Source organism: Ovis aries, chromosome X (genome assembly GCF_016772045.2).
Source record: "Ovis aries strain OAR_USU_Benz2616 breed Rambouillet chromosome X, ARS-UI_Ramb_v3.0, whole genome shotgun sequence".
Lineage (NCBI taxonomy): Eukaryota > Metazoa > Chordata > Mammalia > Artiodactyla > Bovidae > Ovis > Ovis aries.
This window is the reverse complement of record NC_056080.1, coordinates 72095237-72167325: the sequence shown is the minus strand read 5'-3', so window position 1 is coordinate 72167325 and position 72089 is coordinate 72095237. Positions and strand designations below refer to the sequence as shown.

The 72089-nt window shown below is 37.4% G+C and overlaps 1 protein-coding gene and 1 pseudogene across 1 annotated transcript; one reads left to right on the top strand and one right to left on the bottom strand.

Annotated features, from left to right (window-relative positions):
* Window positions 1-29894: 29894 nt before the first annotated feature.
* On the top strand, window positions 29895-30462 carry LOC101108813 (biogenesis of lysosome-related organelles complex 1 subunit 5-like; annotated as a pseudogene).
* Window positions 30463-37533: 7071 nt separating this feature from the next.
* Window positions 37534-66641, bottom strand: LOC121818337 (uncharacterized). The gene is given in 5 exon segments (XM_042242327.2): window positions 37534-39640; window positions 39642-40210; window positions 51312-51393; window positions 51495-51675; window positions 66532-66641. Coding segments are annotated over 5 exon segments (1260 nt in total). The 3' UTR covers window positions 37534-39322.
* Window positions 66642-72089: the final 5448 nt, after the last annotated feature.

Here is a 72089-nt window from a genome sequence, read left to right as displayed (position 1 = left end):
TTGCATCTTATACACTAACAATGGGAAAACAGAAAGAGAAATTAAAGAAATAATCCCATTCACCATCGCAATGAAAAGAATGAAAAAGTTAGGAATAAATCTACCTAAATAAACAAAACACCTACATATAGAAAACTATAAAACACTGATGAAAGAGATCAAAGATGACACAAATAGATGGAAAAACATACCATGTTCATGGAGCAGAAGAATCAATATAGTGAAAATTTTACACTACCCAAAGAAATCTACAGGTTCAATGCAATCCCTATTAAGCTACCAACAGTATCTTTCACAGAACTAGAACAAGTAATTTCACATTTGTATGGAAATACAAAAGACCTTGACTAGCCAAATCAATCTTTATGAAGAAGAATGGGACTGGAGAAATCAACCTGCCTGACTTCATACTTTATGACAAAGCTACAGTCATCAAGACATTATAGTACTTGCACAAAGACAGAAATATAGAACAATGGAACAAAATAGAAAGCCCAGAGATAAATGCACACACTGATGGACACCTTATCTTTGACAAAAGAGGGAAAAAAATACAATGAAAGAAAGAAAATCTCTTTAACAAGTGGTGCTGGGAAAACTGGTCAACCACATGTAAAGAATGAAACTAGATGACTTTCTAACACCACACAGAAAAATAAACTCAAAATGCATTAAAGATCTAAATATAAGCCCAGAAATTTTAAAACTTCTAGGGGAAAGCATAGGCAAAATATTTTCTGACATAAATCACAGCAAGATCCTCTATGACCCACCTCCAAGAATAATGGAAATCAAAGGAAAATTATGCAAATAGGACATAATTAAGATTAAAAGCTTTTTCACAATTAAGGAAACTATAAGCAAGGTGAAAAGACAGCTTTCAAAACGGGTGATAATAATAGCAATAGAAGCAACTGTCAAAGAATTAATATCAAAAATATACAAGCAGCTCATGCAGCTCAATACAAGAAAAAAAAAAAAACACACACACAATCAAAAAATGGGCCAAAGAACTAAACAGACATTTCTCCAAAGAAGACATACAGATGGCTAACAAACACATGAAAAGATGCTCAGCATCACTCATTATCATAGAAGTGCAAATCAAAACCACAATGAGGTACCATCTCATCCTGGTCAGAATGGCTGCTATCAAAAAGTCTACAAATAATAAATGCTTGAGAACGTGCAGAGAAAGGGGGACCTTCTTACACTGTTGATGACAATACAAACTGGTACAGCCACAATGGAGAACAGTGTGGAGATTCCTTAAAAACTGGAAATAGAACTGCCATGCAACCCACCAATCCCACTGCTGGGCATTCGCACCTAGGAAACAAGAATTAAAAGAGACTCATGTACCCTAATGTTCATCGTAGCACTGTTTACAATAGCTGGGACATGGAAGCCACCTAGATGTCCATCGGCAAATGAATGGATAAGAAAGTTGTGGTACATATACAGAATGGAATATTACTCAGCTATTAAATGCACGTGTTTGAATCAGTTCTAATGAGGTGTATGAAACTGGAGCCTATGATACAGACTAAAGTCAGAAAAACACCAATACAATATATTAATGCATATATATGGAATTTAGAAATATGGTAACAATGACCCTATATGTGAGACATCAAAAGAGACACAGAGATAAAAGCAGATTTTTGAACTCTGTGGGAGAAGGCAAGAGTGGGATGATTTGAGACAGTAGCATTGAAAATAGATGACCAGTCCGAGTTTGATATATGGAAAAGGGCACTCTAATCCGGTTCACTAAGACAATCCAGAGAGATGGGATAGGGAGGGAGGTGGGATGGGCATTTGGGATGGGGGTCACATGTACATCCGTGTCTGATTCATGTCAATGTATGGCAAAACCCACCACAATATTGTAAAGTAATTAGCCTCCAATTGAAATTAACTAATTAAATAAAAAAGAAGAAAAGGGGGGTGTGTATGACAATAATGAACTTTCAACTGTGCCAATTAAGTGCACAATGCAAACTGAAGTCTAACTGTTGTTCAGTGGCTCAGTTGTATCCTACTCTTTGCAGACCCACATCAGTCTTCCCTGTCCTTCACCATCTCCCAGAGCCTGGTCAAACTCATGTCCACTGAGTCAACGATGCCATCCAAGAATCTCATCATTTGTTGTCCCCTTCTCCTGCCTTCAATCTTTCCCAGCATCAGGGTCTTTTCTAATGAGTCAGCTCTTCCCATCAGGTGGTCAAAGTATTGTAATTGCAGCTTCAGCATTCGTCCTTCCAACGAATATTCAAGATTGTTTCCCTTTAGAATTGACCGGTTTGATCTCCTGCTGTCCAAATGACTCTCAAAATTCTTCTCCAAAACCACAGTTCAAAAGCATCATTTCTTCAGTGCTCCGTCTTCTTTATGATTCAACTCTTTCATCCATACATGACTACTGGAAAAAAACATAGCTTAACTATACAGACCTTTGTTGGCAAATTGATATCTCTGCTTTTTAATACACAGTCTAGTTTTGTCATAGCTTTACTTCAAAGGAGAAAGCAAGAAATCTTTTAATATCATGGCTGTGGTCACCATCTGCAGTGATTTTGGAACTCAAGAAAATAAAGTCTGTCACAGTTTCCATTGTTTCCCAATCTATTTGCCATGAAGTGTTGAGAGTGGATGCCATGATCTTAGTGTTGTTGTTGTTTTTAATGTGGAGTTTTAAGTGAGATTTTTCACTCTCTTCTATCACCTTCACCAAGCGGCTTTTTAGTTCCTCTTAGCTTTCTGCCATAAGGGTGGTGTCATCTGCCTATCTGAGGTTATTGATATTTAGCCCACAGACCTTAATTCCTGCTTGTGTTCCCTCCAGCCTGGCATTTCCATGATGTACTCTGCATATATAAGTTAAATAAGCAGGGTGACTATATACAGACTTGACTTACTCCTTTCCCAATTTGGAAAGTGAAAGTTGATTAGTAGTGTCTGACTCTTTGTGACCCCTTGAAATTATCCATGCCAGAATATTGGCATGGGTAGATGTTCCCTTCTCCTGGGGATCTTCCCAACCCAAGGATCGAACCCAGGTGGCCCACATTGGAACCAGTTTGTTGTTCTATGTCCAGTCCTAACAATTACTTCTTGACCTGCATACAGGTTTCTCAGGAGGTAGGTAAGGTGGTTTAGAATTCCCATTCCTTGAAGAAATTTCCACAGTTTGTTGTGATCCACACAGTCAAAGGCTTTAGTGTAGTCAATGAAACAGCAGTAGTTGTTTTTCTGGAATTCTCTTGCTTTTACTATGATCCAACGTATGTTGACAATTTGAAGGTTAACTGACCTCTGTTTAATTCCTAAACATTAAAGAAAGCTAGCTTGAAAAAATAATATGTATATCTCCTCAAAATTCTGACACTGAGGGAAAAAATCCTAAGTTAACAAAGAATCTACCTGCAATGCAGGAGACCCCGGTGCATTTCCTGGGTCAGGAAGATCTGCTGGAGAAGGGATAGGCTACCAACTCCAGTATTCTTGGGCTTCCTCTGTGGCTCAGCTGATAAAGGATATGCCTGCAATGCAGGAGAATGGGTTGAATCCTTGGGTTAGGAAGAGTCCCTGGAAAAGGGAAAGACTACCCATTACATTATTCTGGGCTGGGGAATTCCATAGTTCATGGGATCACAAAGAGTCAGACATGACTGAGCAACTTTAATTTTCAAGAGAACCTAATTTTCTCTCACTGTGCCTTCAGACCAGAGTGCCCAAGATCAATTATCTTATCTAGACTATCTCTAATTTCTGAAACTAAGAAAAAAATAGTGGATGAAGGCTTTTAACAGTTTTTCTTATTCCAACTGCCATTTAAAACTAATGGGTTTTACATTGTGATATCTGATTAATTAATAAATTTAGAAAATGAAGCTATAAGATCTCTCATTGTGTCTATGTGTTTATGTATGCATAATTTCTATTTTTACCTTTCAATGATACTATCAGAAATTAATTTGCAAATGAAATCTACTTAATCAGATGAAAGGAAATTAACAACTTATATTATCAAAAATGTAGAAGGTAACTGGCAAGAATTAATTTCAGGTTCATGCGAACTGGGAAATATTTAAAAATTAATACCTGGCATTAATGTTTGAAATTGTTGCTCTAAATAATATAGGCATCTTAAGAGTCATCAACAGTAAGTATAATATTTTTATTGCACTTAGATTTAATATAAGTTAAATGAAATTATATCTACAGCAAATTTGTCAACAAGGAAAGTAACTTGATGTGAAGAAACATTTAAGGAAAGAAAATGTAAATATAACTTATAAATAAAATCTATTAAGTATAATTATGGGGGTGGTCCTAACATGGCAGAGGAATAGGATGGGGAGATCACTTTATCCCCCACAAATTCATCAAAAGATCATTTGAATGCTGAGCAACTTTCAGAGAACAACTTCTGAACACTGGCAGAGGACAGCAGGCACCCAGAAAGGCAGTCCATTCTCTTCAAAAGGAGGTAGAACAAAATATAAAAGACAAAAAGTGAGACAAAAGAGCAAGGAGGGAGAACTTTCCTGGGGAGGGAGTTGTGAAGGAGTATAAGTTTCCAAATAGCAGGAAACCCTCTTACCAGTGGGTCTGTGGGGAACTTTAGAATCTCAGAGGGCAGCATAACTGAGAGAGAAAAAAACAAACAAACAAAAAAAAAAACAGAATATGCACCTAACTGTAACTCCCAGTGGGGAAGTAGCCCAGATGCTTGCGTCTGCCACCAGTGAGCGGGGACTGCACAGGGAGGCACGGGTTGCATGCTTAGGGTAAGGACCAGGCCTCAATACCATGAGGACAATATGAGTGAGCTAACATGGGATAGCAACCCAAACTGTGGGATAGCCAGAGAGAGGAAAAAGAGAGAGAGAAAGAACTTTCCCCTGAAATGCTATAACCTAAGGTGCAGCCTGGCCTGCTCATAGAACAAAGGATTGAGAGAAAACCAAAGGAGAGCTAGCCAGCTGTGGACTTGCCCCTCCACACACAGAAGGCAGAGAGGCAGGCATGCAACAGCAAAGGCCAGAAGGCAAAGTGCAATCTCAGCCCCAGAGATGGCATCCTCCACCAAACTGCGAGCAGGATCCCATTTGATAACCGTGTCTTCCTGGGAACCTGGACGGTTGACATCTGACAGGAGGGTCACAGCCTAATATCAGCTCCCAGAGGAGACACATGACACACTTGAGAGGGTGTTCTTGTGGCACACCCGGGAAACCAAGCATCCAGGAGTGGGGAGGTGATTAAGACACACGGCTCACCTGGGACAGTGTGCTTCATAAGCGCCTGGTCGCCTGAGCTGCTCAGACCTGGGAAGGGCACAAAACGCACACCTGACCTAGTCTGTGCCTTTGTGGAGTATGCAAGAAGCTGAACCTGAGCAGCTTAGACCTGAGAAGTGCACGGAAGTCAGGGTCCACTCTTTGGACAGTGCACTGCAGAGTACCCTGGAGCGTGACCAGTGTAGATGGGAAATCACATGCAACCTTGAGCTGGGTCAAACCCAGTGTGGTACATACACTGCGAGCGATCCCCACACATGCCAGTGATATTTGTTTGCAGTGTTCCTCCTTCCCCACGACACAACCGAACAAGTGAGGCTAAATAAGTGACCACCTTTGTCCCCTTGTGTCAGGGCAGAAATTAGACACTGAAGAGACTTGCAAACAGAGGAAGCCAAAATAAACAAAGAAGTAGGACCCACTCTGGAAGTGACAGGTGCAACAGATTAAAACCCTGTAGTTAGCATTGACTAAGCATTGGAAGGGACCTGTAGACCTGGGGAAGAAGTACAAGCTGGAACAAAGAACTATCTGAAACTGAACTGACCCCATACTGCCCTAAACAGATCCAGAGAAATTAATAGATATATTTTTACTAGTAGTATTTTAAAATATTTCTTAATTATTTTTTATTTTGAGTTCTTTATTATTCCTTTAATTTTCATTTTTATAACCTACTGTTACCTTGCAAAAAGAGAGTTCCTATTTTTAAAGCAAAGTATATATATTATATATATATATATATATATATATATACATACATTATACTTTCTGTGATTGATTTTATTTTGTATTTTTAATATTGTATTTTTGAGAGTCTAACCTCTACTCTAGATTTTTAATATTTGCTTTTTGGTATTTGTTATCAATTTTTACCTTTAAGAATCTAATCTTCAGTACCCATTTTTACTTAGAGATGTGATTACTGGTTTGATTTCTTCTTACCTTTTGACTCTTCCTTTGCTCCACCAGGTCACCTCTATCTCCTCCATAACCCTTCTCTTCTCTACTTAACTCTGTGAATCTCTCTGGATGTTCTTAGCTGTGGAGAACACGTAGGGAACTGATTACTGGATAGATTGGTCTCTCCCCTTTTGACACCCCCTCTTCTCCTGCTGGTCACCTCTATCTCCCTTCTTCCTCTTCTCTTCTTCATGTAAATCTGTGAACCTTTCTGGGTGTCCCTCACTGTGGAGAATCTTTTCATCATTAACCTAGACTTTTTTTAAAAAATTTTTATTTTTACTTTATTTTACTTTACAATACTGTATTGGTTTTGCCATACATTGACATGAATCTGCCACAGGTGTACATGAGTTCCCAATCCTGAACCCCCCCTCCAACCTCCCACACCATATCATCTCTCTGGATCATCCCCGTGCACCAGCCCCAAGCATCCTGTATCCTGTATCAAACATAGACTGGTGATTTGTTTCTTACATGATAGTATATATGTTTCAGTGTCATTCTCCCAAATCATCAGTACTGTGTGGATGGAGAAATCTTGAGGCTACTGTAAGAATAAGACTGAAAGCCAGAGGCAGGAGGCTTAAATCCAAAACTTGAGAACACCAGAAAATTCCTGATTCCAGGGAACATTAATTGACAAGAGCTCATCCAAAAGAATACAAGCCTACACTGAAACAAAGCTCCAACAGAGAGCCAACAAGTTCCATAGCAAGACATACCATGCTAACTCTCCAGCATTGCAGGAACATAGCCCTGAGCATTAAAATATAGGCTTCCTGAAGTCACAGCAAACCCATAGACACCCCAAAACTCACTACTGGACACTTCATTGCAGTTCAGAAAGAAGAGATCCAGCTCCACCCACCAGAACACAGACACAAGTTTCCCTAACTAGGAAATCTTGACAGTCACTAGTCCAAAGCCCACCCAAAGGGAGGAACCCCCACAATAAAGAGTAACCACAAACTGCAAGAATACAGAAAGGCGACCCCAAACACAGCAATGAAAAGGCAGATAAATATTCAGCAGGTAAAGGAACATGATAAATGCCCACCAAACCAAACCAAAGAGGAGCAGATAGGGAGTCTAGCTGAAAAATAATTCAGAATAATGATAGAAATGATGATCTAAAATCTTGAAAACAAAGTGGACTAACAGATAAATAGACCAGAGACAAGGATTGAGAAGATGCAATAAATTTTTAAGAAGGACCTAGAAGAAGTATAAAACAGTCAATCAATAATGAATAATGCAATAATTGAGATCAAAAGCCCTGGAGGTAACCAAGAGTAGAATAACTGAGGCAGAAGATAGGATAAATGAGGCGAAAGGTAGAATGGTGGAAATAAATGAAGCAGAGAGGAAAAAAGAAAAAAGAATTAAAAGAAATGAGGACAACCTCAGAGACCACTAGGACAATGTTAAATGCTCCAACATACGAATCATAGGAGTCCCAGAAGAAGAAGACGAAAAGAAAGGGTATGGGAAAATATTTGAGGAGATGGTAGTTCAAAACTTCCCTAAAAGGGAGAAGGAAATAGCTACCCAAGTCCAAGAAACCCATAGAGTCCCAAATAAGATAAACCTAAGGCAAAACACCACAAGACACATATTAATCAAATTAACAAAGATCAAACACAAAGAGCAAATATTAAAAGCAGCAAGGGAAGAGCAACAAATAACACACAAGGGGATGCCCATAAGGATAATGGCTGATCTTTCAATAGAAACTCTTCAGGCCAGAAGTGAATGGCAGGATATACCTAAAGTGATGAAAGAGAAAAACCCACAACCCAGATTACTATACTCAGCAAGAATCTCATTCAAATATGAAGGACAAATCGAAAGTTTTACAGACAAGCAAAAGCTGAGAATTCAGTGCCACCAAAGCAGCTCTTCAACAAGTGCTCAAGTATCTTCTCTAGAAAGGAAACAGAAAAGATTTATAAACTTGAACCCAAAACAACAAAGTAAATAGCAAAAGATCATACATATCAATAATTACCTTAAATGCAAATGGGATGAATGCCCCAACCAAAAGATAAAGACTGGCTGAATGGATATGAAAACAAGATCCCTATATATTCTATATACAAAAGAACCACGTCAAATCAAGGGACACATACAGACTGAAAGTGAAGGGCTGGAAAAAGATATTTCATGGAAATGGAGAACAAAACAAAGAAGGAGTAGCAATATGCATATCAGATAAAATAAACTTCGAAATAGCCATGAAAAGAGAAAAAGCAGGACACTACATAACGATTAAAGGATTAATTCAAGAAGAAGATATAACAATTTTAAATATATATGAACCCAAGTAGGAGCACCACAATATGTGTGGCAAACACTAACAAGTATGAAAGGGAAATTAACAGTAACACAATAATAGTGGGAGACTTAATACCACACTCACACCTATGGATAGATCAAACAAACAGAAAATTAGCTAGGAAACAAAAAATTCAAATAATGCAGTGGATCAGTTGGACTGAATAGATATCTATTGGACATTTCACCCCAAAATGACAAATTTCACCTTTTTCTCAAGTGCACATAGAACATTCTCCAGGATAAATTACATCCTGGACCATGAATCTAGGCTTGGTAAGTTAAAGAAAGAAAGAAAGAAAGAAAGAAAGAAAGAAAGAAAGAAAGAAAGAAAGAAAGAAAGAAAGAAAGAAAGAAAGAAAGAAATCATCTCAAGCATCATTTCTAATCACAATGTGATAAGATGGGATGTCCACTACAGGGAAAAAAATATTATAAATACAAACATATGGAGGCTAAACAACATGCTTTCTGAATAACCAACAAATAACAGAAATAAATCAAAAAGGAAATCAAAATATGCATAGAAACAAATGAAAATAAAAACACGACAAGCCAAAACCTATGGGATTCAGTACAAGCAGTGCTAAGGGGATGGTTCAGAGCAATACAAGCTTATCTCAAGAAACAAGAGAAAAATCAAATAAATAACCTAACTTTACACCGAAAGCACTAGAAAAAGAAGAAATGAAGAGCCCCAGGGTTAGTAGAAGGAAAGAGATCATAAAAATTAACACAGAAATAAATGAAAAAAAAAAGAAACAAAAGAGACTACAACAAAAATAAACAAAACTAAAAGCTTGTTTTTTGAGAAGAAAAATAAAATAGACAAATGTTTAGCCAATTCTTCAAGAAAACTAGAGGGAAGAATCAAATCAACAAAATTAGAAATGAAAATGGAGAAATAGCAACAGACACAACACAGAAATACAAAGGATCATAAGAGACTATCAGAACTATATACAATAAAATGTTCAACTTGGAAGAAATGAATGACTTCTTAGAAAAGCATAACCTTCCAAAACTGAACCAGAAAGAAATACACCCATCACAAGCATGGAAATCGAAACTGTAATCAAAAATTTTCCAACGAACAAAAGCCCAGGACCATTTGGCTTCACAGGTGAATTCTACCAAAAATTTGGAGAAGAGATAACACCTATATTACTCAAACTCTTCCGGAAAATTGCAGAGGACTTTTAACTGCCAAACTCATTCTATGAGGCCACCATACTTTAATACCAAAACCAGACAAAAATGACACAAAGAAAGAAAACTACAGACCAATATCATTGATGACCATTGATGTAAAAGTCCTCAACAAAATACTAACAAACAGAATCTGACAACATATTAGAAAGATCATACACCATGACCTAGTGGGCCTTAACCCAGGGGTTCAAGGATATTTCGATAATTACAAATCAGACAATGGGATACACCACATTAACAAATTGAAAGATAAAAACCATAGGATTTTCTCAATAAATGCAGAGAAAGCCTTTGACAAAATTCAACATCCATTTATGGTAAAAACCCTGTAGAAAGCAGCTACAGAAGGAACATACCTCAACATAATAAAAGCCATATATGGTAAGCCCACAGCAAACATTATCCTCAATGGTGAAAAAACTGAAAGCATTTCCCCTAAAGTCGGGATCAAGACAAGAGTGCTCACTCTCACCAATACTATTCAAGATAGTTTTGGAAGTTTTAGGCAAATCAATCAGAACAGAAAAAAAAATAATAATAAAAGGAATCCAGATTGGAAAAAAAGAAGTAAAACTCTCACTGTTTGCAGATGACATGATCTTCTACACAGAAAATGCTAAAGACACCACCAGAAAATTACTAGAGCTAAGCAATAAATATAGTAAAGTTGCAGGATAGAAAATAAACACACAGAAATCCCTTGCATTCCTATACACTAACACTGAGAAAACAGAAAGAGTAATTAAGGAACAATTCCATTCACCATTGCACTGAAAATAATAAAATAGGAATAAATCTACCTAAAAAAACAAAAGGCTGATATATAGAAAACTATAAAACTATAAAATGAAATAAATCAAAGATGACACAGATAGATGAAGAAATATAACACGTTCATGGAGCAGAAGACTCAATATAGTGAAAATGAGTATACTACCCCAAGCAATCTGCATTTCAATGTAATCCCTATCAAGCTACCAATGATATTTTTCACAGAAATAGAACTAGAAACTTCACAATTTGTGTGGAGATACAAAAAAAAAAAAACCTTGAATAGACAAACAATTCTTGAGAAAGAAGAATGAAACTGGAGGAATCAGCATGCCTGACTTCGGACAATACTACAAAGCTACAGTCATCAAGACAGTATGGTACTGGCACAAAGACAGAAATATAGATCAATGGAACAAAATAGAAAGCCCAGAGATAAATCAACACCTATGGACAACATCTACTTCTGCTTTATTGACTATGCCAAAGCCTTTGACTGTGTGGATCACAATAAACTGTGGACAAATCTGAAAGAGATGGAAATACAGACCACCTGACCTGCCTCTTGAGAAACCTATAGGCAGGTCAGGAAGCAACAGTTAAAACTGGACATGGAACAACAGACTGGTTCCAAATAGGAAAAGGAGTATGTCAAGGCTGTATATTGTCACCCTGCTTATTTAACTTCTATGCACAGTACATCATGAGAACTGCTGGGCTGGAAGAAGCACAAGCTGGAATCAAGATTGCCAGGAGAAATATCAATAATCTCAGATATGCAGATGAAACCACCCTTACGGCAGAAAGGGAAGAGGAACTAAAAAGCCTCTTGATGAAAGTTAAAGAGGAGAGTGAAAAAGTTGGCTAAAAGCTCAACATTCAGAAAACGAAGATCATGGCATCTGATCCCATCACTTCATGGGAAATAGATGGGAAAGAGTGGAAATAGTGCCAGACTTTAATTTGGGAGGCTCCAAAATCACTGCAGATGGTGATTGTAGCCATGAAATTAAAAGATGCTTACTCCTTGGAAGAAAAGTTATGAGCAACCTAAATAGCATATTCAAAAGCAGAAACATTTGCCAACAAAGGTCCATCTAGTCAAGGCTATTGTTTTTCCAGTAGTCATGTATGGGTGTGAGAGTTGGACTGTGAAGAAACCTGAGCACTGAAGAATTGATGCTTTTGAACAGTGTTGTTGGAGAAGACTCTTGAGAGTCCCTTGGACTGTAAAGAGATCCAACCAGTCCATTCTGAAGATCAGCCCTGGGATTTCTTTGGAGGGAATGATGCTGAAGCTGAAACTCCAGTACTTTGGCCACCTCATGTGAAAAGCTGACTTATTGGAAAAGACTCTGATGCTGGGAGGGATTGGGGGCAAGAGGAGAAGGGGACGACAGAGGATGAGATGGTTGGATGGCATCATTGACTCGACGGACATGAGTTTGAGTGTAATCTGGGAGTTGGTGATGGACAGGGAGGCCTGGTGTGCTGCGATTCATTGGGTCACAAAGAGTCGGACACGACTGAGCGACTGAACTGAACTGAACTGATGGACAACTTCTCTTTGACAAAGGAAGCAAGAATATACAATGGAGAAAAGACAATCTCTTTAACAAGTAGTGCTGGGAAAACTGGTCAACCGCTTGTAAAAGAATGAAACTAGAACACTTTCTAACACCACACACAAAAATAAACTAAAAGTGGACTAAAGATCTAAAACTAAGACCAGAAAGTATAAAACTAGAGGGGAACACAGGCAAAACACTCTGACATAAATCACAGCAGGATCATCTATGACCCACCTCCCAGAGTAATGGAAATAAAAGCACAACTAAACAAATGGGACCTAATTAAACTTAAAGGCTTTTCCACAAGGAAAGAGACTATTAGCAAGGTGAAAAGACAGGCTTCAGAATGGGAGAAAATAATACCAAATGAAGCAGCAGGCAAAGAATTAATCTCAGAAATATACAAGCAGCTCGCGCAGCTCAATTCTAGAAAAATAAACGACTCAGTCAAAAATGGGCCAAAGAACTAAACAGAAATTTCTGCAAAGAAGATTTACGGATGTGTAACTAACATAAGAAAAGATGCTCAACATCATTCATTATCAGAAAAATGCAAATCAAAAACAAAATTAGGTACCATCTCACCCTGGTCAGAATCAGTTCAGTTCAGTCGCTCAGTCATGTCCAACTCTTTGCAACCCCATGAACCGCAGCATGCCAGGCCTCCCTGCCCATCACCAACTCCCAAAGTCCACCCAAACCCACGTGCATTGAGTTGGTGATGCCATCCAACCATTTTATCCTCTGTCGTCCCCTTTTCCTCCTGCCCTCGATCTTCCCCAGCATCAGGGTCTTTTCAAATGAGTCAGCTCTTCGCATGAGGTGGCCCAAGTATTGGAGTTCCAGCTTCAACATTAATCCTTCCAATGAACACCCAGGACTGTTAGCATGGACTGGTTGGATCTCTTTGCAGTCCAAGGGACTCACAAGAGTCTTCTCCAACACCACAGTTCAAAAGCATCCATTTTGATGTGATGCTCAGCTTTCTTTATAGTCCAACTTTCACATCCATACATGACCACTGGAAAAACCATAGCCTTGACTAGATGGACCTTTGTTGACAAAGTAATGTCTCTGCTTTTTAATATGCTGTGTAGGTTGCTCATAACTTTCCTTCCAAGGAGTAAGCAACTTTTAATTTCAAGGCTGCAATCACCATCTGCAGTGATTCTGGAGCCCAAAAAAATAACTCTGTTTCCACTGTTTCCCCATCTATTTCCCATGAAGTGATGGGACAGGATGTCATGATCTTAGTTTTCTGAATGTGGAGCTTTAAGTCAACTTTTTCACACTCCTCTTTCCCTTTCATCAAGAGGCTTTTAGTTCCTCTTCACTTTCTGCCATAAGGGTGGTGTTATATGCATATCTGAGGTTATTGACATTTCTCCTAGCAATCTTGATTCCAGCTTGTACTTCCTCAAGTCCAGCATTTCTCATGATATACTCTACATATAATTAAATAAGCAGGTGATTGTATACAGCCTTGACGTACTCCTTTTCCTATCTGGAACCAGTCTGTTGTTCCATGTCCAGTTCTAACTGTTGTTTCTTGACTTGCAGATAGGTTTCTCAAGAGGCAGATCAGGTGGTCTGGCATTCCCATCTGTTTCAGAATGTTCCACAGTTTATTGTGATCCACAGAGACAAAGGCTTTGGCATAGTCAGTAAAACAGAAATAGATGTTTTCCTGGAACACTCTCACTTTTTCATGATCCAGCAGATGTTGGCAATTTGGTCTCTGGTTCCTTTGCCTTTTCTAAAACCAGCTTGAACATCTATCTGGAAGTTCATGGTTCATGTATTGCTGAAGGCTGGCTTGAAGAATTTTAAGCATCACTTTACTAGAGTTGGAGATGAGTGCAATTTAGCAGTAGTTTGAGCATTCTTTGGCATTGCCTTTCTTTGGGACTGGAATGAAAACTGACCTTTTTCAGTACTCTGGCCACTGCTGAATTTTCCAAATTTGCTGGTAAATTGAGTACAGCACTTTCACAGCATCATCTTTCAGGATTTGAAATAGCTCAAATGGTCAGAATGGCTGCTATCAAAGTCTACAAACAATAAATGCTGGAGAGGGTGTGGAGAAAAGGGAACCTTCTTACACCGTTGGTAAGAATGCAAACTAGTACAGCTACTAGGGAGAACAGTGTGGAGATTCCTTAAAACCTGGAAATAGAACTGCCATGCGACCCAGCAATCCCATTGCTAGGCATACACCCTGAGGAAACCAGAATTAAAAGAGACACATGTACGCCAGTGTTCATCGTAGCACTGTTTACGATAGCTAGGACATGGAAGCAACCTATATGTTAATCAGCAGACAAATGGATAAGAAAGTTTTGGTACATATACACAATGCTGCTGCTGCTGCTGCTGCTGCTGCTAAGTCGCTTCAGTTGTCTCTGACTCTGTGGGACCCCATAGAAGGCAGCCCACCAGGCTCCCCCGTCCCTGGAATTATCCAGGCAAGAACACTGGAGTGGGTTGCCATTTCCTTCTCCAATGCATGAAAGTGAAAAGTGAATGTGAAGTCGCTCAGTCGTGTCCAACTCTGTGTGACCCCATAGATGGCATCACACCAGGCTCCTCCATCCATGGGATTTTCCAGGCAAGAGTAGTGGAGTGGGGTGCCATTGCCTTCTCCAGTTAAAAGAATGCATTTGCATCAGTTCTAATGAGGTGAATGAAACTGGAGCCTATTATACAGAGTGAAGTAAGTCAGAAAGAAAAACACCAACAGTATATTGATGCATACATGTCGAATTTAGAAAGATGGTAACAAAGACCTTATACGTGAGGCATTAAAAGAGATAGAGATATAAAGAACATACTTTGGGACCCTGTTGGAGAAGCTGAGTGTGGGATGTTTTGAGATAATAGCATTGAAACATGTATATTACCGTATGTGAGATAGATCGCCAGTCTAGATTTGGTGCATGAGACAGGGTGCTCAGGGCTGGTGCATTGGGATGACCCTGAGGGATGGGTTGGGGAGGGAGGTGGGAGGGGGTTCAGGATGGTGGACCCATGTACACCCATGGCTGATTCATGTCAATGTATGGCCAAAAAAAAAAAAAAGAAAAGAAAGAAAGAAAACGTTACAATATTGTAAAGTGGTTTGCCTCCAGTTTAAATAAATAAATCAATTTTTAAAGAATATTTATACTTTAGCAAAGTCTATCTAAAATAGCCTCTCAAGGTTTTGATAACTTGAATCTCTAGAGTTATGTTAAATTAAGTGATGGAAGTTTATTGGTCATTCTGAAATAGAATAATAAATTTAAACATGAATTACTAAACACTGGCTTCCTCTCGCAGAAAAAACAAAGACATTTTGGACTATTAATAAATACGATTGGTGACACACTGAAATATTTTCTATAAAAAAGCACATTTTTAAAGAAATTATTGTTAGGATTTATGTTCACCAATCTACATATTGTTGATTTAAAGGATAGTTCATGGTTACTTAAGAAAAGGAGGATGTATGTTGTCAATAAAGTAGGTATGAGAAATGGAATTGCATTTTATCAAGGAAAAAAGAAGTAGCTTTGACTTACAGATGGCTGTTTCTGAATAGAAAAAATAAAGTGATGCTATAGAAATAGAAAGTGGTGAACGTTTTCTGAAAACTGGACCCCGAGAAGAGAGTTTTTTATTTTTTTTTAATTTTATGACATTAATAGAAGGCTTATTTCATTACAGTATTGTAGTGGGCTTTGTCATACATCAATATGGATCAGCCATGAGTGTACATGTGTTCCGCCCCCCCCATCCTGAACCCTCCTCTCATCCCACCTCCCTCCCCACACCCATCCCTCAGGTTTTTCACAAAGGACCAGCTTTGAGTGTTCTGCTTCATGCATGGGACTTGCACTGGTCATCTCTTTTACATATGGTAATATACATACTTCAATGCTATCCTCTCAAATCGTCCTACCCTCTCCTTCTCTGACATGGTCCAAATGTCTGTTCTTGACATCTGTGTCTTTTTTGTTGTCTTGCACAGAGTCATCATTACCATCTTTCTACATTCCATATATGTGCATTAATATACTGTATTGGTGTTTCTCTTTCTGACTTACTTCACTCTCTATAATAGGCTCCAGTTTCATCCACCTCATTAGAGCTGACTCAAATGTGTTCCTTTTTATAGCTGAGTGATATTCCATTGTGTATATGTACCACAACTTAGATAGAGGTGACCTGGAAGAGAAAAAGGATCAAAAGGGGAGAGAGCAATGAAACCAGTAATCAAATCCCCAAGTGAAAATAGATACTCAAGATTAGATCATTAAGGTACAAAATTGGTAACAAGTATCAAAAAGCAAAGATTAAGAACTTAGAATAGAGGCTAGACTCTCAAAAATACAATATAAAAAATACAAACAGAAACAATCACAAATTTTTTAAAATATGTATGGAATTTGTTTTAGAAAATAGGGTTTCTTTTGAAAGGCTATAAAAATGAAAGTTAACGGAGTAATAAAGAACTGATTTAAAAAAACAATTAAAAAATTATAATAGTGAAAATATATCTGGGGATTTCTCTGGAGTTGTTGTGGGCAGTGAGGGGTCAGTTCAGTGTCAGATAGTCCCTTGTTCCAGTTTGTACTTTTTCTCAAGTTCTATAGGTGCCTTTCAAATGCACAGTCTCAGTATTAAATGGGTTTTAATCTGTTGCACCTGTCATTTCCATTGGGGATGCCCCTTCTTTGTTTATTTTTGCTTCCTCTGTCTGCAAGTCTCTTCAGTGTCTAATTTCCACCCTGACACAAAGGAGTGAAAATGTCCACTTATTTATGCTTACCTGTTCAGTTGCATTCTGGGGAGGGAGTGACAATGGAAACAAATACCACTGACATGTGTGGGGATTGTTCTCGGTGGATGGACCACACTGGGTTTGCCACAATCCAAGGCATCATGTACTTCCCAGGTCCATACTGCTCAGGCTTCAGGGTGCTCTGCAGGGGCACTGTCCCAGGTGGGCCCTGTGTTTTGTGAGGTTCCTGGGACTAAGCCATTCAGATTCTCAGGTGCTCCACAGGGTCATAGACCCAGGTGGCCTGTGTTTTTTGTGCCCTTCCCAGGCCCGGAGCATCTCAGGAGACTGGGTACTTGGAAAATGCACTGCCCCACGTGCTCTGTGTGTCTTCCTCACCTTCTCAGTCCCGGCTGTTCAGTTTCCCTGGTGTGACACTATAGCACAGTCCCAGGTATGCTGTTTTTCTCCTCTGGGGAGCTGATCTCAGGCTGTGACACTCCTGGCAGATGTCAACCCTCCAGAGTCCCAGGAAGACGTAGTTAGCAACTGGAAGCCTGCTCACAGTTTGGAGAAAGATGTGGTCTCTGGGGCCAAGGCTGCAGCAGCCCCTTACCTTCTTGCTCTGGCTGTTGCAGGCCTGTCTTTCGGCCTCCAGGGAGAGAGGGCCCTATATGGTAGCTGTCTTGCTCTCCTTTGACATTCCCTCAATCCTTTGTTCTGTAAGTGCACCAGGTGTCACCATGCGGTATTAGAGCATTTCATGGGAAAGGTCTTTGTGTGTTTTTGTGTCTGTGTGTGTGTGTGTGTGCGTGTGTGTGTGTCTGGTGATCCCACTGTTTGGGTTGCTATCACACATTAGTGCCCTCAGATTGTCCTCAGGGCACTCAGGCCTGGTCCTTACCATAAGGACTGATGATCTAGCCCATACCTCCCCACCCAGCCCCTACTCAATGGTGGTGGATGCAAAGGTCTGGGCCACTTCTCCACTGGAAGTTGCAGTTAGGCATATATTCTGTGGTTTGTTGTTGTTATTGTTTTGTTTTATTTTGTTTTTCTCCTCCTGCTTATGCTGCCCTCTGAGATTCCTAAACTCCCCACAGACACACCTGTGAGAGGGTTTCCTACTGTATGGAAACTTTTCCTCCTTCATGACTCCCTCCCCAGGATGGGTTTCCATCCTTAAATCTTTTTCTCTGTTTTCATCTTTTACATTTTGGCCTACTTCCTTTTGAAGACATTAGACTGCTTTCTGTGTGCTTGGTGTCCTCTGCCAGTGTTAAGAAGTTGTTCTGTGGAAGTTGCTCAACATTCAAATGATCTTTTGATGAATTTGTGGGGAAGAAAATGGTCTCCCCATCCTATTCCTCCATCAACTTGGGACCACCTCTCAAGAAGAGAGTTTTGTGCTCAGTAAAGTTTGACTACATTTAAAATAAATTTAATTGAGTAAATTAATTTTGAAAGTAAACTGGTACAAAACTTGAATATGTCTTTTTTCTCTAAGAGGACACATTTTCTTTAGATGTTGAACTACCTTTGATAACAGATTCAGTATTCTGTATTTGCTTTTGAAATATTTTATTATTACTTTGACTAAGTGATTAACTATTGTTTCACAGTGATCTATGATCTTATATGAGTGTTCTAAACTCTTTTGATATTTATTTACAAAACTTACAAAATCAAAATTTAATGAACTCCTTTGACTACTAGCTACCTTTGGGATGCTTCAAAGAGGCCTTGAAACATCCAAAAGAGAGATACTAACTTAGTTAGTCTCATTGTTATATTAAATTACACGAAAAGCATTGTCATTGTGAAATTAATAAATCTTAAGTTATATTGTATAATAAATGTTATTAACATACATATCCTAGAAAATATATCAAATTCCTTAAAATCTGGTATGTCTTGGTAAAATATTATCAGTCATTATCTTAAAGTGTTGTATGTCACAGCAGTAACCAACTTTCTTTGTCAATTGCATTATAATCAGGTTTTCAACATGCCTTCTTGGTTTTTTGTAGTTCTAGGCAGTTATAGTTTTATTCTGATGACTCTGCTTCTTTGTCAAGAAGATTTATGGAAAGGACCTTTGAATAAATACAAGTTTCTGATCTTCAGACTGTAATGCTGAACTGGGAAAGGGATTAAATAATTCTAATGGGAAATCTGAAGGCTTCATAAAACTGTTAACAACAAGGATTCATTGCCTAAGACTGAGTAAACTGGTAAATATCATTATAAATTTTATTATTTCTATCTGAAAAATTACTGATTTAAATCTGTGTTTTCCAGGTATAAGGAAATATTTCCCTCAAACTAATTATGACTCATAGTAATTCAGTTTATTATACCTTTGTAAGTAGAAATGAAACATTTATCTTTTTTCTCTATCTACTCCCTCCAGAGATTGTAAACTCTTAGGTTCTCAGCAATTTTATCAGCTAAATTAGGAGAGCTACCTTGCTAACAGATACAGAAATCTCAAAGTATTTTGGGGGCCTTGAAAAGGGAGGAATTCACCTAGATCTATTGGGAAAAATCTGTGATAAACACTTAGCATGATCTTACTAACCCTCAGAGGTTCAGTCTGAGACTCCTTATAAATGTTTCACCAAAGCAAGAAAAATATATGTTCATGTAGAGTTATATAAATTATCAGGACAACTTTTTTAACTTATTTTGCAAATCAATTAGTGTTAATTTCAATATATTTGATAGAAATGAGGGTAATTTTAGAGAGGAAAAAAAGATGTTTCAATGAATGTTAAATCCAAGTTTTGTTCATGGAGTTCTGTATTGACTAAGACTCACTTCCTGGATAGTTCTTTGCTGTTACACTATATTAATGTAAAGTGTAATTGAATTATTAAAAGGACACTCTAAGTTTGTTTCTGAAGCTTATCTCAGTAATTTTTGGATGACGATTACTGCCATCAGGGGATTATATGTATCGAAAAAGACATTGTTTAAAGGACAACTCAGATGGAAAGGCTCTCAGCAGGTACTCTTAACTAGTTAATATGCAGCAAAACTAAATGTAACTGACCCTCAGATTCATATTTCTTAATTAAAAAGGACCCCTGAACCAGACTGGTCTATAGAGAGGACTGCTGAACTCAAACTCACCTTGAAACAATGCTCAAATAGGGGACTCTTCACTTACACCAGAATGAGAAGAGAATTAGAAGTAGGCAGCTAGCCCGAGATCCTGGACCTGACTCATATGATGGTTTATAATGCTTTCTTGCTGACTCATATGATCGTTTATAATGCTTTCTTGATATCTTGGAACTTTGTATATGAATTAAGTGTTTCCTATCATGGATATGACTTTATTCCTATTTTAAAAATCAATCCAATTGTTGGGTTTGCAGCCAATTATCTGTGTCTAGTACTTTGGGGTTAGCTTGGTGGATTTCTCCCCTCCAAGATTCTGATTGGATAGCTCTTAGGAAATTTAATTTAGAAGAAAGAAAGTTCAGTCTACTCTTAATATTACTAGATGGGATCCTCTCATCTGGCCAGTTTATAATACCTACTCTGACCCTGGTCATAAATATGAATTTTCCTCTAAAGTTATTTAAGCTCAATCAAAGCAACAAGGAAATAAATCAGCCAAGGAATGAAACCTCCCACAATTATAGGATGAATTTATGTGGTTAACACCAGACTCTGATCATTTGAGTTTTAAGGGCCCCTCTGTCTTGGAAACAATTACATTAAACTAAGCAGCTGGATGGCATCACTGACTTGATGGACATGAGTCTGAGTGAACTCTGGGAGTTGGTGATGAACAGGAAGGCATGGAGTGCTGTGATTCATGGGGTCACAGGGTTGGACACTACTGAGCAACTGAACTGAACTGAACTGACTGAAGGATAACCAGCTTGGTAACACTAGGGAATTGGGTTGAGAGACTTATGGACAATGCCAATACATACTTTTCCTGAAAGATAAAGAATGGTACAGAATAGACTAAGTCAGATGACCTGAGAGTATATTGGACTGCATGTAATGAAGTTCTCGACTTAACTCTTACTTGCAACTTTATTAATACTGCTATCTATGTTATTCGTACTTTGCTGTTTTATAAGATTGTTTTTTCTTGCATTAACAAATGTATGACTGAGCCTCTGACAAAATATATAGTTTTATATGAGATCAATAATTGTAATACTGTAATTCTAGATATGGAAAGTTACAATAAGAAGGAATTTTTTCCTGGATAATAATAGACTAGTAAGACAGGTCATCCAGAGTCCTTTAGCTGCTGTTATGACCTAGTCCAGTAAAGTACATTGAGTGGCCTATCATTGAAATGTTTGCCAGGCCTAGGAATGAGCCTTCCTAGCACTGTGGGATGAAATGGTCATGAAATGCCTCATGAGCCATGGTTGAACTTATGACCATGAGGGGGCCATGTCAGCTACAAATTGGTACTTGCCATCTATTTCTACAAGGATTAGATCATGTGCTGCTTCAGCTGCTGATTTTCAACACCACCTCTTGAAAGGAGTTCAGGATGGAGAGCAGAAATGAGTCTATCTGTGTGGGGGGATGTGAGGGAGACTGGCAGAACAAGTCTTCAGATATTTTCAGGAGCCAATTGTATGAGCCCAATTCTTATATCTCCTCATATCTAGAAAAACACTAAAATCCTTCATGGTGATGACTGTTCCTCATGACTAGCAAAGTCTGCAAAAAGAATTGTGCTTGATTGCATGTACTCCCCCTTCACCAAAATCATATACTGACCTTCCCTCCACCCCACCTCTTTGGAGCAATTTCTCAGAGCTATCTGAAATGCTGTCTCCTGGACTACTGTCTTCATTTTGTTGCAAATAAAACTCTCATGTTTTAAGTTGACTATAGCCTCCAAAACTCTTGGTCTTTTCACCTCTTACTTGGGTCCCTCAGTTCTCTGCCCACTGCCATCATGTTTTGCACCACTCTTCTCGCTCCACCTTCAATGTTCACTGTTGTTTTAAATACCCAGGAAAAAGCAAAAAGCAGCATTTAAGGTAGCATTGTCAGACAAAATACAGGATGCCAAGAAGCCCAACTAAATCTGAATTCAGTTAAACGAATACTGTTTTTAATATGAGTGTGCCCCAGATATTTCATGGGTGTATATTAATACTAAAAAGTAATTTGTTATTTTCTTGAAATTCAAGTTTAAATAGACATTTAAAATATTTTATCTGATAAATCTGGTGATGCTAACAGCACAAGTTCTGATGTCAGAATGATTTCATTTGAATATTGATGTTTATTCCGATTTTAGCTGTATGATTTTAAGCAAAAAAGTTTTAGCATCTCTTATCTTAATTTCCTCCTGTCTAAAATAAGGATAATGATATTCATTATCTAATGATTACTGAAAGAATTATGATATATGAGTAAAGTGTAGATTGTCTATCAGATAATCAAAATGGTAGCCATTGATATTACTAAATTATGATGACTAATAATAGTGTTCCTCTTGTTAGATAGATGTGCATTTAACAGGTAAGAAAATCTTCAGTTACATGGATAAAGCTCTATAGTAGAAATTTAGAGAATTTCACATAGATAGCTAGTCTTCTCAAGGCATGCACGGATCATTTTTATATACTTAAATTTTAAGTACAATTCATCAGTGTCTTAAAAAAAATAACTGTTTTGTTATGAAGCACAATACAATATCGGTACCTTTTAAGTCTGAGACATCATATAAAACTGGAATACTAAAGTAGAATATTCAAGGTAATCAGTGTCTTACATCGAAGATGTGGTCCTCTCTTCTGTGTCTCAGGTCACTCGATTTGGTCAACAGATGGCAAGTGATAATTTCATAAGTCACACTGCATCTGGGTAATACATCAAGAAGCAGATAACTTTAAAGAAAAACACCGAAATAAAGATTCAAAGAAAGGCAAGAAAGAATCAAAGAAAATTACTAACAATAAGGAAGACCCAGTCAAAAGATTTGGTGTTCATGAATATATGTTCATTTACTTAAGAGCTGCAAGGAAAAGCAGAGTCAGAGTCTAGGAATAGTAGCATTACTGAGTGGGTTTTGGAACAAGAATGTCAATACTGATATAAGCAGAAGAGAAGGTCCAAATATTTAACAACTCACATGAGCAGGAAATGCAGTAGGTAGTATTAGAACTTGGAATTAAAGATCCCTCATTTGTTTGTTACTGGGTCATAAAGAAATACAAGGATTCAGATGGAGGAGTCAGAGTGGCCAGGGTATTTATGGGAGGAAGGATTTGGAGGGTTAGAGGGTAGCAGCTTCGTGCCAATTGGTACAGAAATTTTCAACATGTTTAATAATCAGCAAAGGTACTCTGGTGGATGACACCAAACAGCAGCCATGGATACAAGATTCAAACTAGAGTAGGAATAGGCCAAGCAGGCAAATCTACCAACAGAGATTATCTAGAGCTACATGTTATAACTTATATGACCCTAAAGTTGGATTGTGGTGGTTTATTTTGTTCTTTGATTCTGTATCAGGTGGACTGTAAACTCAGTGAAAAGTAGTAATGGTATCAATTTTGTTCATCATTTATCAGGATTGCCTATCACAGTGCCTAATGAATATTTGTTTAATGAATAAAGAGCCAGTCAGTTTCTCCTAGTGCCTGGAATGTCATAAGAACAAATCTTCCTAGAGGATGAAAAGCTCTGAGAATTCCTTCTGATCTTGAACTGCCCTTGGAGATCTGCTCCAGACAGAAACTGGTCCCTGTCATTTGAACTCCTGGATATCAATTCCTAAGCCTCACCTCAGGAGAATACTAAAGTGCTCTATCATTGTATGGCTTCCCTAAAGCAGAGTTGAACCCTTTAATGAGAAGGACTGAACCTGCAGATGGTGACTGCAGCCATGAAATTAAAAGACGCTTTCTCCTTGGAAGAAAAGTTATGACCAACCTAGATAGTATATTCAAAAGCAGAGACATTACTTTGCCGACTAAGGTCCATCTAGTCAAGGCTATGATTTTTCCTGTGGTCATGTATGGATGTAAGAATTGGACTGTGAGGAAGGCTGAGCACTGAAGAATTGATGCTTTTGAACTGCGGTGTTGGAGAAGACTCTTGCGAGTCCCTTGGACTGCAAGGAGATCCAACCAGTCCATTCTGAAGAAGATCAACCCTGGGATTTCTTTGGAAGGAATGATGCTAAAGCTGAAACTCCAGTTCTTTTGCCACCTCATGAGAAAAGTTGACTCATTGGAAAAGCCTCTGATGCTGGGAGGGATTGGGGGCAGGAGGAGAAGGGGACGACCGAGGATGAGATGGCTAGATGACATCACGGACTCGATGGACCTGAGTCTGAGTGAACTCCAGGAGATGGGAGGCCTGGTGTGCCACGATTCATGGGGTTGCAAAGAGTCGGACATGACTGAGCGACTGAACTGAACTGAACTGAACTGAACCAAACAAGTCACTGGTATCCTGACCTGTTTCTTAAATTTTTTTTAAAATTCCACTCAAAAGTTTATTTGGCAAATATGTATCCAGTTTACAACTATAGACAGAAATAAATTTCAGGAACAGCGTACCTATGGGCTTTAGTCACTCTCAGCTAAAACCAAGGTCTTATGACAATATGTTCCCCATGATAAACTGCTTCTATTCATTTAGGGAAGTAAAAACCACAACTACACTGCAATTCTGTAAGCTACAAATTTCTCAACTTTAAATAGAAATAGCATATGTACCACAGCTTTCTTATCCATTCATCTGCTGATGGACATCTAGGTTGTTTCCATGTCCTGGCTATTATAAACAGTGCTGCAATGAACATTGGGGTACATGTGTCTCTTTCCATTCTGGTTTCCTCGGTGTGTATGCCCAGCAGTGGGATTGCTGGGTCATAAGGTATTTCTATTTGCAATTTTTAAAGGAATCTCCACACTGTTCTCCATAGTGGCTGTAGTAGTTTGCATTCCCACCAACAGTGTAGGAGGGTTCCCTTTTCTCCACACCCTCTCCAGCATTTATTGCTTGCAGATTTTTGGATCGCAGCCATTCTGACTGGTGTGAAGTGGTACCTCATTGTGGTTTTGATTTGCATTTCTCTAATAATGAGTGAGTATTAATCAGTTCTGATGAGATGGATGAAACTGGAGCCGATTATACAGAGTGAAGTAAGCCAGAAAGAAAAACACCAATACAGTATACTAACACATATATATGGAATTTAGAAAGATAGCAATGACAACCCTGTATGCAAGACAGGAAAAAAGACACAGATATGTATAATGGACTTTTGGACTCAGAGGGAGAGGGAGAGGGTGAGATGATTTGGGAGAATGGCATTCTAACATGTATACTATCATGTAAGAATTGAATCGCCAGTCTATGTCTGACGCAGGATACAGCATGCTTGGGGCTGGTGCATGGGGATGACCCAGAGAGATGTTATGGGGAGGGAGGTGGGAGGGGGGTTCATGTTTGGGAACACATGTAAGAATTAAAGATTTTAAAATTTAAAAAATAAAAAACTAAAAAAAATAAATAAATAGAAATAGCAGAAAAATTCAAAGAATTAGCAATGAATCAGTATTGTTAATAGATGTCAATATACCTTATGACATTTTTATAGATAAGTACTTAAATATAATTATTTAAAGCCTATTTCACTAAATTTCAACAAGCTTTGCTGTTCAGTTCAGTCACTCAGTCGTATCCGACTTTTTGCGACCCCATGAATCACAACACGCCAGGCCTCACTGTCCATCACCAGCTCCTGGAGATCACTCAAACTCATGTCCATCAAGTTGGTGATACCATCCAGCCATCTCGTCCTTTCTTGTCCCGTTCTTCTCCAGCCCCCAATCCTTCCCAGCATCAAGGTCTTTTACAGTGAGTTAGCTCTTCATATGAGGTGGCCAAAATATTGGAATTTCAGTTTCAGCATCAGTCCTTCCAATGAACACCCAGGACTGAAATCCTTTTGAATGGAACCAGGGTTTTCTCCTTTATTTTTTTATTTTATTTTATTTTATTTTTTTATTTTTTAATTTTAAAATCTTTAATTCTTACATGCGTTCCCAAACATGAAACCCCCTCCCACCTCCCTCCCCATAACATCTCTCTGGGTCATCCCCATGCACCAGCCCCAAGCATGCTGTATCCTGCATCAGACATAGACTGGCGATTCAATTCTTACATGATAGTATACATGTTAGAACCACTTTCACCGCTACTGTTCAACATAGTTCTGGAAGTTCTGGCTGCAGCAATCAGAGCAGAAAAAGAAATAAAAGGAATCCAAATTGGAAAAGAAGAAGTAAAACTCTCACTGTTTGCAGATGACATGATCCTCTACATGGAAAACCCTAAAGACTCCACCAGAAAATTACTAGAGCTCATCAATGAATATAGTAAAGTTGCAGGATATAAAATCAACACACAGAAATCCCTTGCATTCCTATACACTAATAATGAGAGAGTAGAAAAAGAAATTAAGGAAACAATTCCATTCACCATTGCAACGAAAAGAATAAAATACTTAGGAATATATCTACCTAAAGAAACTAAAGACCTATATATAGAAAACTATAAAACACTGGTTTTCTCCTCTAGAATGGACTGATTGGATCTCCTTGCAGTCCAAGGGACTCTCAAGAGTCTTCTCCAACATCACATTTCAAAAGTATCAATTCTTCAGCGCTCAGCTTTCATCATAGTCCAACTCTCACATCCATACATGACCACTGGAGAAACCATAGCCTTAACTCGACAGACCTTAGTTGGCAAAGTAATATCTCTGCTTTTCAATATGCTATCTAGGTTGGCCATAACTTTCCTTCCAAGGAGTAAGCGTCTTTTAATTTCATGGTTGCAGTCACTATCTGCAGTGATTTTGGAGCCTAAAAAAATAAAGTCTGACACTGTTTCCCCATCTATTTCCCATGAAGTAATAGGATCAGATGCCATGATCTTCGTTTTCTGAATGTTGAGTTTTAAGCCAACTTGTTCACTCTCTTCTTTCACTTTCATTAAGAGGCTTTTTAGTTGCTCTTCACTTTCTGCCATAAGGGTGGTGTCATCTGCATACCTGAGGTTATTGATATTTCTCCCGGCAATCTTGATTCCAGCTTGTGCTTCTTCCAGCCCAGGGTTTCTCATGATGTACTCTGCATATAAGTTAAATAAGCAGGGTGACAATATACAGCCTTGATGTACTCCTTTTCCTATTTGGAACCAGTCTATTGTTCCCTGTCCAGTTCTAACTGTTGCTTCCTGACCTGCACAGAGGTTTCTCAAAAGGCAGGTTAAGTGGTCTGGTATTCCAATCTCTTTCAGAATGTTCCACAGTTTATTGTGATCCACATAGTCAAAGGTTTTGACCTAGTCAATAAAGCAGAAATATATGTTTTTCTGGAACCTCTTGCTTTATTCCTGATCCAGCTGATGTTGGCAATTTGATCTCTGGTTCCTCTGCCTTTTCTAAAACCAGCTTGAGCATCTAGAAATTCATGGTTCGTGTATTGCTGAAGCCTGGCTTGGAGAATTTTGAGCGTTACTTTACTAGCATGTGAGATGAGTGCAATTGTTCAGTAGTTTGAGAGTTCTTTGGCATTGCCTTTTTTTGGGATTGGAATGAAAACTGACACTTTCCAGTCCTGTGGCCACTGCTAAGTTTTCCACATTTGCTGACATATTGAGTGCAGCACTTTCACAGCATCATCTTTCAGGGTTGGAAACAGCTCAACTGGAATTCCATCACCTCCATTAGCTTTGTTTGTAGTGATGCTTTCTAAGGCCCACTTGGCTTCATATTCCAGGATGTTTGGCTCTAGATGAGTTATCTGGGTCGTGAAGATCTTTTTTGTACAGTTTTTCCGTGTATTCTTGCCATCTCTTCTTAATATCTTCTGCTTCTGTTAGGTCCATACCATTTCTGTTCTTTATCGAGCCCATCTTTGCATGAAATGTTCCCTTGGTATCTCTAATTTTCTTGAAGAGATCTCTAATCTTTCCCATTCTGTTCTTTTCCTCCATTTCCTTGCATTGATTGCTAATGAAGGCTTTCTTATCTCTCCTTGCTATTCTTTGGAACTCTGCATTTAGATGCTTATATCTTTCTTTTTTCTCCTTTGCTTTTCACTTCTCTTCTTTTCACAGCTATTTGTAAGGCCTCCTCAGAAAGCCATTTTGCTTTTTTTGCATTTCTTTTCCATGGGATTGACCTTGATCCGTGTCTCTTGTACAATGTCACAAACCTCAATCCATAGTTCATCAGGCACTCTATCTATCAGATCTAGTCCCTTAAATCTATTTCTCACTTCCACTGTATAATCATAAGGAATTTGGTTTAGGTCATACCTGAAAGGTCTAATGGCTTTCCTTACTTTCTTCAATTTCAGTCTGAATTTGATAATAAGGAGTTCATGATCTTTGCTACAGTCCACTCCCAGTCTTGTTTTTGCTGACTGTATAGAGCATCCCCATCTTTGACAGCAAAGAATATAAATCAATCTGATTTCGGTGTTGACCATCTGGTGATGTCCATGTGTAGAGTCTTATCTTGTGTTGTTGGAAGAGGGTGTTTGCTGTGACCAGTGCGTTTTCTTGGCAAAACTTTATTAGCTTTTGCCCTGCCTCATTCCATATTCCAAGGCCAAATTTTCCTGTTACTCCAGGTGTTTCTTGACTTCCTCTTCTGCATGTACATTTACACTATAATAAATATGAAACCAACATGTTTACAAATTTCTACAAAATCTTAAGGAAATGAACACTACATGGATGGGATCAAAAGTCCCAAATTTGTAATAAACTCTTTTCATGAGGACAGTTATAGTTTTTTTTTTTCTTTATAAAAACATTTTGTCATTGTTTCCTTTTTGCTTTCAAATATTATTTTTGCATGGATTTTCACATATGCATAACTGATTGGCTAATTTTCCATGCAAATTAATAGTCATCAAAACATTAATTTACAAATGTATTTCCTTCTTATAACTGAAAATAATTGCTGACTAATTTGCATAATTATTCTGGTTTAGTGTACATACTTATCCTCATCAAAGCACCCCTCCACCCTTCATACAAACGTGCATTATGTAGTAATGCTATTAGTCAAATTACCTGGGAAATTCATTTTATTGGATATAATACATATCAGTTCAGTTCAGTTCAGTTGCTCAGTCGTGTCTGATGTACTCTTGCCTCAAAGTAACCCTACAATAAAGAAAATTGCATGTGGAAAGATATCCCTAGAAAGTAGTTTATTTTGTTTCTTTACTTCCAAAAAACAGTTTAAATAAGACCCAACTGTTAAGGGTCAGAAAGAGCCAGAAAATCTGCTTATGACTTTGAATGGAGCAAGTTAGTATTATCTCTGGCCTTAAGAACCTCAGGAGGAAAAAAAGGACCTCAGGTAGACTGACTTCTTTCAAAGATTAACTCATGAGCCAGGAAGTCAAAGCCCCAAAATTTCAGGAGTCTAGTACTTTATCTCTTGAATTGCCTTTAATGATTTAAGGATGGTCCTGACAGAAAATTACTTATAACTGTGTCAGACCCACTCTGGGTTCCACAAGAATGGCCTAAAACCTAAATATGGTATATAAAGTCAACTGACCTTTACAGGGAGGGAGTGACACTATATTGGGCATCTTCTTAATGTGCCAGAATTCTTCCCTACCTAGATATATGATGATCCTCTCACACTGTTGAATCTATAACATTCTCCATATTTACAGAATCACAGAAGTAATACTTTCAATTCCTGAAAGAGTAAGACAAAGAAATTCATCAATCCATACATTTCAAATAACATTTTAAAAGGGACCTGCACAGTAATATAAGTGAAACCTATGATGAAAGACAAAATGAAGAGTCACTACTTATGGTCAAAATACACTAAACAGCAACTTTTATGCATATTTCATTCAAGCACTAAAGGTAGTAAATATGAAGTCAAGATGAAAATAACACTAAATTTGCGGGATGAGTGGCAGTGGGACAGAGACCCTGGTGGGTTGTGAGGCTGCTCCAGGCAGTGGCTGTGGCAAGAAGGACTCTCTGGGGTTTGTGGGCTCACCAGCATACCTCATTATCAAGGACCTTGGAGAAATTCATTCAAGGCTGTTAGATCACAGACCAGTTATCTAAGGTCAAATCCATTATTTTGTGAAAGTATTTGAAGAAAAACATGGTCTTCAAGAAATGCGAGTTCTTGAAAATCTGAAGAATATGATCCATGAGACAAGTGAACATACTCTTCTGACATGTAGAGAAACAATGCAAGACAACTTAAACCAAGTTCTCCAGAGATTGCAAGCAGCTACTGACTCGGTCTGTAGATTCCAGCAGAGGGAACAGGAGTGAAAAAAGATTCATAATGACCTTTTTAATGGCTAGTGAGAAACAGCACATAATGCAGTGGGAAGATTTCATGAAAGAGCAGCACAGCAAACAGGCAGAAGTGGACGAGGAGCACAGGAAAGCCATGGAAAAGCTGAGAGAGCAGTATGCAGAGATGGAGAAGTACCTGGCAAGATTCTCAACCTTCTGAGAACTTGAACCACAGCAGTGACAAACTAATGATAAAAAACTGACATCCCCACTCCCCCCCCCCCCAAAAAAAAATGCTCCCACCAAACCATTTAGCCTCTGCTTCAAGCTTAACAATATATTCGATGTCACTTTTCTGTCAGAAAATGGAGCCCTCTCCTGAAGTCTTCGCTATTTCCTAGAGGAGTGCCACATCTTTCCAGTTTCAAGTGCCTCTCAATGATCATTTGAAGGGGAAGGAGTTGGAAGAAAGTGGTGTCCACGTGCTCTCAGTTAATGTGAACCAGTTTTGGTTTCCATTGATTGATTATCTCAGAGAACTAAGGGTAAGTACAGACTTCTTAGGGAAGTAATTTAATTCATCCTTCTGCAGGGTTAATGTTAGTTTATCATTGTGGCTTAGAAAGCAGAGATGGTGTCTGCCTGTGGTGGATTCCTTTGAAGGAACCAAGGAATTATTATTATTCCATGAGTAATGCAGACAGAAACAACTGTCCTGGGAGCAGAGATCATATTGAAGAGAGAGGAGCATCAGAACCATGTCTCTGCTGTGCACATCGGGCCACACTGGTCTCTGAACGGCCTGCTGGGAGAAGATGCTGTATAATGCTGTGTATTCGCTGGACAAGAAGACATGCTTGTTAAGACTGTGGCCTTCCAACACTTCATGTTTTCAGCTTTGTTTAAAACATGCTTACAAGGAAAAGCTTACCAGAAACACAGTTAACTTTTAACCTTTCCAAGAAACATAATCTTGCCCATAGTCTTTACCTCATTTTTACCTCTGTTTTTGCTGTGGGTAAGCTTTGTAAGATAAATAATGTCTGTACATGTTTCAGCCATTTAATGAGTGATCAACAAATTCTGCCAAGGCCTCCCTCTGGAACTGTATAAAGATCCTGGCTTTGAGTAAACTAGAAGTATTTGCCCACACGGCAAATGATCCATGTAAAATGTAAATCCTTTTTAGTATTGAACGTCTGTTCTCATAAGTAGGTGTATTATGATGAAACATGTACTAATTCTGTCATCACTGTGATCTTTAAAAATCTGCATTTAACAGTTTAATTGAGGAACTAAATATATATATTTTTATTTACCATGAACCAAGAAGCCTGGCGTGCTGCAATTCGTGGGGTCGCAAAGAGTCGGACAAGACTGAGCACTGAACTGAACTGAAAACAGAATTATATGTAATAATTTCAAGAGATTTATGGTAAATGAATGTGAGGTATGGATAGACCTTTCAGATATTTTTTTCATTGCCCTTCAGTGAAGAAAGGCACAAGAAAGAAAATACCCACCTAGATTGTGTTAGCTCAGTGTTGCTCCTGCAGAAAAGTGCTGATGCCTGCCTGTGTAAATTTATGGCTTATTGTCAAAGCTTCATTCTTGGCTGCATATTGAAAATGTGATTAAAGTTAATAGAGGAGGTGAAATAAGTATTTGAGATTTCTTTCAATAACACAGAAATTCTGCCAACTCCCTGTTTGCTAATATAGGCTTGACAAGCTCATTCATTATCCTGTGGTACCTAAACCAAAAAGAGTACTTATTGATACGCAGGCATGTTGGAATTTTCTTAATTCTCTTTCAGTGGATGGAAAAAGAAAATATACTTCCAAAAATATCCTGCACATGAAAAAGGAGGGAAACCCTAAGTGAAAATTCCCTTTGTACTGTAGGCAGTTTCAGAAGAGTTATTAATTGCCAGTGCACCACTGAACAGATGCTAGAACCAGGAAACCAGGGCCGTGTGTGTGAGCAGTAATGATTCCTCCACTTGTGCATATATTTTTGACCATGTTCATTCATCTCATGTGACAAATAAATACTTTACCATATGCGTTTGTATATATTATATGAGGATCTAAGGGCCTTCTTAAACCAAAATGACTTTATGAAATTTTTGAGCTTTAAACATGGATGTTAAATCTCTTGAAACTTTTTTAGCTATTCAATATACCTTTTAAAAGAGATGGTTGGTTCGCTTTCCTTTTTATATTTTTAGTAGTGAACACTTTCCCTTATATTTCTCAGTTTCTAAATCACTTTTGATATGTATTTTATTTATATATAAAAATCTACTTTAGTAGTTACATAATAAACAGCATTTCTGCTGCTACGTTGTCTAACAAAGAGAATATGGCTTCTGGGTGGCTCACAGGATTACTTTCTAATGAGCAAATGAAATAATGTATTGTTAATTTAAAGTGCTATAGAAATGTTTGTTTTTAAATTCTATTTTTTTATTTTCCATCATGATTTCTTTTTTTTCTTTACTTGCATAAGTGGATTTTTTTTTTTTAATTTACTAACATGTAGACTTTTAAGTTCTGTTCTTACTGATTTCTGCTTTCATTGGACTATGGTCCAAGAATAGGTTCATATAAGACTAAAATGTTACAATTTGTTGAGATTTTCCATCTGACCTAAAATATGGTCAGTTTTTGTAAGTGTTGTGTTAGTGCTTGAAAGTATGCCTGTTTCCAGTTGTTGGGTGTTCATTAGACCAAACAGTTAATTGTGTTGGCCAAATTGTCTCTATTTTAATGTTCTTTTTCTTCTACTTGATCTTTCAGATTCTAAGAGGTGTTAAAGTTTTCTGTTCTAGTGGATTTTCTGATTTTTGTAATTGTGTTAATTTTTGTTTTATATATCCTGAAACTTTGTTATTCAGTATATTACAAGTTTAGAATTGTTTCTCTTCCATGTTTAGAATTGAATCTGATATTTGTTGTCACAGCTTCTATTTCTAATAATGTTTTCGTTCCTTAAAATCATTTTATGTTCCTTAAAATCTTATGTTTCTGAAAGAAATATTTATATAAGCCACACCAGCTGGTTAGTGTTTGTATGGTATATGTTTCTCTATTCTTCTGTCAGATCTTTACGCTGTGTTTTCATGTACCCACTAAAAACTAACTCAATTTTTTTTTTCTTTCTATCGATCTTTTAGCTGGAGGCATTAATTGATTTACATTAGTGGAAATTGCTAACATATTAGGGTTTATTTATACCATGTTATTGTGCTTTTTGTTCTACCATTTTGTTATCTCTCTGCCCTTGGGTATTTTTCTCCCTCCTTTTTCAGCATTGAATTTTTTGGTTTTCCATTTACTTTTTCTCTGCTAGTTTAAAAGGTAAAACTCAAATTTTGTCTTTTTAGTGCTTATCGTAAATTTTAGTTTGCATCATAAACAGAATCTAAAGTTTTATGTTTTCACTCTTATGCTGAACATCAGATTTTTGAACAAAATCTGATTGCCTTCCCTTAATTTCTGTGTCTATAATTTTAGTTTTGTCTCAGTTTAATTCCAAAATAGTTATTGTATACAGTCAGTATTTGTTTAAATTTACCTATGTTTACTGTTTTATTATCCTTGAAAGTTAGCTGGGTATACAAGCCTAGGTTGACAGTTATTTTCCTCTCATTTTTTTTTAATTATACTATTCCACTGTTGTCTTGCTTCCATTGTTGCCTCTGAAATGACACTTGTCAGTTGATCAGTATTCCTTTGTAGGTAATCAGTCTTCTCTTTCAGGTTATGTTTAAGTTCTTTATCTCTGACATTCTGCAATCAAATGTCATTATACTATAACCTGTCTGCTGTGGGTTTCTTTTTTATTAATCAACTATGATTTACTGAGCTTCTTGAATCTGAGAATCGGTGCCTTTTGTGAATTATGAAAAATTTTGACTTTTACCTCTTTGAGTAATATACCTTTGCATTTTCTCAATTCTCTCCTTTAGGAAATCAAATTAGACTTAAGTTTTACCATCTCACTCTGATCTTTATATCTCATAATCTCTGTTTCATATTTTTCTCACTGTCTCTGTGTTGCACACTACATCATTTCTTTACATCCATTGTACAGTTCATTAATTTTGTCTTCTTGCTGTCTCTAATGTATGTAACCTATCTATCATTTTTAATTGTGATTATAGTTTTTTTTCATTTCCAGAAATGTTGTTTGGTTCTTTCTCAAAATTTATTGGTCATTTGAGGTAGTTCCTCTATTCTCTCTTTTCCTTTTCTTTTAACATATTAAAGGTTCTTATTTTACATTCTGTATATGATAATTTCAATATTTTTATCCTTTTTTTGTGGATCTGAATCTATAGTTTGTTTTGTCTGAAGCAAGTATATGACTTGTTTTCTGATGTGATCGGTGAATTTTCATTGTGAATTGACATTCCTCTGAACTCCATTTTGGGGAATGTTTGATATGTTCTAACAGACAACTTTGCTGTTTTTTTTTTTTTTTTCCTAGCACCATTTTGTTTATTTTGGCCCTGCTAACCCTGGACCACTTCAGAGTCAGAGTTCCCCTTGGGTTTCCTGCTGCTCCCTCTCTGTCCTTCAGTGTGTATGTGTGCTCATTGACACTCACAAGCCTTGTGAATTTCCTCCTCAAATATACAATGGTGTCAGGCTGTGATAAGACATTCCTAGAGATTTTTTTCATCCTTCATATCTCTACTTGGAACACAGATGAGAAACTTAAGGTGTTTTCCTAGTTCACTCACTGAGAGGTGCTTTTTGGGGAGTCATCAGTGGTACTGCAGTCCATGTCAGTCCCTGTTGTGAACTGAATCATGTCCCCAAATTCATACGTTGAAGCCCCAGCCCCCAGTGCATCTGTATTTGGAGATGGAGCTTATAAAGATGTAATTAAGGTTGAATGGGGTCAGAATCATGGGGCCCTGATCTGACAGAACCTGTGTTCTTACAAGAAGAAGAGACCTTCTCTCCATGTGCACACAGAAAAGGTCATATGGTCACAGCAGAAAGGGTGGCTGTCTGCAAACTAGGAAAAGAGGTCTCAATGGAATGGAATTTTCTGGCATCTTGATCTTGGACTTCTTGCCTCCAGAACCATGTGAAAATAATTTCCTTGTGTGTAAGCTGCCCATCTGTGGAGTTGTATTATGGTGACCCAAGCAGACCAACACAGTCCCAGGCTGTGGTTCCTGCCCCCATGCAGGTATAGTCCTTAAAACTTGGGTCCTTCTAGGTGTCAGGGGTGGGACATGGGACAGTTATCAGTTCCGTAGCCAAACTGTCTTATGGAATTTCAGCTTTTCCCAGTCTGCCTTCAGTTGTTTTCATTAATTTGCCATGAACTCAGCCATATATATATATATATATATAAGAAAGTGAAAGTGAAGTCTTTCAGTCATGTCCAACTCTTTGCGACCCCACAGACTGTAGCCTACCAGGTTCCATCATCCATGGGATTTTCCAGGCAAGAATACTGGAGTGGATTGCTATTTCCTTTTCCAGGAGATTTTCCCGACTCAGGGATTGAACCCGGGTCTCCCACATGGTAGGCATCATAGGCAGACGCTTTACAGTCTGAACCACCAGGGAAGATACATATATATAGTTCAAAATTTCTCTAGCATTTGAGGTGTTCAGTAGCTAGTGAGATTTCTCTGTACAGAAATAGTGTCTTACACACCTTTATTTAAAATGGATAATCAACAGGGACCTACTATATATAGCACAGGAAACGCCTCCAAGTATTAAGTGGCAGCCTGGATGGGAAGGGAGTTTGGGGAGGAATAGATATATGTGTATGTATAGCTGAATCCTTTCGCTGTTCACCTGGAAATATCACAACATTGTTTGTTAATCAGCTATACCCCAATACAAAGTAAAGTTTAAAATGTCAAAAAATAAAATTAAAGTTACCAGAAAAAAGAAATGGCATGTTATACAGGTATACATTGATTTTATTATGTTCAAATTTCCATTCTAGAGCACCATGTCCATATTCTAGTATAAAGGATGATATGTTTTCTTTCAGTCATTGTGCCTAATATTTTCTATTTGGTGGTTTCTTTTTTAATTATTATTATTATTTGGTTTCTTGTTGTGTGTGAGCTAATTCGATTGTTTCTGTTCTGTTGAATTATTTTTACTATTCATAAGGTAATAAAAGCAAATACGAGTTAAAAAAAAGAAAAGAAAAGAACACTAAATTTATAGTCTTTCCTTGCTTACATATCACACTGAATTCTTAGGCCATTTAAAAGTGAGTATCTTTAGAAATTAAGAATTTGGGTGTCATATACAAGAGGGAAACAATTTAAATCTGAAAGTATAATATACCTCTAAATTTGATGCTAGCTAGATATTGGTATATATATATATATATATATATATATATATATATATATAATGCTATGCAGTGTTAATAGCTATGAATATATCTGCTTCATAAATAAAGTATTAGTATGTATTACAATACATACTTTCGAAGGAATGATACTAAAGCTGAAGCTCCAGTACTTTGGCCACCTCATGTGAAGAGTTGACTCATTGGAAAAGACTTTGATGCTGGGAGGGATTGGGGGCAGGAGGAGAAGGGGACGACAGAGGATGAGATGGCTGGATGGCATCACTGACTTGATGGACGCGAGTCTGAGTGAACTCCGGGAGTTGGTGATGGACAGGGAAGCCTGGCGTGCTGCAATTCATAGGGTCTCAAAGAGTCAGACACGACTGAACGACTGAACTGAACTGAACTGAACTGATGTATTACAATATCTAAGAAAATTCCACATCAATAATATTGCCCAACAACGTTTAATTCACTTTGGAAAAGACAAAGTTTACATTAATATTTTATCATTTGGTAACTCATATTAAAATGTGCAAATTTAGTAATAAATAAACAATGTAGACACAACTGTTTTTATTTATTTTTAATTAATTTATTTCTTATTGAAGGATAATTGTTTTATAGAATTTTGCTGTCTTCTGTCAAACCTCAACATGAATTGGCCATAGGTGTACATGGACATGAGTTTGAGTGAACTCCAGGAGTTGGTGATGGACAGGGAGGCCTGGCATGCTGCAATTCATGGGGTCGCAAAGAGTCAGACACGACTGAGTGACTGAACTGAACTGAACTGAACAGATATATATATATATATATATATATATCCCCTCTTGAAGCTCCCTCCCATCTCCCTCCCCATCCCATCCCTCTAGGTTGGTACAGAGCCCCTGTTTGAGTTTCTGTATCTACAAAACACTAAGCCAGTTGTTAAAAAAAAAAAAAAAAAAAAAAAACCTTATCCATCGCCTCTTCAGAATCAAATGTCAGAATGATGGAAATGGATTGAGAGGGTTATTGGAGAAAATGTTGGAGAAAGAAAAACATCTTATTTTATGAACAGCATCTTATTTTAAAGAAGAACATTTTATTTTATGTAAATAAAAATCGCAAATAAATCAGTGCAGTGCAGTTCAGTTCAGTTCAGTCACTCAGGAGTACTTATTACTAGTTCATAGAAATTTGCAAATGATGAAAATAAATTAATGACTGTGTGAGCACAAAGAACAAATCATAAGAGCATCTGACTAATGCATTCTTTAGAGTTTAAATGAAGACCAAATAAATTATTAGAAAGGAATATGTGAGTACTAAGGTACAAATTTTATCAACCATAACAATTCAATAACATAAATTATATCATTTCATTTTACAAGCAAAACTACTAGCTAATCAATTTATTATACATAAGAGAGAAGTGTGAGCTACTGGGTCTTGTTTCCATGTCTGCAATAAACTATACCATTATTTTAGATATCTTTTACTAATTTATTTAATTAAATTCCAAAATTACTCTAACATCCTGCCCTTATCTTAAGCCAGTATCTTGATTGAGGATAATATAAGAAGTGTAAAAAGTTGCCAGGAGAGCCTCTCTATTTCTAAATGGTGGTTCTCTATTCACTTTGTTCCCTCTATGTATATGCTTTCCTTCCTCCTATAGCTGAAAACCACTCTGCTTAACAGAGTGACATATAAAAGCTGATGCTTGTCCCAAGAAAGTTCAAAAGCATGAAATTCAACTGCAAATCTTAATGGCAAAGTCTCCATTTTTCCTTAAGCTCTCATTCCACATTTCTTTCAAGTATCACATTTTTTTAAATTTTTTTCTTTTATTTTTTATTTTATTATTACTATTTTTAATTATTATTATTATTTACTTTACAATATTGTATTGGTTTTGCCACACATCAACATGAATCCACCACAGGTGTACACGTGTTCCCAATCCCGAACCCCCTTCCCACCTCCCCCTCCCACTAAACCCAACTTTTATTTGAATAATTTCTGATTGTCAGTGTGAAAAATTCTGTATGTTGAAAATAAAAAGAAAAATGTTTAAGAGTCAGACATGACTGAGCAACTTTACTTTCAGTTTTCACTTTCATGCATTGGAGAAGGAAATGGCAACCCACTCCAGTGTTCTTTTTTTTTTTTTTTTTTTTTACTTTATTTTACTTTACAATACTGTATAGGTTTTGCCATACATTGACATGAATCCAGCACGGTGTTCTTTCCTGGAGAATCCCAGGGACGGGGGAGCCTGGTGGCCGCCATCTATAAGGTCGCACAGAGTCAGACGCGACTGAAGTGACTTCACAGCAGCAGCATATGTTTTTAAACATTTTTGTGGAGAAAGAAATGCTTATATCTGATATAGTTTCTAGTTGTCTATTCAGTAGTTGAGAAAAATTCTCTCTTCATCTCACTTTTAAAACCACTTTTGTGGTAAACAAATATGATGAGTGAGAGTGAAGTAATCAATTTCGGATGCTGGTGGCAATTAGATAGATCACACATATGGAATACACAAACTTGAATGTAGCAACCATTAAAGATGTCAAAACAATTTAAAATATAGTCATAACAGTTAGTTATATATATTGTCTCCTACAAGAATTCAGATGTACCATTGATCAAATAAGTTCTCAAAAACTATAGTAATCACACCACAAAAGGGCTGATGTGACACAATAAACTAGCGAAGGCTACTGTTACTCCAGTCTCATAAATCAGTCCAACCAAACTGCAGTTGATTCTTGTAGATGTGGTAGAAGTTCTCTACTTCTCTGGTTTGATATTTGTAAATAAGGAGTGCTGAATTCATAACTATTTCCATGGGAGATGTTACAGAGATTACATCTTGTTAAAGAACGTAAAAGAACTTCCCAAACTTTCAATGACTCTATGTTCTGCTCTTGAGAGATTTGGAGGCTAATCTGATTTATATTATTCATTAACAATTTGGAAGCCATAAGGTTGGTTATGGAGCAGCACTGAGTGAGATTTTCTTCCAAAAACAGTTTGTAGAGTTCATCCACTTTTTTTTCCCATATAATTATTAAGCATAGAATTAGAGAGGGGCTGTTTATGAAACAAGATACTTCTTTCTCGAATTTCATCCCCATTCAAAAGCTTTGAGGTAGGTAGTTTGTCTAGAGGTTCAATGATGGGAGAATGACCCAATGGTATATCTACTGAAAACAAAAGAGGACCACTAAAAGCATCATCACATATGTGTTCCACAAAGCAGCCGGAATAATACATGTTACCAACATGGTCTCCTGCAATCTGTAGGTCAGGATAATTCTGGCAAATACTTGTATATGAATAAGATCCGTATAAATCTAGTTGTTTTTCATCATATTGTTCTCTCTTTGGAATGGGCAGTGCAGCAGACACATTCCCTGGGAAGGATACACTCTTGCATTTTGTTACAGTTATCTCATCCACAGGTTTTATTTTACTTGTATAATTACTTTTCTCTGTTAAACTTTCTTTCATGACCTTATTTTCATTTTCCATTTTATCAAGGGAATGTGAATTACCTTCTATATCTAAAAGTTGCTTTTTCCAAGTTTCCTTTTTATCATTTGAGATTTTCTTACATGTAACTTGTTCTTTGGAGTTCAATTATGAAGGATTCTCCAAGCATTTTATTAGACAAGGTTTCTAATCAGAAGAATGCAATATATCCTGAAAATTTAAAAAAAAAAAACCTCATTAAGGCAACATATTTTTAAATATTTAATGAAGATTTAAGTGCTACATGAAAACACAAATAATTAAGGGAGACACTATTGCTCAAAGGATAGAGAATAGGACCAGGGGTAAGGAGACTTGGCTTCCAATTCTGTCATTACCTATTTACTATCAGGTAATTTATTTACCGTTCCTGGATATTGATTTTCCTGTTAAATGGTGATAATAATGCTCCCTAGAGTTTTTCACTGGGTTATATCAGGATGTTATATGGTATACATGCAAATGTTTTAAAAGTACAAATTTCTACAAATGTATATTTATTTTAATATATACTCAACTGTCATGAATTATTTATTTAAAATTTATTAGTTAAAGTGCCTAACCCTTTATTTTCAAACAGTCTGCTTAAAACCAAGACTGCTTTTAAGGAATTTGTCTTAACAGTGCTTTAATTAATATTACTTGAGTCACATTGAAAACAATTACTATACCTCAGAATGTATTTGAGAGATAGGTATTTATATACAGTTTGAATTTCTGCAAACTGTCTGATTTAAGCTATAAATATATCCATTTACTTTTTCAGTAATCTACATAAAAATAGGTTTGTCAAATTCACTACCATTCTTTTTTGTTTTTATTATCTTTCCCTTTTTCCCTTCCTCCCTTTTGTTCTTTTCTTTTGGATTTAAATCTTATTTTCCAGAGCACTTATGCCAGTCTTTTGTATAATTCTTTAGTGCAATTTTAAGACTTTGAATTTTCCCTAAAAATGCTACAAGAGTTCAAAAGGGAAAAGCAGATTTGATTCAAGAAACAATTTTCCTTTAATAGATCTGTAGTGTCTACTATAAGTGTCTCCAGGAAACCTACTTATTCATGTTTAAAGCCTTTTATTATAGAAAATAAAACAATACAAACTAAAATACATGAGAATTTAGACTTACCTTTTCTGAATGTCAGGATACCTAAAGAAAGACTCAGTCTTCTGAGATTGCAACAGTCCAAACACAGGAATAATCCCTTTAGTCTTGTTCTTTCTCAGCTCTTGCTATACCTCAGAATTGTAAATGTAACCACACAAAATGAAATCGTTCTCCTTTCCATTCAAACCCTAGGACTGAACCAACTAATAGGAAAATAATGTGGGTTTATCACATATATGGTATGGTAATGATCACATACTAAAAGAGGATCCTGAGAGTACTGAATACAAGATGCAAATGACAGTGGGAAATGCTAACAGCAATAGCTCTCTTCTTTAAAGTGAAGATATAGACAAGAATATTTTAATGTTTTAAGTAGCAAAAAAGCAGTACGGTAACCAGCATATTTTGCAATAATGTATAATTAAAACAATAAAAGACAATGATTCACTTATTATACTTCTATTATATGAAATACCAAACTGAGGACTTTTAATGATAACAAAAGGTAATAAAAATAAGTAATTACTATATAACAGTCATTCTAAATGCCTTTCTAAATCACGTGTGACTAAATTTCATTCTAAATCACACAAGGCTTAATTTAAAACAAAAAATATTGTCTCTTTTTTAGAGAGGAAATAAAGACAAAGGTAGTAAACGGTGGAACTAAGATTTGCACCATGCAATTGGATTCAGAATCCATAATCTTAAATCACTAAACTGTATTGCCTTTATGTTTATTGATGGGATGCAAGTTGCAGAACCATATATACAGTGTACACACATAGTATATGCCAAACACTTTTCTTAATTAGTCACAATATTAATTTAGTCCTCAAAACACCCCTGTTAAGCAGATATGTTAACTGTCACTATACTTAAGAAGAGACTGAAGGACAGAAAAGTTAGATAAGATGTCCAATATCACACAGTTTTAAGTGGTAGAATCTGAGTTAGAACCCAGGCAGCCTGACTTCAAAGGCTGTGTGCTTAATTTTCCTGCTATAGAAGATTTTTCTCCCCTTTAATTGGCTATATAATTGTGGAAAAGAATACAAACCAAACTGTTAATAGTAGTTTCCAGTGGGAGAGGGTTGGCAAGGAGAAGATGAACTGATAATTTTATCTTTTACTCCTTATACTTCTATATGGCTTTAATCATTATATTGATACAATGCCTATGTATTCATGTGTTATTTGCTTGATTAAAAGTAATCCAAATACATAAAAGTACAAAAAAAAAGTATGCTACTTTCTTTGAGTCTATTTTCTCAATCTCAGAAGCGTCTAGCCCATTATTTAGAAAGATTTTAAACACAATACAAACTGCCAAAGTAGACTGTAAAACATGAATAATATTTATACATAGTTGATACTTTCAGCTACACTTATCAATATAGCTTTTGTTTTACAAATAATTATTTCAAAATAATCATCACAAATAGCCTACAGAATAAGTTAATTCTAATTCTATGAATCATACCAATCTCTTTTTTAGGTTGTCAAAGAGATCTTCTTTTAAGAAATAGTGCATTAACATAGCTTGGAAGGGCAGGAACAGCAAATGAGAGAATGTTCCACAATTCCACACCAGGAAAATAATGAAAACAATTATTGAAAAAATAGATTTCCTACCACTGCTATCACAAAAGAATATTGAAAGAAAATGGAGAAAGCGTTTCTAATCTAAACTTTACTGGTTATACTCCATTTCTTTCGCCTTCAGTTCATTTCAATGGTTCAGTCATGTCCGACTTTTTCCGACCCCATGGACATGGGTTTGGGTGGACTCTGGGGGTCGGTGATGGACAGGGAGGCCTAGCATGCTGTGGCACATGGGGTCGCAAAGAGTCGGACATGACTGAGAGACTGTACTGAACTGGACACGCCAGGCATCCCTGTCCATTATCAACTCCTGGAGCTTACTCATACACATGTTCATTGAGTAGGTGATGCTATTCAACAAACTTATCCTCTGTCATCCCCTTCTCCTCCTGCCTTCAATCTTTCCCAGCATCAGGGTCTTTTCCAATGAGTCAGTTCTTCACATCTGTTGGCCAAAGTACTGAAGTTTCAGCTTCAGTGTCAGTCCTTTGAGTGAAAATTTAGGACTGATTTCCTTTACGATTGATTAGATGAATCTTCTTGCAGTCCAAGGGACTCTCAAAGGTCTACTGCAACAACACAGTTCAGCTTTCTTTATAGTCCAACTCTCACATCCATACATGAAAACCGGAAAAACCACAGCTTTCACTGTGGCTGCTGCTGCTAAGTCGCTTCAGTCATGTCCAACTCTGTGCGACCCCATAGGCGGCAGCCCACCAGGCTTCCTGGGGTTCTCCAGGAAACAACACTGGAGTGGGTTGCCATTTCTAGATGGTCCTTTGTTGACAAAGTAATGTCTGCTTTTTATATGCTGTCTAAGTTGGTCATAGTTTTTCTTCCAAGGAGCAAGTGTCTTTTAATTTCATGGCTGTGATCACCATCTGCAGTGACTTTGGAGCCCCCAAAAATAAAGTCTGACACTGTTTCCATTGTTTCTCCCTCAATTTGCCATGAAATGATGGGACCAGATGCCATGATCTTAGTTTTCTGAATGTTGAGTTTTAAGCCAACTTTTTCAGTCTCCTCTTTCAATTTCATCAAGAGTCTATTTAGTTCTTCACTTTCTGCCATAAGGGTGGTGTCATCTGCATATCTGAGGTTATTGATATTTCTCCTGAAAACTTGATTCCAGCTTGTGCTTCATCCAGCCCAGTGTTTCTCATGATGTACTCTGCATAAAAGTTAAATAAGCAGGGTGAAAATATACAGCCTTGATGTAGTCCTTTTCCTATTTGGAAAAAGTCTGTTCCATGTCCAGTTTTAACTGTTGCTTTCTGACCTGCATACAGGTTTCTCAGGAGGCAGGTAAGGTGCTCTGGTATTCCCATCTCTTTCAGAATTTTCCAGTTTCTGATGGTCCACACAATCAAAGGCTTTGGAATAGTCAATAAAGCAGAAGATGTTTTTCTGAAACTTTCTTGCCTTTTCAATGATCCAGTGGATGTTGGTAATTTGATCTCTGGTTCCTCTGCCTTTTCTAAATTCAGATTGAACATCTGGAATTTAAGGCTCCACATACTGTCAAAGCCTGGCTTAGATAATTTTGAGCATAACTTTGCTAGCATGTGAGATGAGTGCAATTGTGCAATAATTTGAGCTTTCTTTGGGATTGCCTTTCTTTGGGATTGGAATGAAAACTGACCTTTTCCAGTCCGGTGGCCACTGCTGAGTTTTCCAAATTTTCTGGCAAAGTGAGTGCAGCACTTAAACAGCAGCATCTTTTAGGATTTGAAACAGCTCAACTGGAATGCCATCACCTCCACTAGCTTTGTTCGTAGTGTTGTTTCCTAAGGCCCATTTGACTTCACATTCCAGGATGTCTAGCTCTAGGTGTGTGATCACATCATTGTGATTATATGGGTCATCAAGATCTTTTTTGTATAGTTCTGTGTATTCTTGCTGCCTCTTCTTAATATCTTCTGCTTCTGTAAGGTCCATACCATTTCTGTCCTTTGTCATGCCCATCTATGCATGAAATATTCCCTTGGTATCTCCACTTTTCTTCAAGTGATCTCTAGTTTTTTCTATTCTATTGTTTTCCTCTATTTGTTTTCATTAATCATGGAGAAAGGCTTTTTTATCTCTCCTTGCTGTTCTTTCGAACCCTGTATTCAAATGGGCATATCTTTCCTTTTCTCCTTTGCCTTTCACTATTCTTCTTGATGAAAGTGAAAGAGGAGAGCGAAAAACTTGGCTTAAAGCTCAACATTCAGAAAACGAAGGTCATGGCATCTGGTCCCATCACTTCATGGGAAATAGATGGGGAAACAGTGGAAACAGTGTCAGACTTTATTTTGGGGGGCTCCAAAATCACTGCAGATGATGATTGCAGCCATGAAATTAAAAGACGCTTATTCCTTGGAAGAAAAGTTATGACCAACCTAGATAGTATATTCAAAAGCAGACATTACTTTGCCGACTAAGGTCCATGTAGTCAAGGCTATGGTTTTTCCTGTGGTCATGTATGGATGTGAGAGTTGGACTGTGAAGAAGGCTGAGCACAAAAGAATTGATGCGTTTGAACTGTGGTGTTGGAGAAGACCCTGGAGAGTCCCTTGGACTGCAAGGAGATCCAACCTGTCCATTCTGAAGGAGATCAACCCTTGGATTTCTTTGGAAGGAATGATGCTAATGCTGAAGCTCCAGTACTTTGGCCACCTCATGTGAAGATTTGACTCATTGGAAAAGACTCTGATGCTGAGAGGGATTGGGGGCAGGAGGAGAAGAGGGCGACAGAGGATGAGGTGGCTAGATGGCATCACTGACTCGATGGAAGTGAGTCTGAGTGAACTCCAGGAGATAGTGATGGACAGGGAGGTCTGGCATGTTGCAATTCATAGGGTTGCAAAGAGTCGGACACGACTGAGCGACTGAACTGAACTCTTCTTTTCTCAGCTATTTGTAAGGCCTCCTCAGACAACCATTTTTCCTTTTGCATTTCTTTTTCTTGGGGATGGTCTTGATCTCTGCCTCCTGTACAATGTCACGAACTTCTTCCATAGTTCTTCTGGTGCTCTGTCTGAGATCTAATCCCTTGAATCTATTTGTCATTTTCCACTGTATAATTCCTTTCCCTTACTCATTTCCATATCTAGCTGATCCAAATTTTAGCAGTCGTCTGTTCTAAATATCTCTGCCTTTCATTACTGTCATTTCATTCTTGGATTATGCAGCTGTTTCCAATCTTGCCCCCTTTCAAATCCAGTTGACATGTTAGATTTATCCACCTTTCACACAAACCTGCTTAATCATTCAATGGATTCTAATGGATTAATAATAGGAATAGATATAATTTATTGAGTGTCTCACATGTTAAAGATGCTTTTAAGCAAAATTTGTAATTGTTTAATCTCAGCAAATCTGTAAATTATGATTTTATACACTTTAACAAAACAGAAAATAGCCTGGGAAATGCTAAAAATAAAAATCTAGCATGAAACCTGAAGGTCTATGTGCTTTTCCTTGTTCACATTTTTAGCCTTCATTCTTCCAGTTGTGCTTTGAAGTTGCAATTACTATGTTGCTTCATGACTTTCATCTTTCTTAAAATTCCTTCATTCTTGGAATTTCCTGGCAAATATATATCCTTAAGGTCAGTTTATTACTCATTTCTTCAAATCTCTGAAGTGTCTTGACCCACCTAGCCTAGTTTAGACTTTTCTACACTGCATTTACCTCATCTCATCAGTCACCACTCTCTTAGCTCCTTGAACGTAGATATTTATTATTATTATTATTATTCATATTAATGTGTCTGTTTCCAAGCAGCATGCAAAGAATCTGGCATTTATTATCCTTGATAATAATTATTGTCTTGCCAGACCATTTGCCAAACACTTTTATATGCTCAATTAATTTACTCTTCACAGATGATGCTGTTAGGTAGACATCACCTTTCTCATTTTAACAATAGAGAAATAGACTTTGAGGTGAAATAAATTATCTTATACATAATAAGATCCATAGTTATGAAGTGGAATCCAGATTTGCCTAACACATTTGGTGCTGAGGTTCTTTGCCACTTCTCTCTCAATTTTCATTACCCATTTTTGGCAAACCCCCCAAATCTTGTAAATGTTATTCTGACCTTCAACTACTGGAAAAGATCAAAACTCAAGAATAAAAGCTGGAATAGTGAACTATGAAGTTATTGAAGGGAAAACAGACATTAAATGTGGGGTCATCTTTTTTCAGGGAGAGAGGAAGAGCTAGGAGTGTCAGAGATTAAAAACCAAAAACGCTCAACTCCAGGAAGGAAGGTGTGCCATGCGAAGCATATCCTCAAGTAGGGGGAGGGACTGGAGAGGGAAAGAAGGTACCTCCCTGGCCTAAGAGAAAAGATTAAAAAATAGGTTGCTGTGGTGGTCCACTCCCATCCAGGTAAACATTGGTACCTGTTGGGAGCCAGCATGGGGAATCCTGCCCGTGGCAAAGGTCATGAGGAAGGGGGCCTGGAAAAAGGCAGAGGCTGAGATCAGGCCTCAGGTGTAACCCTGGATTTTCCTGAGCATCTACCCCCAAAATCAGAGTCTGCCTGCTTTATTGTACTGTGATTTCCACTCTTCTGACATAACAGGGGGCTGTCCCTGACCACCTTTCTCTGAAAGGTTAACTTAGAGCTCCAGTTAACAGTCTCCTGCATATAAAAGGAGTGTCTCAGCTCAAACCCTTCTGATGGCTCTCTAACTTGCCTGACAGTTAGAGACTTTTAAAACTTGTGATTGTTTATGGCCCCCCAAAAAGCTAAAACTTATATTGGTGATGGGTTTCACTGTTGAGTCAATGACTGCTGCCACGCCTCCATATTCTTTATCTTTTAGGCATCTGAAGGATATTAATCAATGTAATTGGCTACAGAAAAAGGAATATAGTAGTTTTGATGCTAGCAACACTAGACTTTTGATTTAATGAACTTTCTCTTTGTTATAAATCACTGTACTCCTCTTTCTTTGTTATAAATCATTGTGTCCTTGCTATGTAAGAATGTAACTTTATTTAGTGCTTTCTGAGAGTGGCACCAGACTTTGGAAAGAACAACACTTTTAAGGCAAATAAGTTTTCTGATTGACAGACCCTTATCAGAAAAGGACCGTAAAATGCTTATAGGCCTCCTGGCCAGAAGATGATGTAAATCACCTAAGACTTGTGTATACAGCTACTACTGCAGGCAGGAATCCCTCAGAAGAAATGGAGTAGCCATCATGGTCAACAAAAGAGTCTGAAATGCAGTACTTGGATGCAGTCTCAAAAACGACAGAATGATCTCTGTTCATCTCCAAGGCAAACCATTCAATATCACAGTTATCCAAGTCTATGCCCCAACCAGTAACACTGAAGAAGCTGAAGTTGAACGGTTCTATGAAGACCTACAAGACCTTTTAGAACTAACACCACAAAAATATGTTCTTTTCATTATAGGGGACTGGAATGAAAAAGTAGGAAGTCAAGAAACACAAGGAGTAATAGGCAAATTTGGCCTTGGAATACGGAATGAAGCAGGGCAAAGACTAATAGAGTTTTGCCAAGAAAATGCACTGGTGATAGCAAACACCCTCTTCCAAAAACCCAAGGGAAGCCTCTACACTTGCACATCACCAGATGGTCAACACCGAAATCAGATTGATTATATTCTTTGCAGCCAAAGATGTAAAAGCTCTATACAGTCAACAAAAACAAGACCAGGAGCTGACTGTGGCTCAGATCATGAACTCCTTATTACCAAATTCAGACTGAAATTGAAGAAAGTAGGGAAAACCGCTAGACCATTCAGGTATGACCTAAATCAAATAGATTTAAGGGTCTCGATCTGATAGATCTGATAGATGAACTATGGAATGAGGTTCGTGACATTGTACAGGAGACGGGGATCAAGACCATCCCCATGAAAAAGAAATGCAAAAAAGCAAAATGGCTGTGTGGGGAGGCCTTACAAATAGCTGTGAAAAGAAGAGAGGCGAAAAGCAAAGGAGAAAAGGAAAGATATAAGCATCTGAATTCAGAGTTCCAGAGAATAGCAAGAAGAGATAAGAAAGATTTCTTCAGTGGTCAATGCAAAGAAATAGAGGAAAAGAACAGAATGGGAAAGACTAGAGATCTCTTCAAGAAAATTAGAGATACCAAGGGAACATTTCATGCAAAGATGGGCTCAATAAAGGACAGAAATGGTCTGGACCTAACAGAAGCAGAAGATATTAAGAAGAGGTCCAAGAATGCACAGAAGAACTGTACAAAAGAGATCTTCACGATCCAGATAATCATGATGATGTGATCACTAATCTAGAGCCAGACATCCCGGAATGTGAAGTCAAGTGGGCCTTAGAAAGCATCACTACCAACAAAGCTAGTGGAGGTGATGGAATTCTAGTAGAGCTGTTTCAAATTCTGAAAGATGATGCTGTAAAAGTGCTGCACTCACTCTACCAGCAAATTTGGAAAACTCAGCAGTGGCCACAGGACGAGAAAAGGTCAGTTTTCATTCCAATTCCAAAGAAAGGCAATGCCAAAGAATGCTCAAAGTACCGCACAATTGCGCTCATCTCACATGCTAGGAAAGTAATGCTCAAAATTCTCCAAGCCAGACTTCAGCAATACCTGAACCATGAACTTCCTGATGTTCAAGCTGGTTTTAGAAAAGGCAGAGGAAACAGAGATCAAATTGCCAACATTCCCTGGATCATGGAAAAAGGAAGAGAGTTCCAAAAAACATATATTTCTGCTTTATTGACTATGCCAAAGCCTTTGACTGTGTGGATCAGAAGAAACTGTGGAAAATTCTGAAAGAGATAGGAATACAGACCACCTGACCTGCCTCTTGAGAAACCTATATGCAGGTCAGGAAACAACAGTTAGAACTGGACATGGAACGACAGACTGGTTCCAAATAGGAAAAGGAGTACGTCAAGGCTGTATGTTGTCACCCTGCTTATTTAACTTATATACAGAGAACATCATGAGAAAGGCTGGACTGGAAGAAGCACAAGCTGGAATCAAGATTGCTGGGAGAAATATCAATAACCTCAGGTATGCATATGACACCACCCTTATGGCAGAAAGTGAAGAGGAACTAAGAACTGTCTTGATGAAAGTGAAAGAGCAGAGTGAAAAAGTTGGCTTAAAGCTCAACATTCAGAAAACGAAGATCATGGCATCTGGTCCCATCACTTCATGGGAAATAAATGGGGAAACAGTGGAAACAGTGTCAGACTTTATTTTTTATTTGGGGGGGGGGCTCCAAAATCACTGCAGATGGTGACTGCAGCCATGAAAGTAAAAGACACTTACTCCTTGGAAGAAAACTTATGACCAACCTACACAGCATATTCAAAAGCAGAGACATTACTTTGCTGACTAAGGTCCGTCTAGTCAAGGCTATGGTTTTTCCAGTGGTCATGTATGGATGTTAGAGTTGGACTGTGAAGAAGGCTGAGTGCTGAAGAATTGATGCTTTTGAACTGTGGTGTTGGAGAAGACTCTTAAGAATCCCTTCAATTGCAAGGAGATCCAACCAGTCCATTCTGTAGGAGATCCGCCTTGGGATTTCTTTGGATGGAATGATGCTAAAGCTGAGACTCCAGTCCTTTGTCCTCCTGATTTGAAGAAGTGACTCATTGGAAAAAACTCTGATGCTGGGAGGGATTGAGGGCAGGACTAGAGGTGGATAACAGAGGATGAGATGTCTGGATGGCATCACTGACTCGATGGACGTGACTGTGAGTGAACTCTGGGAGTTGGTGATGGACAGGGAGGCCTTGTGTGCTGTGATTCATGGGGTCACAAAGAGTAGGACATGACTGAGTAACTGAACAGATGAACTGAACTGATGCAGAGAGAAAGCCTGGTTTCGAAAAGAGTCAGGGCTTCTGACGCTACATAACTTTGTATTATCCATTGATCCCTATGTGCAACCAAAATTATAAAAAGCTTTTCTGGACAATAAAGGATAGGCCAGTTCCTGGAAAGACTGGTTCACCAGTGTCTTCTTTTCTTACTCTATTTTCTGGCTGATTCGCATCTGGGGCACAGAGGGTAGCCATGTATACTACTTTGCCCAGGGTTCTAAGACCCATACGAGAGGGAGCCCAAGGCGGGGCACCCTCTGCTATTCAAGCGGGCCCCTGTAGCCCTACATAGATGATTCAAGTCCCTTGTCTTGGGGCCTTATTGGCTTTCCATGTAAACCAAGGAATACAGCCTCTTTCCTCCTCTAAATTTCCTACTACACTATTCTTTCCTAATCTCTTTATATTTCTAATTAAATAGTCCTTTCCCAGATGCCGACTCTGTCCCTGCTCGAATTCCCTGGATCCACAGGGGCTGGACCTCATTAGGCACCATTTTCTTTGCTCCTACAAACCTAAGCAGCATGAGTTCTAATATGTCTGTTTTGTTCACACATCACTTTGTGTTTTGCCCATTTTCTCCCTCAGGTGTCTTGACACTTCATTCGTGGCCACTTTTGTCAAGTATGAAAGCTAACACTCACCACCATTCCCAAGCAAGGAAGTGGGAGAATAGGCAGCAGGAATGCAGAGTCCTTCAGCTCTTCCTTCCTCTCTTTCCCTGAGCTTCAGAGTAAGGAGAGAAAATAACCCTTAACTAGAGTTTATTCTCCCAGAGAGTTCAGCCCCTCCCACCAGGCCAATGAGGACTATAACCTGTTAGTCACCAGACGCCCAGAGTTCCCAGAATGGGTGAGCTCTTGTGCCGCTAGGGTGCTTGTTTCCCAGCCAATCTGAGCACAGGGTCCCTGGCCCTTAGCAATGGCCCTGAGAAGGGCTGGGCCTTTGGACACAGCATCTAGCGTTGCTGAGCTGGAAGTATCAGTGAAGGGGCTGGCTGTGTTACTTCTACAAAACAGCATCAGAGTAGAAACAATAAGCTCTAGTAAAATCTATTATACCAGCATGTCAGGCTCTCAGGAGATGAGTGGAAAGAAAAAGGCCCCCAGCAGGCAGAAAATACTGAAGACATTCCAGTTGGGAACTTCAGGAGTGTGCTAAGACATTACTATTTCCTCCCTGCTTTTCATTGTTCAGCTCCTCCTCACTAGGTTTTCAGGGTGCCAGGTGCAGGTGAGAACAGGGAATGTGGTTAATACCCTCACCCAGGTTGTGCTCTAAGAACTGATTGATCTGGAAGCTTTCTGTGTTCTGAGCTCACCTTAAGGGTTTCCAATAATGTTATGGATGTTTCAAATGGAAGAAATAAAGAACCTTGTTTATGATAAGAGGGGGAAAATGCCATTGAGTGAATGGCCAGAATCTTTAGAGAAACCTGGGCAACCCCCAAAAGACAAGCTGATTAATTTCATAGTAGAACGTGTATTTACATAAATCAGACATTTCTTATCTTAATTGAAGTTTAGATGAATTGTTTTTAACTAAGATGTAGGAAGTACTATAGAACAGTGCTCTCCAACAGCAATATATTGTGAGCCACATACATAATTTTAAGTGTCTACTTTTTTAAAAAAGAGATGAGATTGGTTATATATGGTTGACAAACATTCATCAAACTCCTGCTGTGTGTCAGATACTATGATACACGCTAGGAAAGAGATTTGATCTCAGCCTAGAAAGAGGGCATTGCTTTCATAAAACCTCATCAGGTAGATTAGGGATTTATTTCACCTGTATACTAAGAAACAATGGGTTTCCCTGGTGGTTCAGTTGGTAAAGAATCTTCTCCTGCAATGCAGGAGACTGGGGTTCAATCTCTTGGTCAGGAAGATCCCCTGGAGAAGAGAATGGCAACCCACTCCAGTATCTTGCCTGGAGAATTCCATGGGCAGTGGAGCCTGGTGGGCTACTGTTCATGGGATCGCAAAGAGTCAGACATGACTGAGCGACTAACACTTAACTAAGAAACAACAACAAAAAGTAGTTTAAAAAGAAAATTATGGGCCATTTGATTGTTTTTTTAACATTGTGAATCATGTTATTGGATCGGGTACTGAGTAAGTGGGAGTGATTTGAAATCGGTAGGGACTACAGTGGATGCAGTAGAGGTCTCACCCAAGTGTTCATCTGTGTCGCTCAAACTGTAACATAAAAATCTGGAAGATGCATTAAAATATTCCTGAGACCCACTCCCAGAAATTCTGACTGTAGTTTTCAGGCGGGGTAAGCAGATGCTGCTAGTCTTATGAACTACACTCAGACTAACACTGGTCTAAGCAACTGTTTTCTTAATGGTTTCCTCTGAAAAGGTTTTGAAAAACCACTATAGAAATGTGACTTAGTCACATGCATCATGCTTTTGCAATTCTGAAAACGAATGAGCCTCAGAAAGTGAAAATGCTGCATTTGGAAATGTCAGAAATTTCTCAGTGGTTGGAAATAAGCAGCGTTTCCTAGGCATGTCTAGATAACATTTTCAAGTCACCAAACAAAAAATGCTCTTTGAATAAGCTGGAGTTTGTGCATGTCAAAATACTTTCCCATAAGTTTTCTTTTCTTTTTTTAAAATATATTTATTTTAATTGGAGGTTAATTACTTTCAGAGGGATGGTGCTGGGAGGGAGGAGGGAGGGGGGTTCCGGATGGGGAACACGTGTATACCTGTGGCAGATTCATGTTGATGTATGGCAAAACCAATACAACATTGTAAAGTAATTAACCACATAAGTTTTCTAACTGTATTCATCACAGGTTTTATTCCAATAATATCATAATATAAAAACCTCAAAGTTTAAAATTTATATTAAAGCTATTAACAAAATTGTAGTTATAAAATATTTTTAAAAGATAACGAACTTTTGCAATTTTACCTTAGAGGTAATCTATATTTCAGGGTAAAAGACAATGGGAGAAATACAATATAGTAACAGATGACATAAACTTAACTGTTCATATGAGAAGGCCTAGCAAAAACTGGGCACTTTAATCCACTGACACATTTGTTATCTTAATCCCCTAGTATATTCATTTTATTTTTTTTTTATCCATGGATTATCTGTATTTAGGCATAGACTGTGTTTATGGTTTTATTTTATTTTTATGTAAGTATACTTGATTTATAATATTAGTTACAGATGTACAGCATAGTGATTCAATATTTTTCTATATTATACTCCATTAAAATTACTACAAGATAATGGCTATAAATTCCTGTGTTATAATTTCTTGTTGCTTATCTATTTTATACAGAGTGGTATGTATCTCTTAATCACATATCTCGAATTTACTTCTCCTCCATATTAACCACAAGTTTGTGTTCTCTATCTGTGAGTCTGTTTCTATTTTGCGTATATATTTATGTATTGTTTTTTAAATTACACATATGATTGATATCATACAATATTTGTCTTTCTTATCTAACTTTTTTCAGTAACATAATATTTTCTAGGTCCATCCTTGTTACTGAAAATGATAGAATTTCCTTCTTTTTATGGCTAATGGGACATATATAGATATACACATATCCCATTGTATATATGTATATACATCTTTATACATTTATCTGATAATGGACACAGATTGCTTCCATAACTTGTCTATTGTAAATAGTGTTGCTATGAACATTGGGGTGCATATATTGATGTCTTTTTGAATTAGTATTACTGTTTATTTCTGGTTATATACCTAGAAGTGGAATTACTGAATCATATGTTAGTTACATTTCTAGTTGTTTGAGGAAACGCCATACTGTTTTACATAGAGGTTACACCAATTGGTACAAAGTTTCCCTTTTTCCACCAACAGTGTACAAAGTTTCCTTTTCTCCATATCCTCTCCAACATTTGTTATTTGTAGACTTTTTGATGATAGTCATTCAGACAGGTGTGAGGTATATCTCGTTGTTTTGTATTTCTCTGATAATCAGCAATGTTGAGCATCATTTTATGTGCCTGTTAGCCATTTTTTTCTTATGAAAAATGTGTATTCAGGTCTTCTGTCCATATTTTGCTTTGATTGTTTGGGATTCTTTAATATTGAGTTGTGTGAGCTGCTTATATTGAATTAACCACTTGTCAGTGATATCATTTGCAAGTATTTTCTCAAATTCTGTAGGTTGTCTTTTAATTTTGTTCATGGTTTCATTTTGTGTAAAAGATTTAAATTTAATTAGATCCCACTTATTTATTTTTGTTTTTATTTCTTGTGCTTTAGGAGACTGATCCAAAAGAATCTTACTATGATTTGTGTCAAAGTGTTCCAACAATGTTCTCTTTTAGAATTTTTATGGTTTCTTTCTGGCTATATACCTAGAAGTGGAATTACTTTTGTTTTGATCTTTAACATATTTTTATTTTATTTTTTATTTGGTGTTTGAGAATGTTCTAATCTCATTGTTTTTACATTAGCTGTATAGTTTTTCTGGCACTACCTCTTGAAGAGCTGTCTTTTTTCCATTGTGTATTCTTGTCTCCTTTGTCATAGATTAATTGGCCATAGGCATGTATGTTTATTTCTGGGCTCTCTCTTCTGTTCCATTGATGTAGGTATCTGGTTTTTGTGTCAGTCCATACTCTTTTGATTATTATAACTTCATAGTATACTCTGAAGTCTCAGAGAATGACACCTCCAGCTTTGTTCTTTTTCTCAAGAATGCTTTGGCAATTCAGGATTTTTTGAAGCACCATATAAATTTTAGGATTATTTTTTCTAGTTCTGTGAAAAATGTCATGGGTATTTTGATAGTGCTTTCCTTAAATCTTTAGATTGTTTTGGTGTAATATGTAAAATTTAACAATATTAATTATTAATTAATTAATTATTAATTCCAATCCATGATCACAATATATCTTTTCATTTATTTGTGTCACCTTTAGTTTCCCTCATCAATTTTTCTACTTTTCAGAGTACAGGTCTATCACCTCCTTGCTAAATTTAAACCCAAACATTTTATCTTTTTGATATTTTATTTTAGTTTTTAAAAATAATAATTTATTTATTTTTAATTGGAAGATAATTGCTTTACAATGTTATGTGGTTTCTGCCATACATCAGCACAAACCAGCAATAAGTATACATACGTGAACTTCCTCTTTAACCTCCCTCCCACCTCCTTCCAACCCATCCTATCCCACTAGGTTGTTACAGAGCACCAGGCTGACCTTCTTGCACTATACAGCAATGTTCCATTAGCTGCCTATTTTACACATGGTAATATACATATTTCAATGCTACTCTCAGTTCATCCCACCTTCTCCTTCATGTGCTGTGTCCATAAGTCTGATCTCTATGTCTAAGTCTCTACTTCCCTGCAGATAGGTTTATCAGTACCATTTTTTTCTAAATTCCATATATATGTATTAAAATATGATATGTGTTTTTCTATTTCTGACTGACTTCATTCTGTTTAACAGGCTCTAGGTTTATCCATCTCAGTTCAACTGACTAAAATCCATTACTTTATATGACTAACTGATATTCCATTGTATATATGTATATCAAAACTTCTTTATCTATTCATCTGTTTAGAGACATCCAAGTTACTTCCATGTCCTGGCTATTTTAAATAGTGCTACAATGAACATTGGGGTATATGTGGCTTTTTGAATTATGGTTTTCTCAGGGTATGTGCACATTAATGAGATAACATGGTCATATAGTAGCTTTATTCCTAGTATTTTCAAGAAATCTACATCCTGTTCTTGATAGTGGCTGTTTTGATGACTATTCCCAGTAACAATGGAAGAGGGTTCCCTTTTTTACACATGCTCTCCGGAATTTATTGATTGTGGATTTTTTGATGATGGCCATTCTGACTTCTCTCCATTGGGCTTCCCTCAGAGCTCACTTGGTAAAGAATCTGCCTGCAATGAGGGAGACCCAGGTTCGATTCCTGGGTTGGGAAGATCCTCTGGAGAAGGAAATGACAAATCCACTCCAGTATTCTTGCCTGGAAAATCCCATGGACAGAGGAGCCTGACAGGCGACAGTACATGGGGTCGCAAGAGTCAGACACAACTTAGCGACTAAACCACCATTCTGACCAGGGTAAGGTGATACCTCATAGTAGTTTTGACTTGCATGTCTCTAAAAATTAGTGATGTTGAGTACCTTTTCATGTGATGCTTGGCAATCTATGTGTCTTCTCTGGAGAAATATCTGTTTAGCAGCCCACTTTTTGATTGGGTTGTTTGTTTTTTTTGGTATTGAGCTGCATGCGCTGCTTATATATTTTAGAGATTAATCCTTTGTCAGTTGTTTCACTTGCTATTATTTTTTTTTCCCTTTCTGTGTGTTGTCTTTTCATCTTGTTTATAGTTTCCTTTGCTATTCAAAAACTTTTAAGTTTAATTAGGTCCCATTTGTTTATTTTGCTTTTATTTCCATTACTCTAGAAAGTGGGTTATAGAGGATCTTGCTGTGATTTATGTCTAAAAGTATTCTGCCTATGTTTTCCTTTAAGAGTTTTATATTTTCAGGTCTTACTTTTATGTCTTTAATCCACTTTGAGTTTATCTTTGTGTATGGTGTTAGGAAGTATTTAAATTTCATTCTTTTCTGCATAGCTGTCCAGTTCTCCCAGCACCACTTGTTGAAGAGACTGTCTTTTCTCTGTTGTATATTCTTGCCTCTTTTTTCAAAGATAAGGTGCCCATAGGTGTGTGAGTTTATCTTTGGGCTTTCTATCTGGTTCCATTGGTCCATATTTCTGTTTTTGTGCCATTACCATACTGTCTTGATGACTGTAGCTTTGTAGTGTAGTCTGAAGTCAGGAAGGTTGATTCCTCCAGTTCTATTCTTCTTTCTCATGATTGCCTTGGATATTAGGAGTCTTTTGTATTTCCATACAAATTCTATACAAATTTCCATACAAATAATTTTTTCTATTTATGTGAAATATGCAACTGGTAATTTGATAGGATTGCACTGAATGTGTAGATTGTGTTTTGTGGTATAGACATTTTCACAATAGTGCTTCTTCTGATCCAAGAACATAGTATATATGTCCATCTGTTTATGTCATCTTTGATTTCTTTCATTAGCATCTAATAGTTTTCTGTATACAAATGTCTCCTTCAGAAGGTTTATTCCTAGGTATTTTATTCTTTGTGTTGTAATTGTGAATGTGATTGATACTTGATTTCTCCTTTTGAGTTTTCATTGTTAGTATATAGGAAAGAAAGAGAATTGTGTGTGTTGATTTTGTATCCTACAACTTTACTAAACTCACTGATTAGCTTTAATGATTTTCTGATAGTATCTTTAGGGTTTTCTGTATATAATTCCATGTCATTTGCCAACAGTGAGAGTTTTACTTCTTTTCCAGTCTGGATTATTTTTTCTTTTTCTTTTTCTTCTCCAATTGCCATGGCTAGAACTTCCAAAACTATGTTGAATAATAGTGGAAAGAGTGGTCACCCTTGTCTTTTTCCTGATCTTAGAGGGAATGCTTTCAGTTTTTCACAATTGAAAGTAATATTTAATGTGGTTTTATCATAAGGTCTTTACCATCAGAACTCAGGCACAAGCCCATTAGGCCATAAAGTCAACACAAACCACTGCTAACCTCACCCAAGGGCAGAGACAAAAAAACAGAACTAAAACCCTATAATCTGGGGAAAGGAGACCTCAAACACATTAAATTAGATAAAATGAAAAGACGTAGAATGTGCAATGAAGGAACAAAGTAAAAGCCTACAAGATCAAATAAATGAAGAGGAAATAGGAAAACTACCTGAAAAGGAATTCAGAATAATTAAAGATGATCCAAAATCTTGAAAATAGAATGGAGAAAATGCAAGAATCATTTAACACATTTAACAAGGACCTGGAAGAAATAAAGAGTAAGCAAACAGTGGTAATAAAATTAGTGAAATTAAAAATACTGAAGAAAGAATCAATAGCAGAGTAACTGAGGCAGAAGAACAGAAAAGTGAGCTGAAAGAATGGTGGAAATAACTGCTGCAGAGCAGAATAGAGGGAAAAGAATGAAAAGAATTGAAGATAATCTCAGAGATCTCTGAGAAAATATTAAAACACCAACATTAGAATTATAGGAGTCACAGAAGAAAAACAGAAAAAGAAAGAATCTGAGAAAAATTTTGGTGGTATTAGTTGAAAACTTCCCTAACATGGGAAAAGAAACAGTCAATCAAGCCCAAGAAGTACAGAGTGTCTCATATACGATAAATTTAACATGCCAAGCCACATGTTAATCAAATTAACAAAAATTAAATACAATGAAAAATGTTAAAAAAAGCAGCAAAGGAAAAGCAACAAGTAACAGAGAAACCCAATACAGTTGGGTAACCCCTAACAGCTGCTCTTTCAACAGAAACTCTGCAGGCTAGAAGGGAATGGCAGGATATATTTAAAGTAATGAAAAGGAAAAAGTTTACAACCAAGATTACTCTACCCAGCAAGCATTTCATTCAGAATTGATGGAGAAATCACAAGCTTTAGAGACAAGCAATGTTAAGAGAATTTAGCACTGCCAAACCAGCTTTACAACAAATGCTAAGGAGAGTTCTACAGGCAGGAAAGACAAGAGAATGAAAAAACTTACAAAAATAAACCTCCCAAAATTTTAAAATGCCAATAGGAACTCATATATCAATAATTACTTTAAATATAAATGTAAATAATCACCAGCCTAGGGAGCCCATTCTGGTACTCTGTGAATACCTGGAGGGATGGAATGGGGGGAAGATAAGAAGGCTAAGGAAAGAGGTGATATATGTATAATGGTTGATTTTTATTGTTGTATGGGAGGAAACAACACATTATAAAAATTAACAATGTATATTTAAATAAAGAATAGAAACACAATTGTAAACTGATTAAATGCTCCAACCAAAAGACATAGATTGATGAGATTTTAAACTATTTCTTTTTAACGTTGTATTTTGGATAGTTTGTTTTTAGAGTATATAAAATTCTACAAATCTCTTTTTTATTTTATACAATATTGGAGTATAGATGATTAACAATACCATCTTAGTTTCATGTGTACAGCAAAGTTATTCAGTTACATATATACATGTATCTATTATTTTTCTATTTTTCCCCCATTTAGGTTATTACAGAATACCAAGCAGTGTTCCCTATGCTATACAGTAGGTCCTTGTTGGTTATCTGTTTTAAGTATAGCAATGCATACATGTTATCCTCAAATCCAAATCTATCCTTCTCCCCTACTCTTCCCCCTTGGTAAACGTAAGTATCTTGTATCCTTCAAATTTGCTGAATTCAGTTATTAGTTCTAATTGTTTTTGGGTGGAGACTTTAGGGTTTTCTACATAAAGCAGCAAGCCATCTGCAAATAGTAACAGTTTTACCTCTTCCCTTTCAATTTTAATGCCTTTTACTTCTTTTCCTTGGCTGATTGTTGTGGTTAGAATATCACAATTCTGCATTATAGATGTGTCCAGAATAATCATCTTGCCTTGTTCCTGAATTTAGAGAAAAGGCGACTTTTCATGTTTGAGTATGATACTGGCTGTGGGCTTGTCATACATGGCCTTTAATATGTTGAGACATATTTTTCTATACTCGCTTTGAAGAATTTTTTTGTTTTTGTTCTTTTAAATCATGAATGAATGTTGAATTTTGTTAAATGTTTTTTCTGAATATATTGAGATTATCATGTGATTTTTATCATTCCTTTTGCTAACATGGTGTCATTTATTTTGTTTATTTTGATCTCCTCTCTTTTCTTCTTGGTGAGCCAGGCTAAAGATATACAATTTCGTTTATATATATATATATATATATATATATATATATATACATATATATTTTTTTTAAAAAACGCAGCTCTCAGTTTCATTGCTCTGTTTTCTATGATCTTTTGATCTCTAATTTATTTATTTCCTGTCTTATCTTTATTGCTTTCATTCTGCTGAATTTGGGCTTTATTTCTTCTTTTATTTTTTTAATGTTGTAGGTTAGGTTGTTCATTTAAGATATTTGTTGGTTTTTGAGGAAGACCTTTACAGCTATAAACTTCCCTTTTAAAACTGCTTTTGCTGCAATCCATAGATTCTGAAGTGTTATGGTTCCATTATCATTTGTCTTGAGGTATTTTCTGATTTCTACTTTGATTTCTTCATTAAAATATTGTTTCTTTAGTAACATATTCTTTTTAGTAACCACACATTTTTTTTTCCTTTTCCACTTTTCTTTCTGTAGTTGATTTCTTGTTTTATACCACTGTGGTTCAAAACTGCTAGAAATAATTTATATTGTCTTCTATTTATTCAAACTTATTTTATGGCCTAGCAAGTAATCTATCCTGGAGAACATTCCATGTACACATCAAAATAAAAGTTATTTCTGCCATTTTGGAGTGGATTATCCTATAAATATTTATTGTGTCATTTAAGATTATTATTGCCATATTGATTTTCTGTCTGGAATATTTGGCCATGGTGTAAGCAGGGTACTAAAAGTCCTCTACTATTATTTTATTGTTTTTTTTTTTTTTAATTTTCCCTTTATGTCTCTTAGTACTTGCTTTGTATATTTAGTTGTTTGGTATTGGGTGTATATGTTTAATGAATATAATATCCTCTTCTTGCACTGATCCCTTCCCTTTATCATTTTATAATGCCCTTCTTTATCTTTAATTATAGCTTTTGATTAAAGTTTATTTTTTCCTTTGTTCTTCTTTTTCTAGTTGTTTTACATATAAAGTTAGGTTGTTTGATGGTTCTCTTATTTCTTGAGGTAGGGTGATATTGCTATAAACATCCCTCTCAGCACTGCTTTTACTGCATTCCATGGGTTTTGAATTGTCCTGTTTTCATTGCCATTTGCTTCAAGGTATTTTTCTAATTTCCTCTTTTGATATCTTCAGTGACCTTTCGGTTATTCAGAAGCATATTAACATCCATGTGTTTGTGTTATTTTAGTTTTTCTTTTCTTGTAGTTGATATCTAATCTTACAGCATTGTGGTCAGAAAACATGCTTGAAATGTTTCAATTTTTGTTTTAATTTACCAAGGCTTGATTTGTGACACAAGAGAAAAAAGTGAAATCTACTGTTTTTGAATGAAATGCCTTGTAGGTATCAATTAGGTCCAACTGGTCCAATGTATCATTTAAAGACTGTGTTTCCTTATTAATTGTCAGTCTGAATGATCTGTCCATTGGTGTGGGTAAGGCATTAAAGCCCCCCATTATTGTGTTACTGTTTATTTCCCCTTTAATTGTTGTTAGCATTTGCCATATGTATTGAGGTGCTCCTATGTTAAATGCACTTATAATAGTTATATCTTCTTATTGGATTGATCCCTTGTTCATTATGCTGCATGCTTTCTTATCTCTTGTGCATATGTGCATGTGTACTCAATTGCTTCCGTTATGTCCGACTGCAACTGTATCGCCTGTAGCCTGCCAGGCTCCTCTTTCCATGGGATTCTCCAGGCAAGAATACTGTAGAAGGTTGCTATGCCCTCCCTCAGGGCATCATCCCAACTTAGAGATCAAACCTGTACCTCCTGTGTCTCCTTCATGCTGTTGGATTCTTTACCCACCAAGCCACCTGGGAAGCCCTATCTTTTGTGAAGTGAAGTGAAGCAAAAGTCTCTCAGTCGTGTCTGACTCTTTGCGACTCCATGGACTATACAGTCCATGGAAATTTCCAGGCCAGAATACTGGAGTGGGTAGCCTTTCCCTTCTCCAGGGCATCTTCCCAACCCAGGGATCAAACCCAGGTCTCCCTCATTGCAGGCAGATTCTTTACCAGCTGAGCCACAACTCTTGTAATGGTTGTTATTTTAAAGTCTATTTTATCTGATATGAGTATTGCTACTGCCTCATATATTGATTTATATTTGCATGGAATATCTCTTTCTAGCCACTCACTTTCAGTCTGTATGTGTCTGTAAGTCTAAAGTGGGTCTTTTATGGACAGCATAAGTAGGGGTCTTATTTATGTATCCATTCAGCCAATCTGTGTCTTTTGGTGGAAGCATTCAGTCCATTTACATCTAAAGTAATGCTTGAGGTCTTTGATCCTATTACCATTTATTTTATTGTTTTGGGTTTGTTCATATAGGCCTTTTCATTTCCTTCTGTTTCCCATCTAGATAAGTTCCTTTAGCACTTGTTGTAAAGCTGGTTTGGTGGTGATGTATTCTGTTAGCTTTTTCTTGTCTGTAGAGCTTTTGATATCTTCATCAAATATGAAAGAGATCCGTGCTGGATACAATAATCTTGGTGGTAGGTTTTTTCCTTTTATCATTTTGAGTTTACCCTGCCAATCCCTTTTGGCTTGCAGAGTTTCTGTTAAGAAATCAGCTATTTGCCTCATGGGGATCCCCTTTTATGTTATTTGCTACTTTCCCGTTGCTGCTTTTAATATTTGTTCTTTGTGTTTAATTTTTGTTCAATTGATTAATATGTGTCTTGGCTATTTCTCCTTGGGTTTATTTTGTATGGGATTCTCTGGGCTTCCTGGGCTTGAGTGGCTATTTCCTTTCACATGTTAGGGAAATTTTCAGTTTTTAATAATCTCTTCAAATATTTTCTAATAACCTTTCTTTTGGCTTCTTCTTCTGGTACCCCGATAATTTGGATGCTGTTGTCTTTAATGTTTTCCCAGAGGCCTGTGAGACTGTCCTCATTTCTTTTTATTCTTTTTTCTTTATGCTGTTATACTTTACTTATTTCCACCATTCTATGTTTCAGCTAACTTATCCATTCTTCTACCTCTATTGTTTTGCTATTGGTTTCTGCTTATCTATTTTTAATCTCACTTATTGTGTTGTTCATGCTGATTCTCTGTTCTTTAATTCTTCTAGGTCCTTGTAAAATGTTTCTTGTATCTTCTCGATCCATGTCTCCAGTCTATTTATTATTGCCTCTATTTTATTTTCAAGAATCTGGATCATCGTTACTATCAGTACTCAGACTTTTTCTTTTTTTCAGGTAGACTGCCTATTTCCTCTTCATTTGGTTGATTTTTTGAGGTTTTACCACATTCCTTTATCTTTTGCATATTTCTCTGTCTTCACTTTTTAAAAATTTACTGTATTTAAGATCTCTTTTCTGCACACCTAAATGTCTTCAGTTCAGTTCAATTCAGTTCAGTCGCCCAGTCATGTCCGACTCTTTGTGACCCCATGAATCACAGCACACCAGGCCTCTCTGTCCTTCAGCATCTCCCGGAGTTCACTCACACTCACGTCCATCGAGTCAGTGATGCCATCCATCCCCTTCTCCTCCTGCCCCCAATCCCTCCCAGCATCAGATTCTTTTCCAGTGAGTCAACACTTCGCATGAGGTGGCCAAAGGACTGGAGTTTCAGCTTCAGCATCATTCCTTCCAAAGAAATTCAAGGGCTGATCTCCTTCAAAATGGACTTGTTGGATCTCCTTGAAGTCCAAGGGACTCTCAAGAGTCTTCTCCAACACCACAGTTCAAAAGCATCAATTCTTCAGCGATGAGCTTTCTTCACAGTCCAACTCTCACATCCATACATGACCACTGGAAAAACCATAGCCTTGACTAGACAGACCTTAGTCAGCAAAGTAATGTCTCTGCTTTTGAATATGCTATCTAGGTTGGTCATAACTTTTCTTCCAAGGAGTAAGCGTTTTTTAATTTCATGGGTGCAGTCACCATCTGCAGTGATTTTGGAGCCCAAAAAAAATAAAGTCTGACACTGTTTCCCCATCTATTTCCCATGAAGTGATGGGACCAGATGTCATGATCTTTGTTTTCTGAATGTTGAATTTTAAGCCTACTGTTTCACTCTCCATTTTCACTTTCATCAAGAGGCTTTTTAGCTCCTCTTCAGTTTCTGCCATAAGGGTGGTGTCATCTGCATATCTGAGGTGATTGAGATTTCTCCCGGTAATCTTAATTCCAGCTTGTGCTTCTTCCAGCCCAGCGTTTCTCATGATGTACTCTGCATATAAGTCAAATAAGCAGGGTGACAATATACAGCCTTGATGTACTCCTTTTCCTATTTGGAACCAGTCTGTTGTTCCATGTCCATTTCTAACTGCTGCTTCCTGACCTGCAGATAGGTTTCTCAAGAGGCAGGTTAGGTGGTCTGGTATTCCCATCTCTTTCAGAAGTTTCCACAGTTTCTTATGATCCACACAGTCAAAGGCTTTGGCATAATCAATAAAGCAGAAATATATGTTCTTCTGGAACTCTCTTGCTTTTTCCATGATCTAGCGGATGTTGGCAATTTGATCTCTGATTCCTCTGCCTTTTCTAAAACCAGCTTGGACATCTGGAAGTTCATGGTTCACATAATGCTGAAGTCTGGCTTGGAGAATTTTGAGCATTAGTTTACTAGCATGTGAGATGAGTGCAATTGTGCAGTATTTTGAGTGGCTTAGTTCCTCTTAATTGTGGAGTCTAACTCCCATGACTGGGGTTGGAGAAGTGCCTTATGAAGGTTTCTTGGTTTGTGCCTATGTTCTTGTGGATGAAATTGGATCTTGTCTTTCTGAAAGGCTATGCCATGTCCAGTACTGTATTTTTTGTTGTCTTTGTGCTTAGTGTGACTTTGGGCAGCTTTTCTTCTAATGGGCAATTTTGTGTTCCTACTTTGCTGAAGCTTTGGTGTGAGTCATCTGGTACTGAAACTTGCTGGCTTTATGGTGGGGCTTGTTCTTAGCGTTGAGATGGATGCTTTGGAGAGGGCTCTCACTAATTAATTTTTCATGGGGTCAGGAGTTCTCTGGTGGTCCAAAGTCCTACACTTCGGTCTTCCACCTTGGGAGTTCAGGCCTGATCCCTTACTAACTGTAGCACCAAGACTTCACAAGCCACACAGAACAGAAGGCAAAACCCAAAGAGTGATGGTGAAATAACATTCCACAGCCAAGAACACCCGAAGAGACTTGCATACTTACAAAAAGAAGAGAAAAAGGAGGGAAAAAGGATAAAAACAGGAGTCAAAACATAAGAGATCAAGCCAAGGAGTCAGAACAGATCAAGCCAACAATGAAATCCCTGAGTGAAAATGAATACTGAAAACCAGAGTAGCAGAAATATAAAATCAAAAACATAGAAAAATGCAATATATCTAAACAGTACTGTAAAAATAGAGGAAAATACAATGAATTTACTGTAAAATAAGAAGTTTTAAGAAATGAAAAAAATAGGTCACACACAAAAATTTTAAAGGAATAATGAACATTATAACAACATGAAAAATAAAAGAAAAGGGAAAAATATATAGAGAGTGGTAGTAAGAATGTACTTGTGATTTCCCTGTTTTCCTGTCTACACAGTGTGTTCCAGCTCATCTACCTATTCCAAAAGTCCTCCAATATTTCTAGAAAAGTCTCTAAACCTGCTGTTGTCAGTTTGCAGTCAGCTCAGACTCATATCTTGCATTACTCCAGCTTGTACTTGCTGCTGAAATCCACAGTCTCAGGATAATTGTGGGGATTTAATCCACTGCACTTGTGTCTGCAGGAGTGTGATTTCCCTTTCCTATACTCACACAGACCCTAGTGCTCTGCTTTGGTTTTGTGCCCTCCTCTGCTTGTAGGCCACTCTCCAGTGTCTGTTCTCCACCCAGACACCAGGAGATGATAGTAGCAGCTTATTAGGGCTGGCTTGCTCAGTTGGGGTAGAGAGAGAGAGGAGTATGACACACACAGTTGGGGTGTTTGGGGAGTGCCCACTGTGACCAGCTGAGACCTGTGGGAGCTTGCCACAGTCTGAGGCAGGTCATGCATATCCCCAGGGTTGTTCACCCTGGGTTGTGGGTCCCTTGGTAGAACCAAGATGCTCAGGTTCCCAGGAAGATGTGGACAGTGACTGGTGTCCACTCACAGCTTGGTAGCAGCTGTGACACCTGGGATCATGGCCATAGTGGCCTCCTGTCTTCCACCTCTGGCACTCGCACTGGCTTTTCTACTTCTGGAATTGAAGACTGCAGCCATCTCCTCCCCCTAAGATATTCATGGAGATGGGGTCCTTTGTTCTATGAGAATTAGAACATTCCCACAGTAATGACCTTTTGGCTTTCTGGTGGGCCCAGGTTTTTCCATGGACTCCCTCAGTTCTGTTGTACTAGCGCCCTCAAAGTATCTTTACAGCAACCAAGCCTGGTCCTGTCTCTGGGGTCTGACCCCAGGGCCTGAGCCTTAGCACCCTGCCCCCACTTTATGCTCCAGGCACAGGCTTGCAAGCCACTTATTGGCTTGGAATTGCTTTTCAACAATGATCCCCCATTTTGGCTTCCAAGCACCTGCTGCTTCATTCCCCTCAGGGTTTACAAAATCCCTTCCTGACCTCACCTGTGAGGGGATTTCTGAATGTCTGGAAAACTTCCTTCCTTCATGAATCCCTCCTTGGAGTGCAGATCTCTGTCCTGAAAACTTTTAACTCTCTTTTTTTTTTTTTTCATCTTTATCTTTTGTCCTACCTTATTCTTGCCTTTTTGGAAGTCTGGAGGCTTCTGCCAGCTTTCAGAAAGTGCTCTGTAGTTGTTCCACATGCAGATGAATTTTTTATGTCTTTGTGGAAGTAAGGGTGATCTCCATGTTTTATTCCTCTGTCATCTTGAAAAGCTCCTATTTTTTTCTGAAATGAGTATAGTTACCTAGCTTTCTTGTCATTTCATTTGTTTGAAGTATCTTTTTTCATCCTCTGACTTTATCAGTATTTGTATTTACCCCTAAAATGAGCCTTTTATAGACAGAATATTGAAGGGTCTTTTTCTTTAATCCAATCAACCATCCTTTGTCTTTAGATGAGAGCACTTATTCCATTGAAATTTAGAATAATTATTGACAGGTATGTATTTATTTCCATTTTATTATTTGTTTCTTGATTGTTTTTGTATTCCTTCTCTATTGTTTCTTCCTTTGTGGTTTTGATGATTTTCTTTAGTGGTAGTCCTGCGTTTTTCTTTAAAAAAAAAAAACTTATTTTTTATTGGAGTATAGCCAATTGAAAATGTGATAGTTTAAGGTGAACAGGAAAGTGTCTCAGCTATATATATAATGTATTCATCCTCTCCCCACCCCAAACTTCTTTCCCGGCCAGGCTGACAAATAACATTGAGCAGAGTTCTCTCTGCTGTATAGTAGGACCTTATTAGTTATCCATTTTAAATATAGCAGTGTACACATGTTGATCCCAAATTCCCTAACTATCTCTCCCATAATTCTTCCCCCCTTGTAACCATTGGTTCATTCTTTAATTCTATAAGTCTGTTTCTGTTTTGTGAATAAGTTTATTTGTATCACTTCTTTTTAGATTCTGCATATAAAATATATCGTATGATATTTCTTTTTCACTGTCTGCTTACTTCATCTAACATGACAATCACTAGGTTCATCCATCTTGATGCGAATTGCATTATTCCATTTTTAATAGCTAAATAATATTCCATTATATATATGTACCACATATTCTTTGTCCATTCTTCTTCTGATGGACATTTAGATCACTTGCATGGCTTGGCTATTGCAAACAGTGCTACACTGAACACTGATGTTATACATATTCTTTCAGATCATGTTTCCTCCAGATATATGCCCAGCAATGGGATTACTGGGTGATACTGGAGTCAAGAATGCCAAGAGAAATATCAATAACCCCAGATATGCAGATGACACCATCCTTATGGCAGAAAGTGAAGAGGAGCTAAAACGCCTCTTGATGAAAGTGAAAGAGGAGAGTGAAAAAGTTGGCCTAAAGCTCAACATTCAGAAAACGAAGATCATGGCATCTGGTCCCATCACTTCATGGGAAATAGATGGGAAACAGTAGAAACAGTGTCAGACTTTATTTTTGGGGGCTCCAAAATTACTGCAGATGGTGACTGCACCCATGAAATTAGAAGACGCTTACTCCTTGGAAGAAAAGTTATGACCAACCTAGATAGTATATTCAAAAGCAGAGACATTACTTTGCTGACTAAGGTCCGTCTAGTCAAGGCTAGGGTTTTTCCAGTGGTCATGTATGGATGTGAGAGTTGGACTGTGAAGAAAGCTGAGCCCGAGGAATTGATGCTTTTGAACTGTGGTGTTGGAGAAGACTCTTGAGAGTCCCTTGGACTTCAAGGAGATCCAACCAGTCCATTCTAAAGGAGATCAGTCCTGGGATTTCTTTGGAAGGAATGATGCTAAAGCTGAAACTCCAGTACTTTGGCCACCTCATGAGAAGAGTTGACTCATTGGAGAAGACTCTGATACTGGGAGGGATTGGGGGCAGGGGGAGAAGGGGACGACCGAGGATGAGATGGTTGGATAGCATCACGGACTCGATGGACGTGAGTCGGAGTGAACTCTGGGAGATGGTGATGGACAGAGAGGCCTGGTGTGCTGCGATTCATGGGGTCGCAAAGAGTCGGACACGACTGAGTGACTGAACTGAACTGAACTGATGGTAGCTCTATTTTAAGTTTCTAAAGGAACCTGCATACTGTTCTCCATAGTGGTTGTACTAATTTGATTTCCCAACAACAATATAGGAGGGTTCCCTTCTCTCCACACCCTCTCCACCATTTATTGTTCATGGATTTTTGATAATAGCCATGTTGAGTGGTGTGAGGTGATACCTCATTGTAATTTTTATTTGCATTTTTATAATATTTGGCAATGTTGAGAATCTTTTCATGTGCCTTTTGGCCATTTGTATGTTTTCTTTGGAGAAGTTTCTTCTGGCCATTTTTTGATTGGGATGTTTGTTGGATGATGTTAAGCCTCATGTGCTGTTTGTAATATTTGGAGATTAACCCCTTTTTGGTCGCATCATTTGCAAATATTTTCTCCCAATCTTGCATGGCTTGGCTATTGTAAACAGTGCTACATTGAACACTGATGGTATATGTATCCTTTCAGATAATGTTTCCTTCAGATATTGATTCCTCCAGATATGGAGGAGTTACAGATATTTAAATATCAGAGTTGGTGATGGACAGGGAGGCCTGGTGTGCTGCAATTCATGGGTTCGCAAAGAGCTGGACATGACTGAATGACTGAACTGAACTGAACTGAAACCCAGATATGGGTTGATTTTCATTTTGTTTATTGTTCCCATTGCATGAAGGAGCATTTGTTTAATTAGGTTCCATTTGTTTACTTTTGTTTTTATTTCCATTATTGTGGGTGACAGATTGAAAAAGATATTGCTGTGATTTGTGCCAGAGTATTCTGCCTATGCTTTCCTCTAGGGGTTTTATAGTGTCTGGTCTCACATGTTGATCTTTAATCCATTTTGAGCTTATTTTAGTGTATGGTGTTGTAGAATGAACTATTTTTTTAAAAAACTGTAGCTATCCAGCTTTCCCAAAACTATTTGTTGAATTGACTGTCTTTCCAACATTGTGAACATCGTGTATTCTTGCATCCTTTGTCATAGATTAATTGACCATTTGGTGCATGGGTTTCTTTCTGTGATTTCTGTCTTGTTCCATTGATCTATATTTCTGTTTGGGGGCCAGTGCCTAACTTTTTGGATGACTGTAGCATAGCAGTATAGGCTGAAGTCAGGGAACCTGAATCCTCCAGCTCCGTTTTTCTTTCTCAAGATTGTTCTGGCTGTTCATGATATTTGTGTCTCCATATGGATTTTAAGATTTCTTGTTCTAGTTCTGTAAAAAATGCCATCAGTAATTTGATAGGGATTGCATTGTATCTGTAGTTTTTTGGGGGATAGTATAGCCATTTTGACAATATTGATTCTTCCAACCCATGAATATGGTATATCTTTTCATCTGTTTGTCTTCTTCAGTTTCTCTCATCAATGTCTTATAGTTTTCAGAGAATAGGCCCTTATTCTCCTTAGGTGGATTTTTTTCCTACATATATTTTTTGTTTTGATGCGATGGTTAATAAGACTGTTTCTTAAAATTCTCTTTCTGATTTTTCATCGTTAGTGTATAAGCATGTGATAGATTATTGTGTATTAATTTTATATTCTGCAATTTTACAAAATTCATTGACAAACTCGAGTATTTTTCTAGTAGTGTATTTAGAATCTTCTATATATAGTACCAGGGTTCCCTGGTGGCTGAGACAGTAAAGAATCTGCCTGTAATATGAGAGATCCAGGTTCTATCCCTGGGTCAGGAAAAACCCCTGGAGAAGGGAATGGCTACCCACTGCAGTATTCTTGCATGGAAAATTCCATGGACAAAGGCACCTGGTGGGCTACAGTCCATGGAGTCACAAAGAGTTGGACATGACTGAGCAATAACACACACATGTATATATCATGTCATCTCCAAACACTGAAAGCTTAATTTCTTCTTGTCCAATTTGGATTCCCTTTACTTCTTTTCCTTCTTTGATTGACATAGCTAGGCCTTTCAAAATTACGTGAATAAAAGTGGCAGGAGTGGACATCCTTGTTTTGTTCCTGATCATAGAGGAAATGCTTTTGGTTTTTCAACATTGAGTATGATGTTAACTGTAAGTTTGTTGTATATGGCCTTTATAAAGTTGAGATAGGTTCCCAATATGCCCACTTTCTGGGGAAGTTTTTTTTTTTTTTTAAAATCATAAATGGGTGTTTAATTTTGTCATAGCCTTTTTGTGCATCTACTGAGATGATCATATGGTTTTTATTATTCAGTTTATTGATGTGGTGTATCACATTGATTGATTTGCAGACATTGAAAAATCCCTGCGTCTCTGGGGTGAATCCCATTTGATCATGGTATATGATCTTTTTTAATGTCTTGTTGGATTCAGATTGATAGTATTTGTTGAGGATTTCCACATCTATATTCATCAGTGATATTGGCCTGTAATTTTCTTTGTGAGATCTGTGTCTGGTTTTGGTATCACAATGATAGTGGCCTGAAGAATGGTTTTGGAAGTTTTCCTTGCAATGCAATTTTTGAAACAGTTTCAGAAGGATAGGTGTCAAGTCTTCTCTAAGTTTTTGATAAAATTTGGCTGTGAAGTGATCAGGTTTCATGCTTGTGTTCAGTCTGTTCATATTTTATATTTCTTCCTGGTTCACTCTTGGAAGATTGTACCTTTCTAAGAATTTGTCTATTTCTGCCAGGTTGTCCAATATATTGGCATACAGTTGCTCCTACTAGTCTCTTAAGATGCTTTGCATTTCTGTTGTGTCACTTGCAACTTCCCTTTTTCACTTCTAACTTTATAGATTTGAGTCCTCTCCCTTTTCTTCATGATGAGTCTGGCTAGGGATTTATCAATTTTGTTTATTTTTAAAGAACCAGGTTTCAGTTTCATTGATCTTTGATATTGTTTTCTTTGTCTCGTTTATTTCTGTTCTGATCTATGTGATTTATTTCCTTCTACTAACTTTAGATTTTCTTTGTGCTTCTTTCTCTAGTTGTTTTAGCAGTGAGGTTAGGTGGTTGATTATAGATTTTTCTTCTTTGTTGAGGTAAGATTGTTTGC